Here is a 72,089-nt window from a genome sequence, read left to right on the forward strand (position 1 = left end):
GTGTCATCCATCTGATTTGAAGAGAGGAGGTCACACTGGGGGTTTGAAAATAATTACTGCAGTGAGGATAGGAATGCCTTCTTATAGCAGTACCATCAACATCACAATTGAGTTGTACCAGTGTTTTAAACCAGTCTAGTAAGTTAAACTTTGTTTATAGTAAAATGCAGCAACGTGTGTATCTGACATATTTGGGTAAGGTACCAGTTCATTCAAGTGTATATAAATGAAGAATATATTTGGAAAAAAATGAAGCCCTATCACTACCTGAATGAAGAGAACAGTGCAATGAAATCTAATGGAAGCTGTGAAGAGCTTATGCTTCTGTACTGTAAAAATTGTCTCAGGGAGGAACTAATTTGATCTCTTGTCTTACCTGTTTTAGGAGTTGGCAACTGCTGAGGCGTGGGTCTTAATGCAGAGTGGCAGTGAGTACAGACATTAGATTTGTTCCAAAACTATTATTTTTGAGCCTTCTTAACTCCCGTCATTGTTAGGAGGATGGAGTAATTCCCACACATATAGCTGTAAGATGTTGTGTGATACCATCAGAGGTTCAAGTTCTGGCAGAAGTTGTTCCCTCAAATGAGAGCATTTTACCTGATCAGGAAGATTTTCAACTGCATTGCTCTCTAAGTGTGAAGATTTTGTAGTCCACTTTCAGGACTAAATGAACCTGGTGTGTATTAATGTTTGGCTGGTATTGCCCACTTGCAAAAGCCCTTTTAGTTAGAAGAGAATCTGCCCCTCTGTGAGCAGCGTATTTCTCACAAAGTCTATGTGAGTGGGAATGTAAGTGAAGGCCCTATATGTAATTCCATTTGAGAATACTGTTGTGGTGGTTTTTTTTCCTAACAGTACAGTACAAGAAGTAAAATTAGGGACGCTTTAAAAGGGTTTGGCATTTTCCAGCTTGTTGGTTTTGCCTGTATCTTAGGCTGAAACAACCAAACATTGCCTGGGGTTTTAAATACTTTGAGTTGTGTGTCTCCCTCTAAAAAGAACCAGAAATAACAAAATTGCGTGTATAGCAATTTCTGAGATGTATTGCAACAAAATAACATCAGGGAGTGCTAGAACAACGGCAAGGGGTGTGTCAAGAAAATAGCGATTTTGCCCCCCTTTTCAGTCAGAGAGGAAGGTTATACATCTGTACTTGCATGTGTTTAATTTTAGTGTTGCAAGATTATGCCACACTGCAAGATATGTAATTTATACAGATTTTTTTTTTTCGGGGCAAATGAAAGATTGCCAATTAGTGTAAAATGTTCATGTGAATGTACATGCAATGACATAAGTAGATTCTCCCTTGTATCCTACTCCTACAGAGCCACACTCTGACTTAAAGTCAGACTTAAGGGTAACTTCTTAAGGTAGAAGCTGTCTGTATTTTTGCTTTTGTACTAAACATGGTCAGGTGATTCAAATTTAAAAAAAAAAAATTTCTTGCTGACTACCTTTTTTTAACCCTTTTGCTGTATCATTGAAATGAGAAGTGTCTGGAGCTCAGCAAGGATGGTATTTATTCTTGAGAGGACGGGAAAAGGTTAAAAGTAGAAACAGCTGATGAGGCAGGATGGCTCAGTAGAGAAAGCAGGAGGAAGAGAAATATGAACATCTGTTAAAGCTATACCAGTGACTGTTTTGGCTCAGTTCAGCTTGCAGTTCCTTTTGAATTCCTTCTTCAGTGGATGCCACTGCTGTTAGTGACAAACACGATATAAACCTTTGGAGTATCATTCATTTGTGTAACAGACAATGTAATAAAAAGGAAAAGCAGGCAGTTCCTTTTTTTTTTTCTTTCTTTCTTAAGCTATCCCAGTCTTCAGTACAAAATACACTAAAAATAAAAATGAGATTTTGAAGATCTGATTTGCTATTGCAATTCCCCATTCTCTTCCCACTGACATTCTCTTTTACTGGGAAAATACTCAAGCCAGAGGACTGCTAGTAGTTGTACAGCTTCATTCAATACCTATTGTGTAAATCATGGTCTTGCTGGTTTTTGTTCAGATACCCACTGTCACAGAGTGAGAGTCAGGATTCTGTCTAAGCTTCACCATCTTTTCCCTGAAGCGAACATTAAATACACTCAAATTAATCTCGGTCCAGTATAGTTGTCCTCTATTCCCCACAGAATTCTGAAAGATGTTTAACAGCAGAACAACTTGGGAAGTCTTATTTAAAGAAACCTAAGAAAGGATCTCTTTTATTATTAATTTCTTGTGCATCTAATACCTCCCAGCTCTGAGAGGAACAACTCTGAGAGTTATATTTGTTTTGCATCTCATCAGAACAGATGACTAATAAAAGCAGCCTGACTTTCTGAGCAGTACTGGCTTGCTATCTCAATCAATGGACTATGATGGTGTCCATTCTTAAGAAAGTTTTTAATTTTCCTGCAAAAGCTCTTATCCAGACTAACTGGAATAAATGTTGAGTGAACGAATTCATGTAACGATGCAAGAAATGCTTTTCTGAAGTCCAAATAGGCATCTGAATGACCTTTATCATCCTACATTTTGTAGTTGGGTCCAAAAGTAGTGATCTTTAGAAAACAGATCATTTTTATTGATATATCTAAGTTTTTTGCAGTTGGCAACTTTGAGAAAGGAGTGGAAAGTATGGAGTGAATAATACACTTAATGTTTTATCTCCTGGGAAGAATTAATAATTTAGTACTGGATACTGGAATAGCTGGTAGGGAATGCCTACAAAACTGCTAGGTATGAAAAGATTTGGACCATTAAAGGAAGTGAGCTAAAGGGTGACTTTCGATATTTTGAAACAGAAACAATCACTGACCATGATTCAAAGCAGATAAATTATGCCTTCATTTATATGATACTGTATCTTTTATATAAATAAAAATAAGCAAGGCTAAGTGAGGGTGGTATTGGAGAAGGCATTTGAATTTGCAGCATTTGTTTTAGCAAATGTTTTTTGGAACTATTATAGAAAAAATATTTTGAACTCTAGTATACATATATAGAAAAACATACACTAAACTGCGGTTGCTTTATTCTGCTTGATTCATCTGTGCTTGTCCTGTGCACATCATTTGTGGTTTTTAACCTTGTACAGATATGCTTCGGCATACTTTGTAGAGAGAAGATTACTCAATTACTTTACAACCAAGTAGTTAATTCCAATTTCCTTAAACCACAAAACACTTGCCTTTTGTTTTTATTTCCCCTTCCTAGGCAAACAGACACAACTATAAATGAATGAAACTTGTGATAGGTTTGAATTAATCTCCCTTGCCCTCAATTAACACGAAGAATTGATATCATAGTGCCTTTTTGCTAATTTAGATATCTCCATTTGTATTTGGTTTTCAGTCAGTCTTTAGTCACTACACATAGGTATTTACATTTTTCTTTACCTAACAGATAGTGATTTTTACAATTATCTGTTCACTGCAGTTCTCATCACATGTGGATTTTGCAGAGAAGTATTAGCTCAAACTGAGAATATATTTCATGTATGCTCATTGGTCTTCCTGTTAATGTTTTAAGAGCCTTCAGAACAGCATACTTGAATTTCAGTGTCTCGCTGAATTACCTGTGCAATTTCCAGCAATCATTGTCAGACGACTGTGTGCCAGTGGTAAAAATAGAGGGAAGATTACTGATATAGTTTTAGTCCAGGTTAGACAGAACAGTAACTGATTTTACAACACATTTATTGTATTTGCATCAAGCTGTACAGTAAACAGCAGTGATCTCATAGTTTGTAGTCAGTATATATTACAAAACACTGTCTGTTGTATTATAGTTGTGTTGAGGACCCAGTCTCAGTGAATTAATCTGTACAAGGGAACTAAATTCACTCTGTGGTCCCCTATATTTTGGCTGATAATAGCTTCATTAATGCTTGTACAGTGAGATACTTAGATTTTGAAAGGCAGTTTAGTTGTAATAACTTAATCTAAATGTGGAGAGGCATTTGCTACCGTGCAAGCAGAAGAGAAGCTCTGACCTCAGTTCCAGGCTCAGCTTTGTGGTCTTCTCAGCAAACTTCAGGAGACAGTGAAATATTGCATGAGAAATCTCTTACACATTTCCCTTCATTTTGAGGAATTCATTTTCACAGCAGGGTTATGCTTAATAGGTGGTCTGGGTGCTTAATAAATAATTTTGTATACTGTGTGTTTTAGGTGCATTTTACACTTCAAGTATAGTCTACACTGTAAGATGATTATAGCTAGTTTGGGTAGTTCTGTTTTCTTCAAAGTACAGATACAGTAACTAGTTTCCAGCTCACAATTCTTGCATTGCCATTGTCATCCTTGCAGAGTTGTAGCTTCAAGATAAAGTGGCTACTTGCTAGATCAGTTCTTCCAGAAATGGCAAAATCAAGTCAGCTGGTATGAAGAGAGTGGGAAATTATTGTGTGGGTCTTTGTGAAAGTCTGAGTTCACTTCAGAGTAAACTGAACTGGAGTTTGCCTAAAGGCAGAGATGTCAAGAGTCAACTCTTATCTCAGGTCTAATTGCTACATATCTGTGTTAGAGTTGATGCCAACTACCTGACTGAGTCAGACCCCCTGGAGAACTGGGATGAGTGGAGGCGATGGAGGCAGCAGCGCAGGGAAAACCCTCCTGCTGGAATTCACCGCTGCTGAATTGAGTGCGTTTTCTTCACATCATATTGTACCTCTCCATGTATATCACATGGCATCAGTATGTGTTAATAAAAATTGAGAGGATCTCTGTTGGTTTGTTTTAATTCAGAAAGAAAATATGAAGTCTTTTATCACTTTTAGCTTTCATGAATTACTGAATTTCATCCTACTTTTTTTCCATTGCAGTTTGAATTCTTTCAGCTATCACATAAAATTCATGGCACCAGACATAAAAATGACAAAAAACTGGACGACATTTTTGCTGTTCTTCATATCAGTTACTGTGGTGAGTCTTACAGGTTTTTTTTTGTAATCACTTCCAGTTTTAACAAGTGTGTACAGAATACCATGGAAATTATTAATATGGAAATGCACAAACAACTAATTTTCTGTTCAAATGTAGTTTCTGCACAGCAGGATATTTATCTACCTTCTGTTCTCCTTTTAATTCCTGTGGTAAAGGAACAAAAATAGTATTTACCTCTGTTGAACCCAGCATATCCTTTGCTAGCAGAGAACTTTATGGTAGCAGTTGACAAGTGACATATAAGCAGTACTGTGCAGACCCCGGGAGGAGGGGAGGAGGCATCTAGCTCAGATTCAGAGGACATCCTTGTGACTTTTGTATGATACAGAATTTCAGTCTGCAGCTTGGTTTTTCTGTGAAGTTTACTAGCTTCCCATAAAATATTTGACTTGTTTTAAAAATGCACTTAAAAGGTTCAGGTTTTGATCAAGATCCACTTTCTTAAGTTTGTGATTTTTTGTTGTGTTTTTTTTTGTTGTTGTTTGGTTTGGTTTGGTTTGGTTTGTTTGTTGGTTTTTTGTTTGTTTGGGGTTTTTTTGTTTGTTTTTTGTTGTTTTTTTGTGTTTTTCTGTGTGTTTGGTTTGTTTGGGGTTTATTTATGTATGTATTTATTTATTTTTAATAACTGGAAAAGTAGATGTTATATCTTCTCTTTTATATTCTGGGGGTTGACCTTATAGTTCACAAGACTACAAAGAAACCAAATAGCTCTAAACAAGCCAAAAACTTCAATATATGCAGTGTATGGAAAGTCTCTTTTCATAAAGGATCATTTTGGGCCCAATTGAAATGTCTTTTGCACTAATGTAACTTCAGTATGTTTTAACAGATTTTGCAAAAGCTGTTTATATGCTTCTGACTGTCTCAGTGCTTTCTGTATATTTTTCCATTTTTATTTACAAATCTTGCAGATTTTTATTCCCGCATGCTCATTCAAGATACATTTGTCAAGATTCGAGAGTAAGAAGAATTGCTAAATTAACCAGAAAAACATACACTTTGTCAGTAATAAGATTTGAAGGTCATTTTCCTTCAGTAAAATAACATTTAAAAATAATATTTACAAAGATTGAGGGTTAAGAATTTTATATTGGAGTTTGTACATGGCTTGCTACAAAAAGTCTTTTTCCTCTTAGTTTTATGCTGCTGCTATACCATCCGAAGGGCATCAGAACATGACGGAGGACTTCACTCAACTGAGTGTTACACGGAATAAAATTATGACAGCACAGTATGAATGCTACCAGAAAATTATGCAAGATCCTATTCATAAGAAAGAAGGTAAAGCTTATTTTCTTATAAGATTTTACAAAGGTCAATAGATCTAATTATAGTAATTCAGGATCCTTTAGTTATATTAATTTCTTGTCTTGGTAGCAATTATTTTTTCAGGCTGTAACTGAATTTTTTTTGAAATATCACCTCAGGATACATGAAGATAAAATAATATATTACCTGCCGATAGCATGACTTCTTATATAACACAAAGCTTTTATGTCTGCTGATTGAATGATTAATCTTACCACTTTCATTTCACACTCTCATAGTATCTCTGTCTCTCTGGTCACATTTGCCTTTAGAAATTGAAAGTGTCTTGATACGCACAATTTGCCCACTCTGAGGATTGTCTTAATGTCATTAATACCTTTGCTGGTAACTTATTTGGAGCTAACCTCAGTAACTTTAGCTGTTGCTGTATTTACTGTTTCTGGCTTTATAACTTCTGGAAACATTGAATGGCTTTTGAGGCAAGAAGAGATAATCGCATTCTTTTACAATGAGGTTTTTTTCTCTTCTGAAATGATTCTTTGGAGGAACTGAATGTGTGGAGGTCAGAAATGGATACAGGTATGATAGGGTAAGCTTTTGTCCAGCTTCAGAAGGATCTGGACAAATTGGAAAATCTTCAGATGAGAAGGAATTACATGAAAAATACAGCCTTTGAGATGGAGAGGGTGCATTATTAAGGCTTAAAAAAGAAAACTGAAGGAAGATACTAAAAACATCTTCAAATTTGTAGAGAGGGTCAGTCATTCTGCATTGTCATTTGGGAAAGGATTTATTTATAAAACCCTAGCTCATTGTCAAAGGAGGTTTACTTTAGATGTTAGAATTTGTGTGAGTGAGATGAGGCTTTGAAACAGGCTCTTGAGGGGACACTGTGGATTCCCTGTCCCTGGAGCACGTTGAGAAGTGTCTGTTCACGATGACCGCTGCAGGCTCAGCTCTGCCTGAGGCTGCCTCCCAGCCAGGCTCTCTGATGGGATACCACTGTGTTTGCAATGAGCTAGTAAACACGTGTAAGCTTGGCATACATCCAAAATGTAAATAAATTCAGTAAAATGGTCTTTGCAAGCTTAAGGCTCTTCATTAATGTGAGTTATCTGGTCTGAATTGATTTAGTTTGTTTTGCCTACTGTGCTCTAGATCTGAGGTTTGTAAATTGTAGATGTAGACCATGTCAGGATGAACAATTATGGATTTTAAAATGTGTTCAAAGACATGTACATATAAGGAACTATTTCTATTAAGCGGAGTTTTAATTAGCTATTGCTAAATCTTACGTTTCTATTTCCTCTTTTCTCCTTGCTGTGAGAAACTTACTTATGCAGTCTTACATCTTACTTTTGATTGAATGTTGTGAAGGAAAGGTTGTTATTTTATTATCACGTGTCTACTTGTTTGCAGGTCCTTACTGTAACAGGACATGGGATGGCTGGTTGTGCTGGAGTGACGTTGCTGCTGGCACTGTGTCAGTACAGCGTTGTCCTGACTACTTTCAGGATTTCAACCCATCAGGTAAGTGTGTATGGGCTTCTGCATCAACATATTTCTTAATAAAATGAGGTTTGGGGTGCTTGGTGCCTCCTGTTTTTCCCACTCAAGCCCTTAATGCTCCAGAATTTCAGTAACTCCAAACGCGTTACTTGCATTTTCCCTTTATCAGAGAGAAAACTGACAAGTTAATTATTTTAGTTTCTGAAATACGTCCTTGAGGGATTCTGTATGTTAGGAAATAGAAATTGAAGTCAGATCATAGTTTTTCCCTCTTAGAGATGAGCTTTTTTCTCTGACAGACAAGCAGAAATATGACTTATTCAATTTAGCATTTGAAGTCAACAAGAGTTTCTCCTGCAAGTGAATCTGTTTCTGTAGGCTAAATTTTGCATCTGTGAGCATGTGGAAGATGTCATAGACTTCCACTCTTGTCTCTTTCCGCTGCGTTTAGCATTTCCCAGGGTCCTTTCATGCCTCTTTCTATTTGATGATAGAAATCTTCCACTTTGGTTCTTGAGCAGTTTCTTTATTGACATTTTCCTGACTGTCCAGCCCTAATTTATAGTGGTAGGATGTCAAACTTCAGTTGAGATCTTGGATGTTAAACAAGCCATTTGAATATTCTTGTCAGTTCATCTGGTAGTTCTCTAAAAGTTGGTTTGATATATTTTGATACTTACTGGATTGGAGGAGGGAAATCTATTTGTTTTCTTGAGAAAAACATACCATCACATGCCATTGCCAAGCAAAAGCAATGGCCTCTAGTTTCTCAGAATTCATAGTAACAAGCAATGTCTCTCTAGTCCTATTAATAAAGTTGTCATTTGTTTGCCATTCTTCCATAAATACTAGGCATCAGGAAGTAGAATTTCGGTGCTGACTGTTGTGTTTTTCTTTTGGTTTTCTTTTTTGTTTTTCTTTCCATTTGCTTTGACTGACTGTAGAAAAAGTTACGAAGATCTGTGATCCAAGTGGGAATTGGTTTAAACACCCAGAAAGCAACAGGACGTGGACCAACTATACCCAGTGTAATATCTATACGCGTGAAAAAGTGAAGGTAGGAAAAAAATGAATTCACTTCACTTGTGTTAAGAAACTGATTAGAAAAATTTCACAAGTTTCCAAACTAGAATGGCAGAGTTGATGCAACATCAGAATCCAAAAAGAAGAAAGCATGTTGAATAAAAAAGATGAATCTTGCAAAAGAGTCTCAAAAAATCCCAACCCATCTGCTTTGTCTTCTACAGTTGATTTCAAATATTTTTGTTTACGGGTATTTTAAATGTGTAGGTACTAGTACTTGTCTAGATCATCCACAGTCATCTACTGGTAAGTAAAGGATATGCTTTATAAGAGCAGACCTTGACATTTTGCTCTGGAATTCTGAAGTAGGGTCCAAGCACTGCAGAACTGCAGGAGGTTTGCACATTTCTGGAAGATGTGCTGAGTCCCTGTGTTGATCCAATTAACTCACAGTGATAGAGGTTGTCAGCAGGTGCACAACCCAAGTTTTACTCAGGGTTAATACATCTTCAAGGCAGCTTTTAAGTAGAGTTTGGATGTTTGGTTGGTTTTCACCCAGTGTGAAAAGCAGAGCTAATCTTTTGTACAAAAGCTCAGACAAGCTGTTGTTGAGTGGATTCACCACAGGATCTTTGGAGGTCAAAGGGAAGTAAATGATTAGAAGTGGTAGATAGGGTTTGTTTCCCCTTGTGATCCTTTTCCTGTTAATATCTTCTGTCCTGGCTCCCAACTGCCATTTTTTGAGTGTCTGAGATATTAAGCTGTTCACACAAATGGAAAATCTATTTTTTGTGTTTTAAGTGAAATTCCTCAAGCATCCAAAATTATCTCAGGCCAGGCAGCAAAATGCTTTGTGAGAGTTGTTTTCTATACACCAAGGATAGACTCTATGCACATACACCTATGTGGGTATATGTAAAGATGGTATTTTTTTATATTTCAGTTTATCTTGGAGATGCCCATCCACTGACAGATTTAGGAGAAACAAAACAACAACAACAGAACACACCACCAAACAAAGCTCCAAATGCCCTGTTTCTGAGATAGTCTGTGAAATGTGAGGATATAATGGAAAAAATGGCATATTTTGGCCCCTTCCCCCAACTGTATATTCATTAGTATTCATCATGAAACATTCAGCCATGGGAAGAAGCAGTAAATAAATTGAAATTGTAAATGCCCAAGAGCTAAGAATATAAAATGCAGATCAGGATAGACTGTAAATTAATTTGGACCTCATGGAAAAGAGCTCAATAATAGAACATTGTGTCAAGAACACTGACATCTCATAGAGATCCTAACTGCCTGCATCATTGCTGTGAGTGCTTTAGGGGATATTCTTAGAAAACCATGTTGAGAAAAAGTGGTAAGAGATGCTAATCAGGCATTTTTCTGAAATCACAGGACATTGAATATATTAAGAGAGGTTTAATTCTACTAGCAGAGATGCTATAATTCATTGTTTCTTGCTAATATTTGTCTGCAAACAGAGAGAATATTCTTCAGACAGGAACAGATCTGATCAGGTCCTTCATGAATAAGGAGCTAGCTTCCCTCAGGCTGTTTTGCCAGCATATTTTAAGGCTGTCACGCATCAAAAGCTATTCTTTAAATGGAATAACAGCTCCGCGTAAAGCCTTACTGCTTGCTACAGTTCTGTGTATCATTATGTTGAACAATATTATCTTTTCACTGTGCTTGCAAGGCGGGTTAGATAATGCACATTAAATGTGACTGTTGTCCATTGTTCAATTCTTATTGTTACTGCCCTCATTAGCAGTCCCTGCTGCACCAGCGGTTTGTGCCAGTTCTAAATTCTGTAGAAATCTTTTAAATCCTTAACATGCTCCTTTGCCAAAATCAGTCACCGAAGGAGGCAGTGATATGGACCTGTCATAGAAAGGCTGTCATTATGTATACATAACCAAGTTCCAGTGTTTCAGGGGCAACCCTTGTTTTTTCTCACTTCCAAATTTTTTTGAAAGTAGCCTTTTTTTTTTTTTTTAATGGCTCATTTTAAAAATTAACAATAATTTGCAGAAGAGGTACCCTTGTCTCATAACCTTCTTAAAGCTTTGCCTGGAATCTTTTATATTCTTTCAAAAGTCAAAGTATGTAGCAGGCTGCAGTTACTCTATCTTAAACTGGAATAATAAGTTCAGAGAATGCACACAGTTTGGAGTATATGAGCGCTTGTACGTATGCTCTAATTCTTCCTATAGAATCCAGATAGTTATGCTTTATTATGATAGTATAATATAAGATTCAACCTGAAAATCTTCATTTCCTTATGTGCACAATTATAATCTTACATTTAATGCAACAAGAGAAATTTTGTGAGACACGTTCCGTGATTGAAAGCAGGGCATTGTTACTAGTGGAATTTAATATGTTTATTAACTCAAAGAATTAACCATAACATGTTGTATGTATTCCAAATATTAATTTACTATTTCCACATTTTTAACTTTGGTATCTACCCAGCTTTTCATAATTTTCTAATTTGACTGTAGGTGTATTTAACGAGACTGTTTAGTCTTAACGATTTTTGAGTAATTGTTAATTTTTTGTCACACTCTTCCTTAAATGCTGAATTTAAAAAAAAAAAATCCAGTATCATAATCACAGCTTGTTTTGAAGGAAGCATCTTCAAATTGTAAGTAAAAACCTATGAGGAAAAACGACATCACATTCTTCTAGGAAGCACGTGTTTTACTTAAGAGTTGTGTTAGTAGATGGATCAAGCCTCAGACAGGAATACACCCAGTGCAGTAGCGTAAATAGCTAAATTTATGTAAATACTCAGAACAAAACATACCAGTATATATTAGGAACCTAGTGATGATGTCAACAAATCTGTTGTCTGTCCTACAGAAAGATATTTTAGTAATACATTGATTTGCAGGATTCTGGACTTGACTCATCGTTATCTGTAATGTTTTAATTTTTTTAATCCTGTTGTAGTCATTTTATATGCAGAAGAGATGTATGTGTTTTATCAACAACAGTTCTGTATACATCACAGGTGCTTGGTTTTGTTCTTGTATTGCAGACTGCTCTGAATTTGTATTACTTGGCCATCATCGGACATGGTCTTTCAATTGCATCACTTCTGATTTCTCTTGGCATATTCTTTTATTTTAAGTAAGTATAGTTAAAATCCTTTACCAAATATCAGTGATTGCAACAATTCTAGTTTCAATACTGTGAAATGCTACCCATTCCAATGAAATTTGATGGAGCAAGAAGGAGAAGAAAGTCAGAATATTGTTTTGGCATTGAACCTTATATTGTAATAAAATATTAGGTTTCTTTTCTCAGAAAAAGCTGTAGAATATATTGAAAATAAGAAATGGGAAATTTTGTTTGTTTGTTGTGGGTTTTTGTGGGTTTTTGATAATAAGTTATAGTGTGGATATTCCAAGCATTGACCAAACTGAAGAGCAAATAAAACCAAAATGCTGATGACGTGATAGCTGCAGTAACATCCCAACGTAGGTAGCCACAAAATACGATAAACTATAGAGGAAATAAGGCTAAGAGCTAAGAGGAATAATAAAAATAATCCTTTTTTTTTTATTCACCGTATTATGTCTGGGACAGTTATGTCACATTCACTAACAGTTATTGTGTTACCTTCTTGAAAGAGAGTTTGAGCAGTGTATCTCCAGTGTCACAATGACTTCTAATACAACGTGCACATCTTTTAAAATCAGTCTAATTTTTACTTCACGTTTAGTGAACTTAGTTTCTTTTCTTTCCTATGAAAGACTTTTTTTTTAAGTTGCTGAGGCTTTAGTAGAGAGATGTTACTTTAGTAGAGAGAGATGTTACCTCTGCCAAACCCTGCACTGCACAGTGTGGGCTTTCCTTGGTAACTGGCACTAGTTTAGTCATTTCTGCATCATTTTTCAATGAATAATATAGATCTGCTCTACTATCTGCTCTACTATCTTGTCTGTTTCTTACCACCATACCCTACTGTCTCACTCCATCTTTTTTTTCTTTTCCTAGCACTTATATATGAATGTTGCATACATCAGCAACCATAGGGCTAGCTCAGATGTTTTTGTCATGCTCTAGACTTGATTATGTAGGAGTAGCCAATATCTGACACAAAATTATCCTTTTTAGTCACTTCTGGCTGAATATGGTGTTTCCAAGTTAGATATACTTTATCTTCCACAAACCCCCAACAAAGCAGAGTGTTTTAATTTTGTGGCCTGTCTTTATGAAATTCAGTATTCAAGATGACTTTTCAGCTTTTTCTGACTTCTTTTCATGAGGACAAACTAAAATATTTGTAGTTTTTAAATCCATTTATTTGCATATCACCCGTAAAAACAATGTTTACCGTTTCCAAATTTACTTTCACTTCACAAAATTAATCTGTGAAATGGCTCTGAGTCCTTAAAAGAAGCTTGATTTTGCATAAAAAGCGCTATACTGTTGCTATAACTGTCACAAAAAATTGTCACAACTGACTAAATACCTGATGTGACAGGGAAAATGCTTTAACAGAGATTTTTCTGGAGAAAACAAAATGATTTGGAATACTATATGATTTTAAAAGTTCAAAGATGGTAAAGCATGATTTTTCTGTATTATGATGGGAAAACCAAGCCAATGTCACGTTGGTTTGTGTCACTTACTGCCAAAACAGGTGATCTGCTTTGTTACCATTATAACTATGCCATGTTTGTCTAACCTCCTGGGAAGTTTTTCTCCCGCTGGCAGAAGGATCATCTCTCCTTAGAGAACCACAGGGAATTAATCCAGACCCACAAACTGCAATTTCTAGACTGTGGTTATGCTGGGATATAAAAGGAAATTACAAAATTTAAAGGAAGCTAAAGAAAGTCCTCTACAAGCTGTTCTCTTGGGATGTACAGTTCCTCTAAAGTATTTTTAGTACCAGAAGGATATTTAAGGATCTAGATTAATACCAGGATGTATTATATATCGACTGATACATAAAACTTGTATAATTATTCATAGCTTTAACAGGTGAATCTTTTTTTTGTGAACCATTTTTTTGTATGCCTTTGAATTTGTCATGTTTCCAAAGAATTTATTCTGTTAGTCAGTTGATAGTTTGCAGATGACATTTGCTGGATTGACCATTAGAATAGCTTTAGCTTTGACAGGAAAGGTGGTACTTTTCTCCATAGGAAAAATGACAGGTTTTTCAACTTTTCAATGTTTTTGCGCATGTATTTTTTCATTTGAAATTCTGGTTTTTCTTCAGAAAATTGTCTTATTGGACATACTTGTCCAGTCTGTGACGTGTGTTCCCCAAGTGGATTTGAGTTCTTGGTTTAATAGCATAAAATGGGCTATAAACTTGGAACTCCGATCTTCCTCTCTGAAAATTCATCTATGACGCACAGAAGTAACTTCTTGCAGTGGCTCTGCTTTCTCTTGTTCTGTTGCATAGCGTAAATCATGCGTGTTTATAATAAATCTGTTAAAACAGCTGTATGGTTTTCTTAAAGAGAAACAAATCAAGAGAAAATTTAAGAGTAAGTTCAGAGAAAAGGGAGCTATCATTGGAAAGATGCCCCCTACCTCCAAACAAAAATAAACCAAACAAAACCAGCCCCCACCTTAACTAAAGAAGTTATTGATCAAGCATTGTGTCAGATCCCATGACAGCACTCACAGAGAACAACACTGCGCTTACAGAGTGGGCAAACAGCTGGGGAATGGAGTGAGACAGTGACGGGAGGTTCTTAAGTCACTATCACTTGATTCCAGCTGGAGAGATAATTCCCCTTAGGTGCACAGGCAGCTCTCACTGGTTGAATTTTGCAATATTTGAATACCTTAAAAATTAGAGCCCAAACGCATCTGCGGGGTTTTGAAAATGCTGTCTTTTTTTCTTTTGGAGAAATATTGGAGAAATGTTGTGTTGTGGTTTGTTTGGTTTTTTTTTTTTCCTAATGCCCAAGACATACAGGAGTCAAAATAGGAAGAGAAATAGGTAATTTAACAGGAGGTCTGTTTTTCTTTTACTGCACATGGTTTAATCCAGGGGTAGGTCATTCAGATGTTCTTAGATCATAATTATGAGAATTAAGTGATTAAAGGATATTATGTCATTAAGAAAAACATTCAGAAAAAGGAATATAGGAAGGGTAACAGAGGCGGGAGGGTGGGGAGGCTTAGGAAAAAATCCTTTTATTACCAAAGGCAGTCTTCATTTCTAAATGTCATCAGTCTTGCTTTCTTGTTGCTTGTCCGGTGATCCTTTCAATCTTTTTATGCCTGGGTGGAGGTGGGTGTGAATGGGTGTGTTTGAATATGCAACAGGAACAGCTGCTGGATGACCCTGAGAGATGGCCCCGTTAGCTGTACGTGCTTTTCCTTGCCTGTGCATTGACTCTTAACAATAAGCACACAGAATTCCAGAGTTCTTCAGGACTTGTTTATGTAAGGCCCTTGGCTGGAATCTAGTGTTGTCTTCCTTTTAATATATAAGCCATATAGGAAAAAAAAACCATATTCAAAGAACATAAACCCCAGCATATTATAATAATCAAAGCTTTATATGTTTCAGGTATTAAAACCAAAGACAAAATAAAATTTTAAAAGCCTAACAGAAAATACTTTATCATTTAATTTGCATCCAAAGCTGTGTTCTGTCTTTTGGACACCTTTTCTGTTTTCTTCAGGCAAATAACACTTGGCAAGCAGAGGTTCATGTAGGGTAGTTCCTTGTGCTGCATGGCAGCCCTGGTTTCTAGAGCGGTTTCCTTCCTCCACATTTCATGACATGAGGCTGAGAATGTCTCAAGGCTCCAAGGTTTGAACTGCAGAAATTCTGCCTGATTCATGGTATTGCACTGTGCATATCTGAACCTGTTAACGTATTCCACGTGTCTGTGGGGTGCTTCATACACACTTCTTGTGATGGTTGCAGAAAATGCAACCACAAAGTGCAATCTCCTCTATAGCCAGTCTTTTTTTACTGTCTCTCTTGTTCAGTGGAGTCATTTTGTTTCTTGTTACATCTGTCCCATTCTCAACAGATTTCAGTATACTCTTCCAGCTTTGACTATTTAATATCTTCATTTCTCTGTTAAAATATAAAGAAGTTCTCCCTTCTGCCCTCCCAAATTAAAAATGAATCACCAATATCCATACTTTATTTTTCATACCAGGCATGCTATTTGAAAAGGCTAGAAAATTTCATTCTTTTTCCCTGCGTGACAATTTAGACTTGAGCTCTGCTGACCTTGTCAATGTACTTCTGATTTCTCTAACGGTGAAAAGCACTTCTACGTCTAAGAGAATTTTCCTCCTCCAATAGTAATTTAATTTTGTCAATCAGCTAACTGCACTAACTGTTACTTGCTTTTTGAGCATTAAGCCTTAATATCCCAATTATCTGAAAATACATCCGTATAGGCTTTCTGTCTTGTTTTCTGTTTGTTTGTGAAGCTGAGTTTCTTAGGAAAAACGAATGAGAAGCATGCCTGCCTCTTGGAACGATACCGAGTTCGCCCTGCTTTCTCTAGAATGGCAGATAAATGGGAGTTTGCTGTGACTAAGTTCAACTTTGAATATTATTTAATATTATTGAACCCCTGTTTAAAAACAAGAAAACCCTTCAAAAGCTATTTTTCTCTCTATTTTTATTGCCAGATTAAAAGCAAGCCTTGAAAATTAACGAAATTAAATGCAGTTATGTATTGCATTTAATGTTATAATTGTATTCAATATACTTAATTATATACAAAAGTCGATGTAAGATTTGCGTTATTTTACTTATTTAGTTATTTCTCTAGCTAGAGGATTAAGGAAGAAAAATGACAAGATTGCAAGCGAATTATCCTCAGATCTTAACAGGTTTGAGCAAATGAAAGTGCAGGGTAAGACAGCTTCTTCAAGCTCAGGAATGATAGTTACTCAGGAAATTCTGCAGGTAATAACAGGAAAAAAAGGAATACAGAATCTGAAGCATGTTCTATTATTTCTTGTTAAATAGCCAATACAAAGCAGGCCCTTGATTGTAAACACATTGGAACTGAATGTACTTGCTTTGCCTCTTGTTGTCCAAAAAATGGAGATTAAGGGAAGGTGTTACCTTTCACATCGTTCTATTAAATTTGGACTGGAGCTGAAGAAAGTGTTGATGTCAGGATTCTTAATAAAATAAAGAACTCTAGTATTTCAAAATTTCAGAGTTGTCCCCAAGTACACATAGTTGTCCCCTCGTGTATTCATTTGTTCTTGTTTCTCTTTTCTAGGAGCTTGAGTTGCCAAAGGATTACCCTGCATAAAAATCTATTTTTCTCTTTTGTTTGCAACTCTGTTGTAACAATAATTTCACTGACTGCTGTTGCCAACAATCAGGAGTTAGTTGCAACTAATCCAGTAAGTAAAAGTGTATTTGGCAGCCTTGTTGATTTGTATGTGAAAAACTTCAGTAACGCAGAAGAGATAAATGAGACACGAACACTTGATGAAATGTTGTGTACAGCGAGGTTAAAATGTTCAGTAATGATGTATCCATATTACGTAGTACAACAGATGTCTAACAGTGATTTGGGCATTTCACATTTGAGGTTTCAAAATAGTAGAAACAGTTCAGGAGACAGAGCATATTGAACTGCTCTTCTGAATTTGCGCAGATCACTTCTGTACTGAAACAACTGCAAGAAAGTAGCCTGTTCTACATGATGTCAGTGAGGTCATGACAGATGAATTCACCCAAGGGCAGTAAAAAAAGCTTTGCAGTGTATTTTGTATGTCAGCAACTTTCCAATGGCTTTAATTTTGCTATCTTCAGTTGAAATTAGAAGAGTTTTTTGGTTGGTTGGTTTGTTTGGTTGGTTTTTTGAGGGGCAATAAAGCTGACCCTCATATTCTAAAAGTAAAAAGCAAAATTAAAAAGTTGCCCATTCAGGTCTGATTTTTCTCTCTCTCATTTCCTGGTAATACTGGGCTAAGTGTGAATCAGTAGCCTCTCCCAAAAGGCTAGGAGTTATAGCAACAGAAGAGCCTGAAAATGAAATATATAAACAAATGCCTAACTCTGCCTTTATTTTTATTCAGACCTGGAAGATAAATCTAAATTCTGTGAAAGTTAGGGCAAAACTCCAGAAGCTGAATCAAGTAAAAAGATTCATTCTCCTTCTCCTGTAAAAGCTCATATAAGTGCTGGAAAATAGACTTGAGATAGCTGCTAATAATCATCATTAAGTGAGTTAGGCAGCAGAACATGGTAAACCAATATTAATTTTTGATTTAACTTAAGTGCCAGAAACAGATCAATCAAACACACAGCAACTTCAGAAGAAAAAAAAAGGATCTAGTGTGTCCAAATCGGCAAGTTGCCTATTGCTCATTTTTCGCAATTTCACATTTTAATCTGTACAATAAGTTATAATATTTTGACTGAAGAATATCATTTGAATGGAGACAAATACAAATACATGCCAACAAGAGAGCTTCCTTCCAGAACCCCTATGCAAGTTCTCAACTGGCCTTAAGTGCAGTTACAACTAGGTTAAAATGGGAAGTATTGTAAGCATTTAAAAAACATAAACTGTTCTCTGGAGTAGTTATATGTTGTGACTGGTAAAACTGAGAGAGGATTACCCTCATCAAAGGATGTTTTCCGGTGGGTTACTATCAGATAATATAGAGATTCCCTGTTGATTGGAATGGCCAAATGTGGCAACGTTTGCTATATGGGAAAAATATCATTACAGCTTTCTGGCATCATGCTTAAGGATCTTGAGGTCCTCATGTTTGAATAATGAAAATACAAACTCAGTTACCAACTTTTTTGTCACCATAAAGTATGGAATTGTAATTCCATGAAAATTCTATTAAAAAGATATGTAAGTGTAGTGAAAAACAGAATAAACATTAATGTTTGATTCCAGCAGTATTTTTTTCCATTTTGCAAATAAAACTCTGAGATTTTTGCACCTTAAAAATCAATATTGTGTTCTGGTTTTTTTCTACAGGTTAGCTGCAAAGTGTCACAGTTCATCTACCTGTACCTAATGGGGTGCAACTACTTTTGGATGCTGTGTGAAGGCATTTACCTGCATACTCTCATTGTGGTGGCTGTTTTTGCTGAGAAACAACACCTGATGTGGTATTACCTTCTTGGCTGGGGTATGCAATTTCACGTTCTGTATTGTCAGGCCAGTGCAATCTCTCACTCATTCTCCTGAGAATTTGAACATCTGTCCCTTTGCTTCTCTGAGCTGGTGACTTTGAACTATGATGACACACCCCTCTTCTTTGTCTGTAGTGTTTTAACAGCCTTAGAAATGTTAATGTAGGAAATTGTATGCATCTCTATCTTTGCTGAAAGAGAGATTATCCATTGCAGGAAGGGACTCCTCCTTTGTATAGAGAAAATAGTCTCCTATTATAAAAAAGACATTAAGAAGTAATTATTCATTGTTCCTCATCTCAAGGATGTTTATTCAGGAATGAATGTTTGTTTTTGGAGAAGTCTCGCCATGTCTGGGGTGGAGGGTCAGAACTGAGTTAGAGATGGCCAAGGGTTTATTTTTCTAGCAGTTCCATTTGACCTGTATTGTTCACTAAGCAAATACAGAATAGCTGTAGCTGAAGATCTCAAGTAATATCAGTATCAAAACTAAAAAGCCAAACCTGGTCATTTCAGATAATGCACAACAGCATTTACACTACGTGCAAGTGTGGACTTTCTCCTCAGCTTCAGTTTATTGGCACATTCAGATGCGTGACTTGGCACCTGAGTCGCTGGCTGTCCCACTGCAGACACAGCTGAGATGTGGTTAAAAGATCATGGGTGCTCAGCAGTTTCTGAAAATTGGGTACCACAGGGGTGTCAAAGATCCCAGATAACCAGTTTGTTCTTTTTTAAATTCTTAATTTGGCCAAATTTCCAGAGTCTGTTTTCCAATTTCTTTCGCAGGTGACCCTGTTTTCTGAATAGTCAGCAAGTGTCAGTGAGGACATAACTGGCATTGTAAATAGTACTGTAAAAGCTATGGTCATATATACAATTACCTTTTTAATATTACTTACCTACTTAGCGTTATTGAAGATTGTACTCTGATAAACATCTGTGTTAATGAAGATTGATTGCTGCATTCTAAAAAGTTGTATTTTGGTTTGTCTTGTCTTCTTGCATGTCAGAATGAATTTCCTGGCAAGACAGAGGGAATAAGATTTAATGCACTGCTCAGAAACAAATCTGAGAAAACAGAAACAGAATAGGTCCCTATTACTTTATTTCCTCTACAGGCATATAGTTTGGATGAGGTGAAAATAGAGAGAATTCCTGCAAGAGATGCAAGTTTACTTCATTATTCTCCAGGCTTATATATTAGGAAAACAATTTTTTTCTTTTTCTTCACAGGTTTTCCACTGATCCCTGCCTGCATACATGCTGTTGCTAGAAGTTTATATTATAATGACAAGTAAGTAGCATATCCACTTGTTTTGCAAAACTGTTACATTTTCTTTAAGAGAAAAAAAAAAGGAATACAACAGATAATAAGGTGCCAAATGTTATTTTCTTTTCCTGTTTGTTTTCTCCAGTTGCTGGATCAGCTCTGATACTCATCTCCTGTACATCATCCACGGCCCTATCTGTGCTGCGCTGTTGGTAGGCATTTTTCAGATAACTTGTTTTTCTTCTTTGTTTTCTGGCTATTCTTCATGGGCTTATAAAGTTGGTAAGATCCTAAAGCTAACATTTAGAGGTCACTGTAATTCGCAGGACTCTCACTTAACCCAGTAGGTGCCTTAGACACACAAGATACAGGAGGTTTGGCTTTGTTAAGTAGTTGTACCCCTGGCCCTTTGAGAAACTCAGGTTTTGCAATGTTGATTATCATCCCACTGAAGCGCTAATGACAGGGAAGGACTGGAGTTCGCTGGGGTTCAGAGACAGGGCTCTTGGATGTCAGGACTGACTGTGGGTGGGAACATGGGATGGAGAGACACTAGAGCAGGCCCTTGGGCAAGGAGCAGTGTAAACAGTTCTGCAGGTAGCAGAGACTAACACAGCGATGTGGCTTTGCACAGAAGGTTAAATCCTATTTTCCCAGAAAGGGATGGCATTTTTTTGCTTACTTCAGTGGTGCTGTATTTCACCCAGAAACTGTACATTATTCTACACTGCCTTGTGAGTTGTTACTTGCTTTGTCCTGGTGTCTCTTCACAGATATATCACTTAGGTAAAGCTCTCTAAAGCCAAGATATAATTTTTATTTACTTGAACTTGCTTAAATAATAGAAAAATTTGTGTAAAAATGATGAGACTATACTTTCTTATGTGAAGTGACCTCATTTTAGGATGTGAGACCATTTTTTCTTTCCCAGCAGCAGCTTCCACAGTCCCCCACTGAAAACAGTGGCAAGACTCCTACTGATTTCAAATGTGCTGGGTCAGTCCCAAACTGTAAAGTCGTCTTTCCACTCCAGGCAACACTAAGAATGTCCTTTGATTTTACTGGAGGTGTAATGACCATGTGTGTGCTTGGTTTGGACAGAATCTGGGTCCATTCTCTTTGCCATTTACAAATATGTGTAGCTTTGATCTTCCTATATTTGTCATGAACTGACTGGAGGTGTTTCTCTTGCATTTTTCTTGCCCCAGTACAATCACTAAATGTATTTGAAAACCTTGTGGGAATAACAAAGATTAAACACAACTACACATCTTGCCTGTGATGTGAAAATACCTTAAAGGAATTGCTTTCCTTTCTGGTAACAAAAAAAATGTAATGTGTCAGTTCAGAAGAGACAAGCCAGGGATGAAGACAGAAGATGAAATGCATGTGTTTAGGCTTTGGGAACAGAACCCTCATTTGCTTAAGCAGCTTGCTTGCCAGATACACTTTTCACACTTTACTAAACATGACCTGCTTTAGCAGACGTTTAAGCAACAATATTAAACTGCAAATCAGATAATGAGGGAGAAGACACTGCTTCTACTTGCAGGGGCAAGATCTCAAAGATCATTGGAGAGGACTGTCAAGTGGGTGCCAGGGAGAATTGGCAGAAGCCACTGGGAATTTAACGCTTGTCCATCACTGAAAATCTTACAATTACATAAAGTTAACAATAACGCTGCTTTTATGGTCCCTGTTGTTATATAACTGTGGTCAGATTCCTGCCAAGGAAACTGGAAGTGGGAGCAGACACAGGTTGCATTTTGATTGGGATTGCATTCAGTTCATGCTTTGATTGCAAATTTTGCCTCAACAACCACAGTTAAAGAAATAGTGTTGGAATTAAACAGCAGAGGGTGATGTTTTTATACTGAACAAATATTGATCAAAATTGAGTGGAGACAGTAAAAAAAGCAGTGGGTTTGAACTTCAATGAAAGCAGCAGTGATTCTGGTGGAGATTTCTGATGTATCAGTGCACAAGTGATTTAGTTTGCATTGGTGCCACCGAAAGGTAGATTTTAATTTAGTTTTGCCGTTATTTGTATAGAAAATATTACAGGAGTGTTTCTTTTGCCATTAAATAATGTTATGTATTGGTGTCTCAGATTGACAGCCTTTTATATAGATGCAAACCTTTTAGTAAGAGAATTAAACATACTCAGTGAACGTGTACTAGAAGGAAGTTCAAGTGCTCCTACTTTTGTCACTGACCTATTTAATGACTTTCAGCTGGGCTCCGTACAAGATTTAGGAGTTTAGAAGTTGATAGCATTTATGTGCCCAGCCTTTGGAATGTCCAAAGGCCAGCTATAAAACATATCTTCCTGAGCACATACAGGTGTTCCACCCAAGTAAACCAGGCTCAAGCAGGCTAAGATCCGAAGCTGCCTAACTATTAAAAGCCATGCAGTGGTTTCCAGCAAGTATCTAAGAATATCTGAGTTTCTTGGGCTGAGAATGGTCTGTTTATGCCACGGAGGAATTTAAACAGAATTCAAACCTACATGCAAATGAGGATTACCATACTGCTTAGCACAAACTTGGCATGGAAAGAAGTAGAAATATGAGGGACCTGATGAGATTTTGATTAAAGAACCGCAGCACCTATTGACTTATAAGCTCGTCTAAGTTCACAGGCACTCTTAAGGCAGAACCAGTATAGGCACTGTTTATTAGGATTGCCTTCTCTGCCTTTGTTTCCAGTTTTGTTCATTTGCCTGGTTCAGGTCGCTGTGGAGCTGCCGGTATTTTACAACGCATTCGTACTGCAGCTAGCACAACAGAACTCCTTTGGGGCTCTACAAACCAGCACCATCCATTTGATGATAATATATATGCAAGCAGTTCCACTGGCCTACTTTTGTTTTAAAGTCAAGACCTGTTTTCATCAATTTGATTAGAATTCAGTTCATCCTGATCTCTGTGTATTTGTGGCAAAAAAGATACTCATCAAACATTGGTGCTCCATACTTTTAACTGACATTCAGACTGCTTTTCTCAGCTCTGTCCTCTGCTTTGCCTTGTTCATCTTCTCTGTTTGCCCTGGTTCCTATTTGCGAACTCTTTGTGTGCTTGTTTTTGTGCGTTTTGGTTTTGGTAGGTAAGAGGCACAACCATGAAAATTCTGTGCATTTCAGCATGTTGTAAAGGAAATGGGTGGTATTTTACTCCTGGCTGATGCAACTTTCATCTCCAGTTAATACTGAAGACAGTAATACAGGAATTGACCATGCTACCAAAAACGAGAGGGCTGAAAACTCCATGTTGGAGAGATTTTGCTGTTGAACTAATAGATTTAAAGTGAGCAGGATTAAATTTAGAAATGGAGGAAGGACTTATTGTCTATGTGTACTATAGGCAGTTGGATGAGGATCGTGGGCTGCATAAAATATAAATAAATCCCTTGAGAAAGAATCAGGAGACCTTGGTTGCTTAAACAAAGCTTAAAGGTAGCTGGAGATTTCCAAGAGAAACTCACGCAGCAGTTTCCTATGTAAAACAATTTCCTGTTGAAATGATTTAAATAGCACGTTAGTAGAATATAAATAACATCACATATCTGTCAAGGGCCATGTTGCTATAACAATACACAACTGTTTATCATTAAAACCTTAACTGACATGAAATAATGCTGCTAGGCTTGGGGAGGACATTGTGACACACATGATCTGAAATGGCTTGCCTGTTTACACCTGTCCTACAGCAAGACAGAGGCCTCCCCCTAGACCTGAGGGGGAGTTGTCTGTCTGTCTGTGGGCTTCTCCTCGCCCCCCACCCCCTTTATCTCTAGATAGTTATTGACAAGGACAGACAGTTACCTGGGAGCAGAGGTAAGAGGGGCAGACTCTGGGTCTCTCCCTTCCATAGCGGTCCCTGAAGCAGCAGCATCTTGCCTCTGTGCCCTCGGGCACGGTGATGGACTGAATGAGCACCAGAGATGACAATATGGGTAACTGCCCCCCACATCCTTAGGCTGGAGGGGGGGTGGGTTAGGGGATGCATATATACACACCTGTGTGTGTATTAGTTTTGTGATTGCTTACAATGAGTGCTCACATGTTGAAGATACAGTCTGCATAGTTGTGATTTCAGCTTGAGATTTCATTTCTGTGAAACTGAAGGAACAGATATACACCGTTAACCAGAAAAGCCTGAATAGCTATGGAACTAATAAAGTTCATAGCTGATGAGAATGATGTACAGAGTCATCTCAGCATTGCCCCATTTGCAGTTCTGCTGAATTATTCAAAAATCAGCCATTGGCCACTGGAGCATGTTAAAGCTGCTCTCTGTCTACAGGAGCACACAGCCTGTTAGCAGCATCTTGCCTGCATTTTTTTTAAATCTGCTTTTTTCTCCTTCTCTACACATTTGTAAAACTTATATTTGAAAAATGAAAAAGTAGCTTTTTGAACCATATCTAAATACAATGAGGGAAGAGTGTCATCCTTTTTCTTGACTAACCTAAAGAGGCATCATCATTTTTTAAAAACTCCTCATTCCCCTGTGCACTGTCATTGTGACAGCAGAGAGAAAGGTGTGAGGGTTGTTAAGCCTGGAAGACCAACAGCTGCCTGGATGGACACTTGCTTAACACATCAGAGGAACGGATGTGGGTAATGGATGTTAGAGCCCACTTTCAGTTACTTAAAGGTGTTTTCAAAGAGTTTAACTCACGATTTTTATACAATTACAACACTATCCATGTAGACTGAGTTTTCTTGAGTTTCTGGGTTTTAGTATCACAAAACAGCACGTGGGATTATTTTTCAGACTATCTTCAGAGTCCTTTTCGTTTCCGACAGGTGAATCTTTTCTTCCTGCTGAATATCGTTCGTGTTCTCATAACCAAGCTGAAAGACACCCACAAGGCAGAATCCAACCTGTACATGAAAGCAGTGAGAGCCACCCTGATTCTGGTTCCGCTGCTTGGCATCGAGTTTGTGCTGTTCCCATGGCGACCAGAAGGCCAGATCGCTGAGGAGGTGTATGACTATGTGATGCACATCCTGATGCACTACCAGGTAGGAACCGTTAACTGGTTTTTGCTCACTTGAGCTAGATGGCAGTTGGCATGTGAAGCAAATGAAGGAGGAATTGTGGTGTTATTTAAATTTTTAAAGACCTTCATGCAATATTCTTAGAAAATACTTGAACTTTCTCCTTATGCTGAATTCATTTCTTAAAGGAAAGAAACATCATGGTTAGAAAGGTGGCCCAATACTTTTTTGTAATGCATTTTTGGAAGTAATTCACCCAATTTAGATTTGTACTACATATTCTTATTCTTATCAGGAACTTCTAGTTATCTCAAACCTGGAAAAATTTCTATGCACGTGAAATAAAACAGAATGTTTTTATTTTACAGGGTCTACTGGTGGCTACAATTTTCTGCTTCTTCAATGGAGAGGTAGAGTAACTGGTTTTTATTGTATTTACTTTACTTTTCCTGTTTTATATGTTTTTTATTTGTTTCAGCAATTCAAGAGGTAATAGTTTTTAAATAATTTAAAAAAACACCCAGAAGGTCTGTTTGTCTGTGTTAGAAGCTGAGTAGCATCTGTGGTCCTGGAGAGTCCCTGTAGCTGGTCTTTCTGCAGCGGGAACAAAGTGTGTTGTACACATGTTGTCTGCTGGGACATTGGTTTATGTCAGCTCTTTGGGAAAAAATTAGGCTGAAGTTTAGACAATTATTTTTTAATGCAAAGCTGAAAAATATCAGTCTAAAAATCAGAACTTAATAGCTTATTGTACTTGGGTCAGAAATTTGTGTTGAATAAGAAGTGCAGTTTTAAGAAACCATCATTGGTCAATTCCAAGAACAAACTTCTTAAAGTAGAAGATTCCAGTGTTTCAGTGACATATTGTACACTGACATGGCCATACAGTATCAGAGATCAAAGGGGCGAAAGGCTACAAAATCACTAATATTGCTCTTACTTGCAAACACACGCACCCTCCCAAAAAAAACCAGACCCAAATGAACAAAAACACCCCACCAAAACACTAACTGGTACTTTTCCAACACTTTTGGCAGAGGAACAATAACAATTCTACGCTTATTCCTACACATCTGTTTGTTCCTTTGTTCTGCGTTTAGTGCAGTTGCAGCATATGGCTGTAAGCAGATGTGTGGGAGTAACCAGATGTTTTTATGTGCCTGAACCATTACTTTCTTTTATCAGATGTTACAAAATTGTATCAGAGCAATTATATAATGTTATTGGGCAGTAATATTTACTTACAGGTAATTGTTTGGCTAATACTAGAATTGATTCATGCAGATCATGCTTCCTCCTCTTCCTCAGTCCAAAGCAGACTGAATTGCAATGAAACTTCTATGAGTTTTTGAGGTTTATTTCCCCCCTCAAGAAATGTGAAAGTCTCAATTATTTTTTTGCCAAGGAGGCAGAAAAGATGAAGAGAGATTTTCTCACAGTTTAGTGTGCATAGAACAGTGGTTTTGGTCTGGTTTTAACATAACATAGATCCGGGTTCAAGTCTCTGCTTATATATTTGATTCAAAGCAGAACACATCATTAAACATTCTGGATCTGATTTGATTACTTGCCCATGTTCAGCTTTCACATTTCACACACACTTTCCTTCTAAATGTTATAGTTCAGAATGCCTTCTAAAAACTGATATTTGGAAAAAATCAAGCAGACAATTAGTTCTGCTCCAGTGCAAAATGGTGGAGAAACCCCTTGAAATCTCTGCAGTTTCTGTGAAACAACATTGTCCACTGCTCAGTTCTGCCTTTTAATCCCTGTGCATCTTCTGAGGCTGCTTGATTGCTAAAGTCAGAACCATAATTTTAAAATATTATGTAATCAGTAAGAGCAGTTTCTGTTAGTGCTCCATTGCTACAAACTCAGACTTTTTACATGCTTTCTTCTGCTCCGTACGAGAAGCAAACCTGAGACATCCCATTAACTCAGTATCCCTAGATTTAGCATGGATTGATCAGTGCTAAAAGATGAGCATTTCCACAACAGATGAATTACTACTTGAACATCTGCCAGCAGGATGTTAGAAGGGAGATTTAGCCATTTTGAGGTTAATTTAGGCAGTTAATTTTTAGACCCTACGCCTTGACTTTGCCAGCTAAATTTACAAGTCTGTAGTTGCTCTTTATAGAGTGGAAATTTATGCTTTTTAAACCAGTTTGGGCTTCAGTACTTCAATGACCACTATTCACTTTTTTTTTAATTACACCTTGTTCTAGAAGGGATTTATTGCTTTATAAAAAACTGTATCGGTAAGGGAATCTATGGGGAGAATGACAGAGTAGTTAGGAAAAAATATCTGCACAGAAAAAAAAGTGTTTCCTTGGTCTACTAAAAGATGCTGCTTCTGGCATGCGAGCCTGCAGGCAGCCGTGTGTTCTGCTGCCGCTACATCTGTTGCTGTCATACCAGCGCCTGAACAAAGCTACTTGTGTACAAGATGCTGCTTTACCATTGCCTGTCATAGCAACACTTCGTTAGGGACTGTGCAGAACGAGAGGCATGAGAGAGCGGGTGAGCACTTCTGTGGTTTAGGGGTGAATGCTGATGTTGGAATTGACGCTGTGACAGTGGAGCAAAGATTTTCTAGTGGGGTATTAGCAATGAAAAGTGCTCCAGACTTCTTGAGCAGCACAACCCAGGATGCTCTGTAGAATCCAATTCTAACGTGCACTGCAGCAGTTTGTCACAAACCTCCTACAGACAAGGGCATACGTGCAAATCCTTCCTCTTCATCTGCTGCGGCAGCACTTCCCTAAGGACACTTGCCCTCTGCTGATGGCCCAGCAGCCACAGAGCAAGATGCTTCTGCACTGTCTCAGCATGTTTTCCAGCGGGATTTGGCCCAGAGCAGCCTTTGGGGTGACACAGGCTGCAGTCAGAGGGGAAGCTTCTCCCAGCTCTGTGATAGATTAGTAGAAAGATTCTGATTGAGCTGTTAATAACAGGTGATAATAATGATCAGTATTATCCATGTAAGGTTTGTGGGGTTTAGGTTTTTTTTCTTTTCTTCTGCTGGTCTATAGAAATGTAGCAGTAAAGATTATAATCTCAGGCCTGTGGGATTATAGAATTATGCAATCCCTTTATTAGTAGGTGGGGTCGTGTTGTCTGGTTGGTTGGGTTTTTGTTTTATTTTGTGGGGTTTTTTGGGTCTGTGGGTTTGTTTTGTTTTGTTGGTTGGTTGTTTGGTTAGGTTTTTTTGTTTGGTTGGTTGGTTTGTTTTGTTTGGTTGGTTTTTTTTCTCCTTGTTGGCTACTGTGCTTTTTAATTTGTGCTATATTGAACATAAAGCTACTCGTGTGTTAAAGAGCTGATTGGAGGAAGCCCTTTATGAAGACTCATCAAAAATAGCCATACTTCTTCTTCCCTTACCTTTTACATTTTCTCTGTAAGGACTTTAAAAAATATTAAATTTTCTTTTAAAGAGAGGATTCTGAGACCAGACTGCAGGAAGTCTAAAAATTACATCCCTTTTCTTCTATTTGTTTTTATTTTTCACAATCCAAACCAGAGTAAAAGTAGACAAAATAAGCCATTGTGTTAGGAAATGTAAAGCAAACACAATAGAAACCCTGAAGACATATGGAAAATCCTAAAATTATTTATCCACAATCTCAACATTTAACTGGGGGAATCACTGTTCTCTGTTTAGTTCTTTTGTATGTAACAAAGTGAAATGAAGGTCATGCTGGTGAATGAGACCTATGATTAGGGGTGCACTGCTCGATAAATGTGAGTATCACTGTCTCCCCAAAAGAACACTTTGTGTACACAGTTTGGCTGAAGAAGAAATTAAATGTGGGCAGGTTTTTTAAAATGAAAAAAAAATCTCTTTGAAAAAGCAACAATAGCTATTACCATTCTTAGCATTCCTCACTTGGCATCTTCACTGAAAAACTAATTCCATGTGAATTTCATGAATGTGAGACTTCATCAGTCCAGCATGCACAGGTGTTTAACCATATTGAGAAGAGGAAGGCTCCCATAAACATCACATCCTTTCAAACGGAGACATGTAAACAAGCTGGGGCCTTCAGCTATTTTATCAGCTTTATTTTTAACCCCGGTAGAAATATGGAGTTCGGGAAATTGTCCTATTAATTTGATTAAGATATGGTCAGAAATTAAGAAAGGCTTTCTTGTGCCAGAACCATATCAAATGTCAGTTATGGTTTGAGAGAGTAGGAATTTACAGCTGCTGAGGATGTGGCCTTTTGAATGTAAGGGTGAACAGGAGTGACCTTTTGTTCAGCTGCAAATCTTATCTGTCCATACTGCACTTCAGTCCACAGGGGAGAAAGCAGAAAATAGTGTTGCTGCTGCTCCTCCTGTAAGCCGTGCTTTTCCTGAGCAACTCCTACACTGCCGTTGTACAATGTAACAGCTCACACCTAGGTACCCCACTTTCCAGGGTTATTCAGCCTTACTACCTAATTTGCTCAGCCACATTTATTACCGCGCTCATTCATCAGAGACTGAAGGCCGGTGATATCTTTCCAAGTGTTTTACATGCGTTTCTTTTTATTTTCTGGCACAGGTCCAGGCTGTTTTGAGAAGACACTGGAACCAGTACAAGATCCAGTTTGAGCACAGCTTCAGCCACTCGGATGCCATGCGCACTGCTTCCTACACTGTCTCTTCCATCAGCGATGTGCAAGGCTACAGCTACAACCATGACTGCACCAGTGAACATTTGAATGGGAAGGGCTACCATGACATGGAGAGCGTTGTTTTAAAGACGGAAAAGCTGTACGGGTGACTGCCCAGGCTCGGCACATGCCGGCGGCTTTACCCTCATAGCTCATGGACTCCACATTAGATTTTGTGACTTCATGGCCAGAAGATGTTACTGAACGGGTTGTTTTTCTCCCGAGTGATGCAACCTAAACCAAGACGTTTTTCATATGTATGTATATATATGCATATATACATATGTTGGTGTTTCTGTGTATCTATATAGTATGAACAGCTGTACATATATATCTATATATGTATGTGCATTTATATACAGATACAAACTTTGCCTCTTCAGTTTCTACTGTGTAGACAAAGTTGGCAACTTTTGTACAAAGGGAATCAATGAAGGATTTCTTATTTTCTTGGAAGTTTGTATAAGACTGTGTTGTGTTGAAGCCATTTCCCTATAGAATCTTTGAGTGTAAATACCATACTGTATTGTCTTAATTCAACTAAAACACAACACAGGAAAATGTTTAAAGTAGGTGCAATAATAACAATAGGTTGTCTAGGGTAATTTTGTGTCCAGCATTTGACTGTCAAAAAGCCCAACAAGAAGTCTGAGGGAACAGACTCAAAGATATCAATGGTTTAATTTGGTTTGTTTTGGCCAGTTTGTTTTATTTCCACTATTTAAAAATCAAGCATAGAGACAGCAGTGCAAGTCTGAGACTTTACTTCTGCACTGCAATATATTAGTTTACAGCAAGCTCTGAGCGATTTTATTTAAAATATTTTTGCATATGCAGGAGTGTCGCCTTCTCCTCAAGTTTATGGAAGTTTCTTACTGTCTTTAACACAGGCCAGACGGATGAGGCCTTACTGCCAGACAAAAAAGTGAGACCTTGAATAACTATAAATCCTTCCAGACACACATAATTGAAGCTGATGGAACTTCACTGTGTGCTTAAGGAATTTACTCAACTGCAAAAATATCATGTGCAGAATTTGTTGTAGTCATGTTGTTTTGTTTTATTTTTAAGTATTTCCCTTGCTATGTTAATGATAATTTATTCCTTCATCTTTGAGGCAAAGTTTTGATTAACTTTGTGGCGCTTTTTTTTTTGTCTGAGTAAACCACACAAGGCATGGCAGTACAAATAACATGTACTACCTTTAAAGCTAGTGTATGATATTCAGACTAATCAAGCAAACTGATCACAGAATCATAGAATAGGTTAGGTTGGAAGGGACCTCCAAAGGTCATCTAGTCCATCCAGCATAAAGTTTGTCTTACAAAGATTCAAAAATGTATGGATTGAGAATTTTATTATTAATTTGGAGTGCTTGATTCTGAATCTCTTATCTTAGTTACTTAACTTAGAACAGTGTAAGTTGTTTCTTTGGTTCTACTGGTGAATAATGGTCTCACTGAAAATGAGGAGCTTGTAAGGAAGGCCTTGAGAAAATGTGTCTTTATAGCAATCAGTGGTTTTGGAAACCTTTTGCTTTTAAAGAAAGAGTAGGTATTTTCAGTGAAATGACAAAAATCCTCAAGAATGAAGGCATAATATGAGGTGACTTTAGAAAAGTCTTACTAAAAATCACAAAAGTAGAAAAAGGTTTTATAAGTTTATTTTGCAGACAAGTCTACTTCAAGTGGGGAAAAACAGATTAAAGCAGAAGAAAAGCAAGTGCTGGAGATTATTATTATGATGATTACTATTACACTAATTAATATATATCTGGTGCATGTCAGTCAGTCAAAAAAAGGAAAGTTCTTTCTGAAACCACTTCAGTTTTAAATATTTAATTTTGTGTATGAAGACCTTGATTTTAACATGTATACATTTTTGTCAGTAGCCTTTCTGTAAGCTTCACTAGCATCTAGTTAATTTGCTGTCACAGTGTTTATTGGTTTGTGACTTTATAAGGCTTTAAATGCTTCGTATTTAGAAGGAAAACATTAGGAGGATGCACTAAGTTCATGCCACTTGCACCTTTCCGTATTTTACAGTTCTTAGGTCTGGAGTTAGAATTTAGAGTGATTTATTAATGATTTAGTTTCATAATGTAGAATCTCAGCTAGGATGCACAAATCAAGATTTCTGTTCTGCAGGGCTGTCTGGTTGATTGATGGGAATGATTTGAAAATCGGGTGGATTCTGAACTTTTAGACTAGTGTGAAATCTGGCAATCAGATGTTGTAATCTCTTAAACTGTAAGAACAGAGTAACATCATCTGCTACAGCATGACTAGAGGTTACTTGCTACTCTGCTTGCTGATCTGTGTAGTGTTACTTAAAATCTGTGGAATGTTCTGAAAATACAAGTGGTGCAGAAAATCCCCACTCTGGTATAGCAGCTTTACACTTGGGGGACCAGATCACCAACTCGTATGTATCTGTCTTGAGTTCAGTTTTCAGAATTGCTGGATACCAGCTGAGAATCAGTCTGTCCATTTAGAAGTCTTTTGAAGTCCTTTACTGCATATTATCGGACAATTATCTCAATGGTACCAGGTGGGTTGTTATAATTAAAAGTGATGGCCTAGAGTGGGATACAATGTTAGATTTTGAATTAAGCTTCCTTCTCAGCTAAGCAGTTGAAGTTTAATAGCCTATAACTTTTTATCATTTACTGCAAAGTGCTAGTCGCTAATCGCTCCTAATCTGTTAGAGAAACTTGTAATGGTAATTTAGGAGGGAAAATTGTTTTTCCACAGAAGTCATCCTGCTTCTAGGTAGACAATCACAACATGCTGCTAGCCCTACATCTGTCTTTCACTTTTGAAAAGAAACACATGTCCAACTGGATGTGCAAGAAAACGTGTGTGGCTGTGGAGGGTTACTTGGCATAAGAGACCTGTATTTCCCTCTCCTCAGGAGGTTAACTAGCCTATTTGCTATTTGGCATTGGAAAGCATAAATTCCCTATTTTTCTCTTCCTACCTCACCTTCTGCACTACTACACAACCAAGAGAAGCGTCAGCTTCTTAAAATGTTTTCTTTCTGTCACAGTAAATTAAAATGAAATCCTAATACTGAATCCTCATGGCTTATTTTCTGCTTTACAGAATGTTGTCCTTACCTGTATCCTCTGGGATGGAAAGAAACTCCCATTTGGTGGGGCTGTGAGATTCTTTTGAACATACAAAGAGTTATCTGTTATTATTTGCTCTTTTTTTTTTTTAATTATTTAGTGAGGATTTATATTATTAATCTACAGGGGCTATTTGTCTTTATTTGGTATCTGTAATACCAGCATGTTAGTATTCTATGAGAGGGAATAACTCTTTTTAATGCTACTGTCTTCAATTAATGAAATGCTCCACTGCAGGGTCCTCTCAGTTGTTTTTTTGCCTGTTTGTTTTGATGTTAGCATTTATGCTACATATTTTTTCATTGCGATGATCTACTAGAGTATTTGGCTGTAGAAATGCTGCAACATGCACTCCTTTTCATTTCATGAAGCATTTGGGCTGGAAACCAGGCAATATTTGGGTATTGTACTATGTAAATAAGATTAATAGAAGCTATAGCATTGTATTTATTGCTTACGCTAAGAATGAAATGAAAAAATGTGAAGTTATTTTTCAGTTGTGTTATATTTTCATTTTGTTCATATGAATCATCATGCATTTCAGTTCCTGAAAGAAGTATTATGTTTGTGATTAATAAAATATTACATTTATTCAGATCTCTTGTGCTTTAATATAGAAATAACTAAGCTGATCTAAACTAGGCTTTCGCAGATATCTTAACTGTGTGTTAATTAAATATTAAGCCAGGGAGAAAGTAATTACATAGTTACTAAGAATTACTCATTTTTAAGTGTTTATTTAATGGTAATGTATTTGCTATTGCTATTTGCTGGCCCTACACCCTTGACTTATTGCCAAGTGGAAAGTGATATAACCCAGACCAGACAGAAATAGGGCTAGAAATCTTACCTTAAATGATAATTAAATTTCAGTTCTGTTGAGCTGTGATACAATAATTACAACTGGAATAAACTAGAACTGACTAGTTCAGTTATTTTTTTGTATACTTCTAAGCTGCATAAATCACTTTAGTGTATATTGTATAACAAAACAGCAAATAAGTGCTGGTAAGTTCACTGCACAGTAGTTTAATCTAAAGCATTGCAAATTCTTTATACATAGCAGTAAGAATTCATACCTGTGTCCATGTGAAAAAGCTGAAAGTGGCTTACTGAAGTGGTTTAACCAGGGATAATGTTGGAACACAGCCTTTTTCCACTTGCTGGATTACGGTTTTGCTTAGAACAGAGAATGCTGGAGGACCTCAGCTATTTGGCAGCTCTAAGAAAAAAAAAAAAAGAAAAAGCAGCTAGTTTTTTTTTTCCTATATTTACCTTTTGGGAAAAAAATGGAAGTAGGAGAATGAATAAGTACTCAAACAGAAGAATAAATAATTATAAGCATTTTCTCTGCCCATTTTTCTAGCTTGGTCTAATTGAGAAAATATTCTCAGAGGATGCATGATTTGTAGTCATCAGTGAGAACCTTTGAGAGTCCGATTTTTCTGATGTTGTTGTAGAGCAGGGTTGTCCAACTCATTTTCACCAGGGGCCACATCAGCCTCACAGTTGCCTTCAAAGGGCTGAATGTAATTTTAAGATTGTATAAATGTAGGAGTGGAAAAAGAAAGAAAATGTCATAGTATGATACCATAAATTGCAACCCTTGGGATTAACAAGTTTTCCTTCAAACAAATTAACTGATTTTTTTTTCTACGATAAAGTGGTCCCAGAATTGAGTCTTGCCTTACTAAGTTGTTTGAAGAAAGAGATACAAATAGTAAATTTTTTTTAAATGAGTTTTATGATACTGTGCAACAAGTAATAATTACTGAGCATTTCTTGTCTTTTCTCCTCCCTCCTTTCCTTCACCCTTTTGCTTCTCAGGGCAAAAGTTCACAAACATGGGACTGTCCCATCTGTTTGCAAGATGACTGTTCCCACTTAGGCTCTCAGCAACTTCAGTTTACAAATATTTGGCTGCAGAAAGAGATGATGTGCTTTTTATTGTTAGGGTTTCTTTTCAGCCAGAACCAACTCTCACATAAAACTGTTATTAACTAACTCCACCTTAATAGTGATAATCAGTGCTTAAATAAGTAGAAGATTTTTTTTTTTTAGTATGACTATTTCTTTGTGTTCTGTAATATTCAAAACTCCATAAAGGATCAGGCCAGATCTGGACAGACACTGCCTTTATGCTGGAGAGTTTACAGTTTGAGCAGAAAACAAACAAGCAAACCAACAAAAAAAACCAAAAGCAACCAACACCACACCACAAAACCCCAAAAAGAAAAAAAAGAACAAACCCAAACCAAATAAATCAAGAAAATCAGAAAATTCTAGCCATTAATAAGGTAACTCATTTTTGTTACTCTAGTCAAGTTACTAGTAATTAGTTGATAAAAATATTTATAAACACCAGGATATGAATCACATCAAAAATAGCTTTTTTGGTATCCGATGTCACTGCAAAAAGAGGTTGCTTTGAAATGTTCAGAAAAGTGTCTTTAAAAGCTTTGGCTCAAATTTACTGATCAGCTGATCTCACCAACTGACATGTTGTGAAAGGTCAGAGTTTGTGCCTTTACGTCAACCCTGTTATATTTGCATGTTGATTCCAAAGGATTTCATTCTAAATACATGTAGTGCTCAATATGTCCTAAGAGATCCAAAAAAAGCATGGAATATTTCTGTCAAAGAATGAAAAAGAACTGTACAAATCATTCTGTGCATCAGTTTCAGAACTGTGTCCCTTCTTGTCACCTTATTATGGATACAACTACTGAATATTCACAGGCTCTTAGTGACTTCATGGGAAACCCACCAACTTATCCACTGTAAAAACAGAGCTTTACGTGCCATATAAATCTCTCAGCCCACCCTTTGACAAAAGGCAGTAAAATTTGTAAAATGGACTTTTTAGCAACTGAATCCCAGATTTTTAAAGGTCAAGTACCTCAGGTGAATTTTCCCAAGACATACATCTAATTGAACAAAAGTCAAAGTGAATTTTCACTTCCTATCGTACTTAAACAGGACAATGTCATTTTATGTGGTAACGTTTATGTCTTTGAAAATTTAACCTGGAACATTTTGATGTGGTAATGTAATTCTGCTTTACCATACCTGTATTTCAGAAAGCTCCAAACCCACACTTCTTTTCCATTTCTTCAGGGCATCTGAGAGTGATCTTCCATCATCTGACAGTTCCCAACGCATTCTTCAGAATTCAAACAGAAATAGATGTCCAATACTAAACCCCCTGGGAGGCAGCTGTAGCGAAAAACAGAAGCCAGGAAGGTGCTGAAAAAAACACGATTTCTAAACTATCATTTGACTATTTGCTTTAAATGCAGAATTGTTATGTCATTAACACGTACTCATCGAACTTTGCAATTTAACTTTGGGACTCATTTCCCTTTGTCAAAAGCATTTTTATTTTTGTTTAAACTTTGCCTGTTTGTTGAAGAGGAAATTTGTAATGACTCAAGATTTTTTTTTCCAGGAACCAGATGATAGTTATGTTTTTGGAAATTCAAAATTGTCCAACATATAATTCTCAGGAAAACAAGATTCTTTTCACTCATTCTCCAGAGTATTCTGCTTTTTTTAAGCAACAAATTCCCTAGATCAAATATATTTTTTTTACTGATATCAATGAAAGAAGAATTAGTAATCTTAGATGAAAAGTGATCCAGAGAATAAAAAAGTACAAGAAGAAGAACAGAGTTACGAAAAAAAAATTACAGGACCTCATGCACTGTTAGCAAGGCATGTAGTATATTAATATATGTATTAATTTACTGATTACTTAGTTACCATAGATTACCAAAGGGAGTTACCTTAGTTACCAAAGGGAGAACAGGACTCAGATGACTAATCTGACTGTCAGGGTATCTGAAGAAAATGCCTTTGAACGCTGGAAAGAAGAAGAGATAGGGTGTGTTTAGAACAGACTGCTGGATGGTGACCAGATCGCAGTTAGAGCCTCTCTCATGCTTTGAGAGTGGAGACAGGAATACAATGGGTTACTTCTTTTATTGCTCTGCTTATGTTACCGATTGTCAGAGATATTGATACACCAGAATGAAAAAACTGCTAAAAACATTACATTACTTGCAAAAATCTGAGAATAAATATTTGATTATGGTTTTACATGATAGGCACAACATTTTCCTTTGAATCATTCATCAAAAGGATTTGGAATTCTATCAGGAAGAAAAATCATACCACTTCAACTTTGGTAATTTTTCACTTTTTACTAAATTAGTAATTTACGTTCCTTTTTATTTTTCCATATTATGAGATCATTCCCAAAGCTTAAAATAACTTGGCAGTTCCACAAACATTTTTCTGTTTTCTTAACATTTCCTTGTTTACTTATGACATGCATTAGGTTGTTGAGCAGTGGTTTCCTGGCAAATAGTAAAAGCTTGCGATGCTCTTTAAAGGGAAGATAAGAGAGCTCTCTAGTCAGACACAGTGCAAGCTGAAGGGCTCAATTTTGGAACTCTTTAATGAGCACATCTTTAAAATGATTAATTCTGTTGACTCCAGCAACAAAATTATTTGCTAAAGTGATTGTTCACTAGTGTGGAAAAGATTATAAAACTGGGTCCAAAATGCTGAAGGTCAAAAAATGTGAACTACTAGGATAACAGTAAAAGATGAAATTCAGTCAAGTTAAGGCTCATCCATACAATTATTTATATAGTTATTGAACATGCATACTTATTAAATACTGCCAATACACACATTTAAAAGTTCCATTGCTTTTAAAAATAGCAATGTACTCAGTTACTTCAGTTATTCATTCTTTCTTACTCTTTAATGTACAGTTCATTTAGGTTTTTAAACCTTTTTCTGCAAGCCTGATATTTATAGCAACTGTTGCAGCATGTTAATGATAGAACTTTGGTAAAGCAACTCAAATACATAAATACTTCTCTCTAATGAAATCTCTGACCACCTCTGATCAGATGACCCAATTTCTTTATAGCAGAAAGAAGCAGAGGTTTTGTTGTTAATCTATAAAAACCTTGATTACATCTCAAAGTATTTTCCACTTGTAAGAAATGTACAGAGCCCTCAGAATATTATCCCTTGATTGGGTGAAAATTTTGCCTGTTGAAACTGTTCCACTTTGCAAAAGTTATGAAAAGAGTTTCCATAAATGTATGAATAATTCTATTTCATAATGGAAGAGAGAGCAGATCCTAGATCTCCAATAAATGTGTCATAAGCTGCTCTATATACTGCAGTTGATACTCTTCACCTCTCTGCTCCGTGCAAGACATTTTGGGTGTGAAAAGAGTTTATGGCACCATTTCTCAGAACAGCTAGAACTCACTGATCAGGACTGTGTGGAAACCGGGGCATAATTTATGGAAATCACCAAAAGCTTTGGTTGAGTTCACTGTAGCTCCAGTAATAAAATTTGTGGATAAAAACACCAACATATTGCAATTCAGGCTTTGTCAATACAAGATACCATTTACCTGGCTGGTTTGGTTTCTTCAGCTCTTTGACTTTTACAGCAGCAGCTCAATATCCCATCGCATGAGTTGTGTATATCCCAGGAGGCTTCTTTACATACTCTTTGAGGAAAGTTAAAATTTAAAAATTACTGCAAAACTCACAGGAATTCAGATGCTGCTGCTAAAAACAAACAATTGTTTAAAAAAAGAAGATAATTTTAAAAAGTTAGGTAGTAATACATACTTCAGAGGTGAATATAACTTGGAAAAACAGATAAGAACCCTGAAGTTTTGTTCATCACTGCTGTAAATACAGTACTTAAAGAAATGAGTACAGAATCTATGAGGTCTCTTATTACCACTCCAGAAACTTGAAAGAATAATACGAATAGTTCAACTACTCTTTTTTTTTTAATGGCATTACAAGTAATTTTAATTATCATAATTTAGAGGATCCCTCTGTGAGGTGATGTGAAAAGGCCTGGTTTCTTAAGGGGGCTTAGGACTTCCAGAATTTCATTACTCTTTCTGGCAGACACTGACTGTTGGTGCTTGTGCTATACTGAGCACAGCACACTCACAAATCAGCTGAGGACTGTGTGTGCAACCATAATGGAAATGTAAAATAATAATAGGTTTCAGGTTGGACATAACACACAAAAAAAATGCACACAGGGTAATGAGTCAACTGTTAAACTATCAACTTTAGTAAAAAAATGGCTTTGGCATCTATTGGAATGGACTATGGTTAAAACCCCGCTCAATTTTGGAAAGGAGGGGAAAAAAACCAAAAACCCAAACAAACCCCAAACACAATACCTACTGTTTCATCAACATTTGTGATCATCTCTGGAGAGATTTCAAACTTAGTGGACACCTTTGAAATTCTTCCGGAATTCAGCACATTTTCCAGCTCCTCAGAAATGCCTAAAACACGTTGGATGCATTTTTCATGAAATCTCAAACCGAGACAGGTATCTATAAAAGAAAATAAATTTTTAAAAGCGTTTTTGTAAAGTTATAAGCATCAGAAATTTCAATCATATAAGAAGAGTTATCAGAAAACTTTAATATGATGAGTAGCTTTATCTACCCTTGCTATACTGCAAATTTATCTATGTTTCTATCTTGCAATGAAATCGTGTAGGTACTATTTCTAACAATTCAATTTTTATGAGACTTCACTAGAACCAAAACAAGCTATAGTAGAAAGTCTGTTTTTACTAAAAAAAACAAAGAAAGCAGCTAGACTGGAACCACTGGTTGACTGAAATGAAATAAAAGCGAAGGAGATATAAAAATTTGCAAATACTTTTGTCTACTCAAAAGATTAATATTCAAGATGTAACTGGATCAAACTCCAGTAAGGAAGCAGACAGGTTATGTGGTTTTATACTGAAGGCTGAGAACTTCTCAACATCTAAAAGATTTTTGCATGGCAATGGTGAAAAAAATCTATTACTGCGCAGGTTGCTTTGCAATCCTGGGTTGCTCACACACAACCCTTAAAATAGGAATTAGAGACAATTGAAAGCAAATTCAGGAATGAACCCAGGAAAACTATATAAATTAATGAGAAGAGGGGTAACCTTTTGCACAAAGTTCATTTTTGGATGGCAGGTGTCCTGAAGACAAACGTGAAAAATCTCTGAACTCCGCAGTAGCAGAAAGAAGGATTTTTCTCTCTTGGTATGCCGTCCGTGAAAGGATAAATTAGCTTCATACATCTTATTGTCTCATTGCCCTGAGAAAATAAATGGGTAAATCCTTCAAAAGCAGGGTCCTTTTCCTCCTTTAGACAACAGCGAGGCTCCTCCCTCCCACCCCAATGGCCCTCTCTGATTGAAAGCGATGGCTCACCACTGGAGAAGAGCAATTATTGCTGTTAAATGTCCTGATTTTAACAATTTATAGCCTTGCCACTTCATGTGGAATAACCAGATAAACTGCTTCTAAATTAAGAACTTCTTCAATTATCTTACTGTTATCTGCACGTAAGTTGCATATAAATTAATGAGAATGACATTCATTAAAGACAGCTTAAGGACATGTCTGGGAACACGTAATGTGCAAACTCCAACTTTTATCATACTTATTGTACTAAGTAAAGGAGGTTACACTTAACCCCCCATCTCTACATATTGTACAGCCCTCCTTTCTATATACTTTCTGTGGAATTAGGTAACAAGTTTATTCTCCTTCTGGAGTTGCAGTGTGTTCTAAACACTGTTTAGTTCAATTTTTCATTTTAGGTACTTTTTTTGTTCCTGCCTTGAACATACCTTTCTTAAAGCCAATTGAAAGAGACAGCATGCCAGGCAGGTTTTTCCAAGTTTTCTATCTCTCAGGCTAAAATCTACCCAATTCAGCCTCCAGCAAGGCTCAAATTCTAATCTGTTATTGGAGAATTTATTATATAGAGGTAAGTTCTAAGAGCATTTCCTTAGGACATATATTATCATATCACCATGGCTGGTTTTAAAGGGTGGCTTCTCTGCAGTACACACTAGACAATACTAACAAAAAAAAAAAAAAAGGACTTTTACATCTGTATTCAAAATGTATTAGAGGTGACAAATGTATTTTCACTCCTTCATACCCAGACCATGTGTTTCGGGGGTAAATGTTAACAAGGGATGCATAGGAAAGAACATTTTGTACAGCATTTTCTGGTAATTATTTCCTGAAAAATAAACACCAGCGTCTTCTGACATGATATAGCCACTTTCATTAGGAAGAAGTATCATTTTGGCAGTGACACATCAAGTCCATAAAAAATTTACCATTAACGAGTTACAACATTTGTTCTTTAAAAAAGACCCTTATTATGGTAAAACACAATTAAGCAAAACACAGTGTAGACTTCATCAAATCCAGACTGTTCAGCAGGCAGCTCACACATATTGCTCACAGAGGACGGAAGGGCAGCCTGTTTTAATGCCCTGCCTGGGGAGTCGGGCAGGCTGGATTCTGTTCCTAGCTCAGACCTAAACCATTAGGCAAGGCACTTCATTGCTCTGTTCTTCATCCCACATTCTTAAATGTAGTAACAACAATTCGCTTATTATTCAGTCCCTTCTAAATACAAATATTTCACGGCAGAAGCACTTTGTTACTATATATGTCTACCTCCTCTGTGGCTTGGACTTTCTAAGTGATTGCTTATTTTCCTAATAACAATGGAAATAATCATCACAGTATCCATTTTTTAAGGCTAAACCCTACAATATATAAAGTTTCTAAATTCTTATTGAACCACCTAAGTAAGGAAGTAGAGACCCATGTAAGAGTTAAGCAAAGAAAAAGACAGCAATTCAAAATTAGAAGAAAATTACCATCTCATCATCAAAATTAATCACTACCAGTCGCAAATTGGCAGTTTGAAGCATAAAACAACAGGGGAGGAAATCGGTGTAAATTATATTCTGGCTACACAGAACAAAAAGGAAATAGAGATTTACTTTTAAATGTCTGTTTTTAAATTTTAAAAAGTTTAAATAAACTTCAACGTTTTTCTTTTTCCAAATTCTGCACCTGCTTACCCTTTGTTTCTTAGTTTGTTTTAGTTCTTTACTTGCTTTTTCCTATTCTGCAGTGAGTTTTGCTTTCCCTAACAATAGTTCTCATTCAGACACTCCCTTTTATCCCTTCATGTTTACAACATATTACAAACAAACAGTCACATTCACTCAAGAACACATTCTCAGAATTGTCCTCATTATTTGGTTTTCTTCAGAGCATGTCTACTTTAGCTTCATTGGAACCCTAGAGAAGGCCTTCCTGCCTATACCGAGAACCTGTAAAGGATTTATGAACTCCTCAGACTTACTATGGCTACGTGGAATCCTGCTTGCTGTTGACGTATTTCTATTACAGATCCTGTTAGTAGCTTTAAGAAACATTAGAATGAGCACATTAAAAATATTAGTGTTTTCTGGGGGTAACACTCCCAGTGGGAAATCAGATTAAAACTGATGTTCCAGTTAACATCTTTCACTGAGTCCTTGCTCAGGTGATTACTAGAGGTGTAAACAACAGCTTTTCTTAAAATGTGTAAGGATTTGTAATTATAGCTTACTATAGAGCTGACTCTTCCCATTGTGAAAACTCAATGACAATGGAAAAAATTACAGAAGCTGAAGACAGACACATCAAAACTAAACAGGATTGTCGCATGAAGACTCTTGCAGTTGGTCTTCTGTAGCAATAACATCATTAGTTCCTCTTCTAAAACTTAGAAAATAAATATACAAACAGAAAAATATAAAGAGAGTAAAATAAACACTGCAGAAGAATGATGTATTACTGGCAAAAAAGTATTAATTCTACCTAAACCAACAAAGAATTTGAAACTTGCACATTTTTTAATGTTCATACCCATCATAGGAAAGTGCAGCTTCTTTTTTTTGGCAATATTATTTGAATTAAAACTTACATTATAAATCCTAATGTTTTTCTCAGCCTTCCTAATGAAGGGAAAGGTGTTAATTTTCAATATATATGATGTTTTAATGGAAAATTATAGTATCTTAATATGAAATATGTTATGTTATTTTTAAGGCTGTAGGACATTTAGCATATTTAATTCACTGACAGTAAGACACCATAATACAAAGTTCTGAATGAAACCGATTTCCCTTTGTTTTAGGCCCAAGTCAGCTTAACCTGCTGCCTCTGAAAGGTGTGTTTATTTTGAGTAAGTTCATTAATGTCAGGAAATTTTGCTAAAATAGTAGTATTGACACAATAGAAAAAAAAAAAGTCAAATATTGCTCTATTTTCACATACTTTCCTGGCATAAGTATGCTTGGTTAGCCATGTGTTTCCATAATCTTCAATATCACCAATGCCTTTAACATTGAAATAATAAAAAGACTCAATAAATCTAAGAAAAATTTACATTGCTAACATGTAACTTATAACAAGGGGAAAAAGAGATTTTCCGAAACAGGAGTTCAAAGCAATTCTCTACAGGTCAACAGAGTTTCAAGGGGTAAATATTTCTTCCCTTGTTTTTAGCACAAGCTCTATACCTACTTTGAACAATGTCAAAAATCATTATTTGACAATAATTTATGCTAAAAGTACTAGCAGTATGGAAAATTTTTTTCTTTTTATGTATGAATTAAAGAAATTATAAAAAGCAGTATAAGAAGGGGCAAGTCATGTACGGTGAGGTGGAGAAAGAGCAGGAGCAGCATGCAGAACTGGAGAAACTACTTGAAAAATAAGTTCAGATTAGATGAACACAGTATATTTAAAATTTGTGCATGTCCTGGATCAAATGCAGTTGTGTTTAACAAGAATTGAAGTCCAGATGTAATAACAAATGCTAGAAATAGGAATACAAAATCCCAGAAAGTGACTGTGAAAAATCTTAATGGTTTGTATTCCAGTAAACATGGGGAATTGTTAATACCATTGAAAAAGCACTGTACAGCTGAAATTGCAGGAAAGGAACTGGTACAAAAGGAAAATAAATCAAAAGCTAAACAAAACCTTTACATAAAAGAAAAAAAGAAATGAATCTAGAAGCTGTCAAGGAACTTGGAGGGTGTAATGTACTGAATGAGGCAATGCTACAAGGAAACAAATGTGGAAAGAGATAAGAAAAGTGATGAGTATGCAATAGGAAAAGCGTCAAAGAATGACATAACCGATGAAGTAAAGCAAGAAAACAGGACAAGACCTAAGTCACTTGTGAGATCATCAGTGAATGCTACAGATCCTTTATGTATCAATGAGGAACCTGTCAAAACAAAAGCCCAAAACATTCTAATCAAAAGCAAAGAACATTTCCATTGCTTTGCAACTGAGCGTTAGATAGTCATATACATTTTATCTATTTGACAAATTACCTGAAAAGTGGTGTTTCTCAATTACATCACAATTGCAACATCTTAATGTAAGTTGCCAAATTCTGAATAAACTAGTAAGTTAATTAGAAAAAGAAATAACGAGGAGGGAAATTCTACAATCTGATTTGGGATGAAGAGGTGATGTTAATGTATTATAAAGCTGGGAACAAACCAAATAATTATCAGTAAAGTTATAGTTACTTTGCCATTTTAAAAAAATCATATTTATAAGCATATGAAAGAATTGTGGTGGGAAGAAATAGACAAAGCAGGGGAATCTGTTCAAGGCATTATTTGTATCTATCCCTGGAATAAAATACCCATCCTATGACATCTTTGCCTTTTTAGGAGTGTATGGCTACTTGGCAGGAAAGCTAAACTTAATAACTAACTACAGTTTTCTAGCATCAGACAAAGGATTAGGACTAAGCTCACAAAGGCCTAAGGAACCCCATGGAAGAACTGCATGAAACCAAGTCATTCAAATTTCAAACTGACATACCAAACACTTGTGATGCTGAAACTAGAGCGGTATGTGCACTGACAGAAGTGACAGATTTCTGTATCTGTCCACCTCCAGAACATCCCCAGTTCAGAGCAGCTTCCTGCTCACTTCCAATGCACTGCTCACCTAAACTCAATTAGGAATCAGAAATTAAATGTTTGTTCTCTACCTTTTGACATTTGATTTGGTCATTGGATTCAGAACATTGTCTAATATCCACTAATAAGATCTGAGTCCTGCAAAATATGATTATTATAACTTCTGGTTTCAATGAAGGAAACATGGGGGTGATCAAATACAGAATGTGTGTAACAATCAACCCTCTCCTCCAACCACGGTGGTCCCAATATGCATCTCTTCCTTATAGTTTTTGCAGCAGTCAGCATGTCTCTCCCTCTCTGAGTAAAAATACAATGTTTCACATGGTGTAATAACATGATAACCAATTCATTTCTACAGCCCACTTCTATAAACCTTTCATTCTGACCTTTCTTCAAGATGTGTGTATTTTATGGTAAATTATCGTAATGTCTAGAGTCTACTTTGAGGACTTAACTTTAAGGCAAAACTACCACTTACTTAGTCTAGCCCTTACACATGAAGCTAACATTAAAAGGGAAAAAAATCTAAATACTTTATACCTTCTCAAAAATATCAACATAAATTTTTGCTTTGAGCTGTACAGACTTATGTAGAGACGTGAAGACTTCCCTTTTTTTTTTTTTTTTAATTATTTTTATTTTTTGTTATTATTTCCAGAAGGATTAACTTCAGTGTGCATATGCATACCGGTAATCCTGCAGAATACAGCTTCAGATTAAGCCTGAAACTTTCCTATTGCATACAATAAATATAGTAGGCTGAACTGAATTCAGTAAAGTATTTTACTATTTCTTTTGTTAGTACATGGAACTACCTTCAAATTGTCTTGACAACGTATGCAAATGATACATATATTAAAGTTCTCTGTTTTACTGGTGAAAACCAGATAACTTTTATCCCATGACTGTCAACCCTGCAAACACCACAACATCTGAAATTTGAGCTGCCTGCAGTCTTACATGTTTTCGCAGTAGTTAAGATGCTGAAGGTAGAAGTCTTTCTCCTATAATTACACCCATATATTTCCACGTGTTCTGATTATCCCGTGAATTGCAAACACTGTAGATTTCAATAAAAAACGTAAAAATACAAAAAACAACTAAAATTAAAAACTAAAAAAAACAGCTAAAATTTGGCACTAGAGTGATATACACTGGCTCAAATATCACATTTGCTCCACCTTACATTACTCTGGATATACATGACATACACTGGTCATCTGTGGATGAAACCAGGGAAAAGTCATGACACGGACAAAGGTTTAATTTCTCACGTCTGTGTAATGCCATTATTTTGGACAGGTCTACACCGGAGAAGGATAATGGGTAAATTTGAAGGACTAAGATGTCTAGTTAAATAAGTCTTTTAAAAGTATAATTACTCTTATTCTCTGATTTTTCAAGAGATGTGGTAGGAGGTCCTACTGTTAGATCACTAGAAGATGTCATCTTATACAGTTCCACTACTTTACACCAGCACAGGATCTATCACAGGGACATTAAAGGACTGGTCTAACGTATCGTAAAAATGTCTTTATTCAAAAGACTTACTCTAATTATGTGTCCTCTGAATAGAGTATGTCTTTACCAATGATTAAAAGAAAAAAAACACACAAGTATTTTACTATATTTATCATCATTTATGCTCCAGTATAACTACTTTGCAGCATCTAAGGGAACATGATACTAGTGAAGCGATCAACAAAATTAAAACTGAAAAATCTTAGTAAAGATTTTTAGTAAAGTTAAAAAACAAAAAAAATGGGGCTTGAAAGCTTCACATTCGCAGGCTCATTTAAATGCCAGGGTAATTTGCTCCAAGTTGAATTTACAGTTTATTGTACAAAATCCATATGATGGGAAACTTAATAGATAACAGGACATATATAAATTAAAGTAATAGTGTCATATTCACTACCATACACCTTTCTGAATGGAAATAACATGTAAAACATTTTATATTTGCAAACTGAATCAGATGCAGACTTAGTTGTATTACAATGGGTATAACAATAAATATAATATAATAATAAATAATCGAATTTCCTAGTAAGCTTCAGTATGCAATAATGAATAAAATGCGAAGACAACCAAAGAAATCTGTAAGAAATCCAATTACAAGATTCCCATTAGCAATTTTAGACCCTTTCCTGTTCCTTGTCTCAGCAAGAATAATTATTCCTATAACAGGAGCTCTGATTGTTGTACTGAGTAAGTTACAAAGCATATATTGCTATATGCTATTCCTATCTTCAGAGTCTCACAGGGTTCAAAATGGGCTTTATTAAGACATAATCAAGCGCATTATTTGCAAACTTGCCAGTACTTCATTTTTTGCTGTGTCAAACAATAGTTCAGCAGAACAGCTTGTGTCAGAGGCTTGTAAAACATACACTTATCAAGAGGCTATACAACTATTTTTTGCTAAAAAAAGAAAAAAAAAGAAAAAAAAAAAGAAAAAGTAGTACATCTTACTGCCTGAATAGATTTAGTCTTCCTTATTTCGTTTCAATTTGTAAGAAAATTTATTTCCTTATAATCTGCACAAAGCCAATGGAATTTTCTTTAAGGCCACTGGCAGGGTATCTAACCATTATAGATTAAGGACAGTATTCTTTTTTTACACTTCACAGATACAATGAAACAAAATGAAATCACAAATAATCAGGGGATAACATATTATTCAGACTAGATCCAAAGCAACTTTGAATAGGACTAAAAAAAAGAAGTACCATCCACAAGAAACTTGAAGCACATATTTTTCTGTAACGCATATGATAATCATGCCAATCATTTGCCTTTAGTTCATCTAAAAATTACTTATTTTTGACCTCCAATGGTAATCAAATGAACTCTTCCTGGAATTTCTAGGAAAGATAACTTTTTTGGTAAAGAGAAACCCAATTTCAAATTTTTGGTCAGTTTTCCTTCATTAAGAATGTATTGCAACTAGTATCAGACCATGTAAAGATTCTTTTTTGTCTATGTATCTGAACTTCTAAATGTGGCTGCCATAAATTAATGGGTTATCTAAGTAACAGTATTCTATTAATCACTTTGGTGATACTAAGATTTAGGACAGTAGCTTTAAGTTTTAGGCCATATAATATTAGCTTTTTCAACAGAAATGAAATGTAGACATCTAGTTAAAAACAAATATGGCTGAAGCTCGTGAAAGATCTGGTTGCAAACAAAACCTGCAATTTCACCTTCATTAAAAATATAAGTATGTTACAATATTTACTAGGTGTGTCCCACAGGGAAAACAGAACAATCCAATATATTCCTTTCTTATCCTTAAGTTTACATTTGAAATAATAAATATGTTCTTGTGTCCATTGTCTCATTGTATATCCACTAGATCAGATAAAGTGGGTGTATTCTTGCTCTCTTTGAAGCTGCATCATCCACTTCAGTGATAGTGGGATTTGAGCTGCATATTTAAACAGCATCTAAACAAAAAGCTTGAAAGGCATTGTAAGTAGTTTATACAATAATATCCACCCTTCATTTCTAAGTCCAAGATATCTTGTTCTGTTATGAAAGTACGTGAATTATTAGAACGATCACTGAAAAGCTCACAATCATAAGATCTTTACCATTAGACTACATTGTTTCTTATCAGTATTTTTCTTCCTGTCCCATGGAAGCGCTATTTAAATTTAAACAACTAGCCATTGAATGAATAACAACAGTATGCTTTAGTTTTGTAAGATATAGTAGAATTCCTTTTCTTCCTAAACATGGTAAAATTTTTCTGACACAGAGCACCCTGGAAAAATAAATCTAAACCATTTTATTACGGAAAAGGCGAGGTTCCAGTAGCTCAATGAGGTATCTGTCCCTGGTATCAACTGATTCTCAAGGGTTCTTCAGAAAATATAACACAATTCTGGTCAAAAATAACGTGTGGGAACTCACTCCTTTCATAAATATAAGGAAATGAACTATTTTGCTGTACACTTCCTACAGTCCCCCCTTTCTCCATCACATTTGCGTCTCCGCCTCCTGCACCACCACCTAAAATAACTTTCCTATCTCTGCACATGCATTCTCTTTAAAGCCCAATGATGGAAAAAAATGGTTGCACTCAAGCACAAGGTGCTGATGCCGCTGGGATGTGAAAAAAAAATCACTGCACATCCAGGTGAAGAATGGCAGAGGAATTGTTCCTTGATTAATGCAAATTTGGATGTTCTGTCCAATCTACATTTGAACAGTATGAAGAGTCTTGGTGTACATGATCTTCCAAAATCTTCACCAAATTCTGATTTTACTTAATAAAATTTTAAGTTAATGTCCCCAGTATTTAGAATGTCTTTGTTGTCTAAACCACATTCCTGGATTTCTTGTATTTAAGAAGAGTTCATACTTATTACGGGGAAGTTTCCAAAGTGGAAAGGATAAAATGATCAGTATAACTGCACATACACTCTCTCCTGTTACAAAATGTGTCAGGGATAATTATGTTTCTTCCCTTCAATAATCTGTATGATCCTAGCTTGTAATAGGTTTGGGCTCCCAAAGCATTTGAAATGCTGAACTTGGACTGCGTGCATGTAAGTACATTCCCAAACTAACTCTATATTGCTCTTGAAGGAGGGAGGAGGGGAGAGGAAAGCTCTTGGGAAAGTTACAACATAAACCAAGAAAAATAATATTAAAAGCCCAGTAAATTTTAGCCTATTTTGAAAAGCTAAGCTAGCCAACAAATCCATCCACATAACAGAAGGCAAATCTTTATGCAGTCTGAGATAATAAGAAATGCACTTGTATCCATTTTTATTTACCTGTGTTTCTTGTCACAAGAAGAATGGTGATGTTTGTTATAAGGGAACTAAATCTAGCTCTCTGGGTTTGGTCCTCATCTCACTTGGACTTGTATAAGCAGAAACAACTCTAATACATCTCTCTCATCTTAGGATTGTGAAGTTTCTAAATAGCATCTTCCTCACACCTTAGACTCGGATTCTAATTTAATTTAAAAAAGATTTCTTTTGATTAATGATTACATTGAGTTTTTGGGAGAGGGAGTATTGGGGAAAAAAAACCTTTTTTCCTTCCCTTTTCCTTTGAAATATTAGAATATAATGCTATCATTTCAGTAGAATAGACATGATTTGCTATGAAGGACAATCTATACTTTCATCTTTATTAGTAAAACAATTTACTGTAATAAATGAGCAACTGTAGACTATGACCTAAAATAACAGAAGAAAACCTGGAGACATGCTTTAGCAATCCTGATATCTTAATAGTCTTTGTAACCTAATTTTATCCTGTGTGAATAAGTACCCTTGCTTTGAAGTCTTAGGAAGCAAAGCCATTCTCAAATATTAATATAAAATGGGTAGAAGGCAGTCAGTCTTAATGAGACATTGTCATTGTTCACTTGTGCATTTTAGAAAATGCTACCCCATTGTAAACATATGTCCTGGCTACACCCATTGCAGTTCCAAACCTAAAGGCGCCTTGAAGTTCTGTTTTTATGCCCCTGAGCTGTGCACTGTGTAAATACAGTGAATATACAGACTTTGGTCTCTGTACAAGCTTTGTACATTATTTTGATTTCTTTTCACCCTTCACAGTTTTACATGAAATAGAAGCATAATGATCCACTCCACCCAAGCTGGTTATTTCCTGGTAATTAATTAATGGCAGTTGATGGATTTTAGATTTGCTGTTGGCACTCAATTCAATGATTTGTCAACTGTCAGGAAATACCCTCCCTGATTGTCTAATCTGCCAAATTACTAATTAAGCATCTAATTCTGCAAAACAAATAACATTTTTACACTGTTATTAGTTTCATCCATTTCAATGAAATTGATCAATCTTGTACTGCCTAAAATCTGAACAATGAACAATTTGCATTGTATAGCAGTCACCGTTTTTATTGGTGGAAATAGGCTATAAAATAATAAAACAAAATAAAGCCAAAATACAAGTGAAGTAATAGGAGACAGGCAACTCTGCCTACAAACTCTGCCCTTGTTAAATCAATATAACTGTTGGGTATGGCGATATAGAATATACTATAAATGCTGCTATATTCAGCCTCTCACGACAATTTTATAACTGAGTACAAATGCTGGAAAGCCAAAAATGTACCTGAAACATTAAGTTATTTGATCTGAGTTGCTAAATGGGAAGAAAGATGTAAAAGAAAGAGGAGAGGAGGAAGAAAGGGAGGAGGACTAGACAGAAAGAGTGGGGGGAAAAGTGTTGAAACGAGTCTCATTTTGAGGAACTAAATTCAAAAAAACAGTTAAAATAAATAAAAGCAAAGTATTGGCATTCACCTTCCACCTTACAATCCAGAGCTCAAATGGCACAGCCAGGATATCTGGGAATTAGGATCAACACCTCGCTTGTGCATGAGACAGAGCAACTATTTCAATCTGATGGTCCTCTTGATTCTCTGGTCTGCTATAGGAGGTTCATATACTCTACGCTACCCATAAAAAAGCACTGCCTCCTGCAGAAATTATTCCATTCTAGATAAAACACTAAAGCATTAATTACACCAGAATGAAAGCATGAGTTCTAATGCAGACACTGAATCTCAGGTGCCCCAATCCTCACATCAACCACTTATTTACAACATTTCAGACAGAAGGAAATGCTCCTGCCTGGTTGGTTTTGAATAGCCTCGTTGTTTTCATTAGAGCTGGCTGAAAATGGCATTTAAAAAGTTATAAAAGTTGAAGAAAACATTAAGATTTGACCACAATCAAATTCACCTCTTCTGTCGCATATTAAAATAAATTGTTTTCATATTGACTGTTAAGAAGTCAGTCTGTGTATGAGCTGGATAAATAAATCATATTCATACAGCCCACTCACTGAAAGGAAATTACTCTCAGGTCCTGCTGTTGTCAGTGTCCAGCCCACTGTTCTTAGGCTGTATATTTATGTCTACTCCAGAGATCAAACATAGTTTTAATTTTTAAAAGGGGCTACACAGGAGATGTGCTCAGCCATGCTCAGGGATTGGGTAAGAAAACACCCTAAACTTCTTTGGACTTTCTTATTACCTTTCAGTATGTTTCACAACTGTGGGACTTATTGGAAACATTTATCATGAAAACTGTTGCTGCCCATTATTACCTTACAGCGTCAGATGCAGCCAGAACAAGAACAATGGGGCTCTTTCCAGGAATCACGAGGAAGGCTTTGTTTGGATTATCCCTTGGTACACCGATTACCATTGCGCAGCATCATAAGCGGTAGGTAATTACTCATTTTTTAGCCTCTTCCACAATGTCATTACAAGGACCGCAGCTTTCATCTCCTCAAAACAGATCCTGTCTCTTGCTTTGTCATAAACTTGACTCACACCAAATTATACATTTTAAGAGAAATTAAAGAGGTACATTTTTTTCACATTGTTGCTGCAAAAATGAAAAATAATAAGATTTATCAAAAATAACTTACATCCCCTTAGCTACCTTGTACTTCGAAAAGGTCTCCTGCTAGAAAAATTACATGTTTTTATTAGATTGATGTAATTAGTTATTAAAAAATACTTTCTAAGCACAAATTGTGTTCTTTACATGGTTAATTAGTAGGAGCCTGCATCGGTGCCTAAGGGAGTCAGTGGAAAACCTTCAACTGACGGCAGATAATGAACCAAATTTGTTGTTATTAGTAAGGCTTCACAGGCTTTTCAAGTTGCAAGAGAAGCCATGAAGGGTTAACAGAACATACGATTCCATTTCTTTTAAATAATTTTCTTTTCAACTTTTCAGAGAGAATTTCAGAAGATATTGACAAGCGACTTGCTATGTTTCAGCAGAAATAGAATACAAACTTCCCCTAACTTCAGTAGTAGTAGTATATTTCTATTAACCCTAAGTTATCTTCAAAATTCTTTCTGTAATTTTATATTTGTGCTTTAGCTATAAAACAAAACATTGGTTTGCCACTGCCATAACAAAACCTCTGAGTCAGTGGAATTGAATTTTTTGGGGCCAACAGGTACTTAACACACAGACTGTAATAAGAGCCAATATTATTTTAAGAAACAAAGTTGATATGTATGACATACTAATATTTAACAATTTGGCAGTGCAAAGGCTGATGAGTATAAATGTTAGGTCTGACTGCAGTTGTTTATCCTGTTAAATGAAACCTCTGAGAAACTGAAAAGCCATGTTTCATTCCAAAGCAATTGACCCCAGAAAAGTGCTTCTCTCAGCACTAGTTATTAGTGTCAAAGCCTGCAGTCATCTATTTTTTTAAGAAAAAGAATAAACTTGTCCTTCTAGAAAAGTGTTACCTTTGCAACCACCACATGAAAGTAAAGCTAGAATTAACAGAAGCGATATTTTTAATTCTGCTGGAGCTCTACATGTTTCTAAATGAAAGTTCTGACTTTGAAATATACTTGAATTCATTTCAGAGGGAAAAAAAACAAAACAAAACAACAACCTTGTTTTAGGAACACTGAGTGACAAGGTTTTCTTCAAGGGAATTTTACTATTAGGTACTCTACTATTCAGGTTATTATGATTCAAAGTACTGTTGCCATCAGAAAGTGAAGCCACACAAGAAAACAAACGTTTCCATTCCTGTTATCTTGTGACCACTGTCCTTCTGCTTCAATCCTAAGACCGTTCTGACTTACCGCAGCAGTCAATGGCTCTGAAGAACTGAAACTGCAGAAAGGGGTGCTGAAAGATCCCAGGCACTTTCCTTCTGCAGCTGAGCTAGCCAAGCAGGAGGAGATATGGAAAGGAAAGGCAACTGGTGTAGCACAAAGAAGTCTGATTTGCTTCTGAGGCATGGATACCAAATAAAGAGGACATTTAGCTCCAAGAATCCTTCCATTCATATCAGGGTTATATCTGCCTATGCATCTAGTACGAGATTTTATAATAAAATATATCAACATCAGAACTGACATATCTAAATATCTATGGCAAGGTAACTGATATCCAAATGTAGACATCTGGATAAATTCAGATTTTCCATTTTCTAATTTTCTTATGTCTCTTCCACCTTCATGGAGAGCTGTAAGAACCCAATGCATTCAAGCACCAGACCCCTAAAGGTTACATCTCATAATTGAAAATTGTAACCTAAAACCAAGGCTCTCATAAGGCTTGTATGGTCTACACACAGAAAGCTCATCCCTCAGCTCTCAGTCCCCTTCAAGGAGCACTAAGCGCACGTCGACAAGAGTGCACACAGACAATCCCGTATCCGCCCCACCCAGTTTCCCAGCGCGGAGAAAGCCCCGATGTGGCAGGCACGTGGCAGCCCTGCCTGGCTGCTGAGAGCAAGGTGCGGTAACTCAGGCTCCGTGCCACACACATTAGGTTACACAACTCCTGGCCAGAAGTGCCTCACATCCGGCCACCGCAGAACCCAGGGAGAACAGATCTATAACAATATGTTCTTGTACTCTTACACAGGTAGCCATACTTAGTATTTTCTCAAAACATAGCGTACAACTCCCACATCTTCCTTTTTTGGCTCTGGACTTGAGAGGAAGATGATTTTAGATGGGAAGGAAGTAGTTTTAATGAGTAATAATCCATTTCCTCATCAATAAAGAATCACAAGACTTTTAAAACTACTTGAATATCAACTAAAGGTTTGCATAGAGAACTTGTGAACCACCATTAAACAAATCCAACTATCAAAATAAAAACCTATTCAAGGGTATCTAAATGTGGTAAAGCCCATCAAAATGTCTATAGGTATATTTTAGTTCCATTTATTGCCTATAGCATAAGTTCAACACATGATCTAATTTGTGGCTGCAATAGACAGATGTGAGCTCAAAATCACTACAGCTGCATGATTTTTAGAGAAGCAAAAACCACAAAAAGTCAGTAGAGAAAAAAGCAGCAAAGCAGTGGGACTGAAAACTTGTGGCTGTTTCATAAAAAACTGGATAATCAACTAATATTATGTAAACATCTGTTTCACAAGTATATCGAATATAAATAATTTGTAAATAAGAATCCTTCAATGCCAGAATTCACAAAGTTGCTAGCAGGCTACAAAAACAGTCTACAGCACTGAGCCAAATATTATATGATAAAAAAGTAAAAGCAACACATACACACAAACTACTTTGCTGAAAAATATCCTCATGTTTCCATCCTTTTCAGAAGGTAACTTAAAAACACAGTGCCTGATCTTTTGGATTGGCCTGTAGAACTCCAAGGTCACAGAAACAAGCTGCAATTAAAAAGGGTGTAATGAGGAAAGGTCATGAAAAATGAATAGGAACATGACCCAGCACTACACTGCAGTGAGGTACAAAAACAAGCGAGATGGGAAGGCGCCAGCCAGCGCACTTTCCTATCTAATCAGCTGTGTCTCCGATAAAGGAGGAAGTAAGTTAAGTGAGGGAGTCTTCAGTACTTAAAACAATCCCCAAGACTCCATTTCTGCACTAGTAATGTAGTGACTTCTAGGATTCAGGCCAAGAGAATAACTAAAGGAAGCTTAGCAGTCACTAATTGTCAGCTTCATATTTGTTCATGGATAATAACAACCTGTTTGGATTAGGACAGCAGATACTGATTTTCACAAGTAACTTAGCACTGTCAACACAATGGTACATATTTTGGCATCTGAAGCCTCGCAAAACACCCCTCGATACACATCTCTACCATGGGAAGGCTGTGAGAGTACATTGCAAACACCCAGTCCTGCACTTTCACACTTCATTTCTCCTTAAACATGTCAATGACATTTCAAGCACACGGCTCTGATTTCTCACTTTTTGTAACAATAACATGATCGTTGCAGATGCTCTCTGGGAGAAATGTGACTGAATCTGAGTTCTGAAGAAGTAACGTTTCTTCAGAATTCTAAGATGCAACACAATGTGAAGAGATTTCAGATTTAAGTACCTTACGAGTTCTGACTGATGAACATAGGTCACAGTAGCTAAGAGGTTTATAACCAAGACCTGCTGTCCACCCCTATGAGGGTGTATGGGCAGCAGAGGTCTATGAGAAACAGCTCTTTATTTGCTGTAGTTTATGGATTAGTACTTAGGACAAAGTGATCAGTAACATTTTTGCAGGATTGACTACCATGTAGTTTTACTTTTCTAATTCGAAAAAAATGAACTCTGACAGGAAAAAAAGCAAAACAAACAAAAAAACCACAAGAGCAGCAGGTCTTGAAGAGACTAAGCAATGGGGAAATAATTTCTTACATCATAAGCTATTTCATCACCCTTCACTGTTCATAATTTGCATTTAATTTCTCTTTTAATTTTTCCTTTGTCAGGTACCAGATGTTGGGTTTTGCTACACTTTTCTCCATTATTTTAGAGAGTTTTTACCGTCCCGTTCTCCAGACACTGCATGAAGTTACTTGCATACTGTAACCCAGGATATCTACATTTGCCTTCACTGGGCTTTCAATAGTAGGCATAAATGATGTGCAAAGGACAGCAAAAGTCTTCATTCCTATTTATCTTGATCATTTCTTATTCCAATTATAATGTAAACAGCACAATCCAGATAAGCCTGCCTATGTGCAACTCAGAAGCAGTGCTTATAGAGCACTTTCATTTAAAAAGAGAGCACTGAATGACAGAACAACTTTGGGTATTTCAAGGACTGAATCCTCCTTGCTTGCTTTGTTTCATCCGTATAATTCCCATAGATTAAATCAGAGTTAAGTTCTGAATAGCAACAGGCAAATTCTGAGTACACTTGTTTAAAGAAAAATTTAAATACTCATCAAAAGCTTTTCTAAATACACACAGGTCCAAGCTTAAAGTTTCAGGCTGGATGAGCAAAACTTCTCTTTTCAAATATCCACAGTCTTACGCTATTGATCAAGATGGAAACAATCAATTATTCTATCGAGACCCTTCTTAGGGCATTACACAAGCAATTGCTGGGGGAAATCCCATGGGCAAGACTGCTTGAAGGAAAAGGGGCCCAAGATAGCTGGATTGCATTCAGAGATTGCTTCTTCCACGCTTAGGATCAGAGCATCCCCACACGTAGGAAGTCAAGGAAGGGAGCCAGGAGGCCTGCGTGGTTGAATAGGGATCTGTTGGGTATGCTCAAGCAGAAGAGGAGAGTTTGCAGGTCATGGAAGCAGGGGCTGGCCACTTGGGAAGAATATAAGGCTGCTGTTAGAGGATGTAGGAAGGCAGCTAGGATAGCCAAGGCCTCCTTAGAATTACAGCTGGCGAGAGGGGTCAAGGACAGCAAAAAGAATTTTTTCAAATACATAGCAGATAAAACTAATACCAGAGGCAATGTAGGCACACTGAGGAATGGGGTGAGTGCCCTGGTGTCAGAAGATACAGAGAAGGCAGAATTACTGAATGCCTTCTTTTTCTCTGTCTACTCTGCCGGAGGCTGTCCTGGGGAGCCCTGTACCCCTGAGACCCTGGATGAAGCCAGGTCAATGGAGGAGTTTGCTTTAATCAATGAGGACTGGGTTAGGGAGCAATTAAATAGTCTGGACACCCATAAATCCATGGGTCCAGATGGGATGCATCCGCGGGTGCTGAGGGAGCTGGCTGAAGTCATTGCTGGACCGCTCTCCATCATCTTTGCCAAGTCTTGGGAAACGGGAGAGGTGCCCGAGGATTGGAGGAAAGCAAATGTCACTCCAGTCTTCAAAAAGGGCAAGAAGGAGGACCCGGGTAATTATAGACCCATCAGCCTCACCTCTGTCCCTGGGAAAGTAATGGAACAGCTTATCCTTGGTGCTATCTCAAGGCATATCAAGGATAAGAGGGTTATTAGGGGCAGTCAGCATGGCTCTACCAAGGGTAAGTCATGCTTGACCAACCTCATAGCCTTTTATGAGAACGTAACAAGGTGGATGGATGATGGCAGAGCGGTGGATGTGGTCTACCTTGACTTCAGTAAAGCCTTTGACACAGTCTCCCACAGCATCCTAGTTGCTAAGTTAAGGAGGTGTGGTCTAGACAATAGAGTAGTGAGGTGGGTTACAAACTGGCTTAAGGAGAGAAGCCAGAGAGTGGTAGTCAATGGTGCGGAGTCTAGTTGGAGGCCAGTATCTAGTGGAGTGCCTCAGGGGTCAGTACTGGGGCCAGTATTATTCAATATATTCATTAACGATTTAGACGAGGGAATAGAGGGCACTATCAGCAAGTTCGCTGATGACACTAAGCTGGGAGGAGTGGCTGACACGCCAGAAGGCCGTGCTGCCATCCAGCGGGACCTGGACAGGCTGGAGAGTTGGGCGGGGAATAACCTAATGAAATTTAACAAGGGAAAGTGTAGAGTCCTGCATCTGGGCAGGAACAACCCCAGGTTCCAGTATAGGTTGGGAAATTACATATTAGAAAGCAGTGTAGGGGAAAGGGACCTGGGGGTCCTGGTGGACAACAGGATGACCATGAGCCGGCACTGTGCCCTTGTGGCCAGGGAGGCCAATGGCATCCTGGGGTGTATTAGAAGGGAGGTGGTTAGTAGGTCAAGAGAGGTTCTCCTTCCCCTCTACTCTGCCCTGGTTAGACCACATCTGGAATATTGTGTCCAGTTCTGGGCCCCTCAGTTCAAGGACAGGGAACTGCTGGAGAGGGTCCAGCATAAGACAACAAAGATGATTAAGGGAGTGGAGCACCTCCCTTACGAGGAAAGGCTGAGGGAGCTGGGTCTCTTTAGTTTGGAGAAGTGCCACGAGGATGGAGCCAGGCTCTTCTCGGTGGCAAACAATGATAGGACAAGGGGTAATGGGATCAAGCTGGAACACAAGAGGTTCCACTTAAATTTGAGAAAAAACTTCTTCTCAGTAAGGGTGACAGACACTGGAACAGGCTGCCCAGGGGGTTGTGGAGTCTCCTCTGGAGACATTCAAAACCCACCTGGACATGTTCCTGTGCGACCTCACCTAGGCATTCCTGCTCCAGCAGGGGGATTGGACTAGATGATCTTTTGAGGTCCCTTCCAATCCCTAACATACTGTGATACTGTGATCTGATTATAAAAATACAGTACTAAGGGGCAAATCCTGATACGATGTTCTTGAACCATCATAATGGAAAGTTCGTTCAGGCTTCTCAGTCCTGAGGGCCTGGACTGTCCCTTCTTCCTGCCCACTGGTCCTTTAAACACACTTTTTTATGTTTATCATCTACAGCTATGTATTATAGACTGGCATCATATACAACTGTGTAATGGGCCTTGTTGGCCATACAATTAAGCAATAGTAAGAAAAGTCCAGATTGCTTATATACCACACTTCTGTATTTTGCACTGTTAGGATGGCACAAACAACTGGAAAATCCTAGCTTGGCCTTGTACCTTTATCACCACAAAATGCAACACATATCAACAGATATTTTTCATTATATCATAACCCACAAAACCAGTAGTCCGTATGTCTCCGCAGGTAGGAGGCATTTGCGTTTTATCATCTCCCCTTTCGGTGTGACTGATTTATTTTACAGGTGCCTTTTTGCAATTTACTTACATTGAAATAAAACCCCACACAACAACAAACAAAAAACCAGAAACAATGAACAAACAAAAATCCTTCTCAGTTACTGGCTTGTGTATTTGCAAATGTGGGGCTTTGCAAACCTGATCTCATAGTGGCATAATTACTATAATATTGGTTACATGACTCATTTAGTGATCACACACTAACTGCTAACTGGCCACTCCTTGTCACTCACCATTTGCCAATACAGTGTTTATCTAAAGCAGAATGTACTGACCAAAAAGCACATGCTGTTAAAAATGCACTTCAATCAAATTACAAAGTTGCTTTTTAAAAATGTTTTAATGTCTCTGTGTAATTTTTGCATATGTAACACAAACACTGAAGTTGTGTATCCTTTAAACTGTAAAATCAAAACAGTATTTGGCTTACTTTAAATTCTTGCCATTTATATTTATCAGCCAGACTTTAGAGTAAACCATAAAAAAGACTTCTAGTGTCTTCGGATTTGCATTGACTTTAAGAGGAAGAATATGTTCCTAAGCCCACCCCTGCAGTTTGTTATCACAAAACTGACCACAAAGCGTGAGTTGCTCCCTAGAACTGACATAAAACTACAAACTTGCACTTGTACTACTGAAGGAGAAGGGAGCACCAAGAGGAGAAAGAGACAGAGATTGTCATGGCCTTTATCCAGCCTCACCACCCTTGCTGTGCCAGATGGCTGTCTACCACATGCCCAGTCCCCACAAGAAGGCGACACAGGTTTTCTTCACCGCTACCATTTTTTCCACAAGGTTGTACCAACAACAACTGTACGTTAGCAGTTCAGTACTCTGCCCAGTTGCTCCCTGCAACAACACTGAGATTGCTCAATCTTTTCTTGAATAACACGACACAAAGAAGTTCCAGGCCAAGTCCCTCCCTTGGGGCAACCGAGAACCCTCCTTCTGTGGAGGCCACACCAGCCACTCCACAGCATTCACACATCACCCAGATCCTGATGCTTTGCAAAAGAACTGATTCATGGAAGGAGCACAGAGCAGGCATTTCAGAGGCTTTCTAAAAATGATGATCATTAGTTATCTTCTTTTAAGGTATTAATAAATAGGTGATTCTTTCCCAGCTATAGAACACTGGCTTATCGAAAGCCTTTGGAACTTACCTTTATTTCTATTTCAGACCCTGAAAATTCAGCTAGTACATGCAATTTATAAAATTAATCAGTGCAATTTCAAATGAATAATCCAGTGCTCAAAATCCACGTGCTGCCATAAGATACTAAGAAAGCCAGCACAAGCCTATTCTCGTGATGTTTACAGTACATCTATGCAATCTCAAGTTACTTGGAAAGTTCAGATAAAGACAAAGTTCAAATAAACAGCACAGTTAGGTGCTTTTTGGAAATGAAATTCAACTTCCTTTAACTAATAAACCAAGGCCAAGTAGGAGAGAGAAGAAAAAATTTAAAATGCTAGAAACATTCTTCAAACAATACCTAAATACTGAACTTTTAATCATTTATGTAAATGGGGCAAATGGCTGCTTGTAAGACCATTAACTGCTAGCCACATACAGATGACATACACACAATTTGATCTGGACAATAGCATACAACTGCAAAACTAACATGACTTTGCTACAAATATTTGCTGACAGGTAAGGAATTTACATTTTTTGTCAAAAGACCAACTTCCAATCTTTTGTTTAGGTTTAGTTCCTCCTACTCAACCAATGTGAGGGTGGTCGAACACTGGAACAGGCTGCCCAGAGAGGCTGTGGGGTCTCTGTCCTTGGGCAGATGGCCTTGGACAACCTGCTCTACTTGCTGCTGCTTTGAGTAGGGGCATTTAACTAGACAATCTCTACAGGTCCACTGCAACCTCAAACACTCTGTAATTCTAAAATAAGAGCTCTTTGAAACCCAGCCTGGGGACAATGGAGACTTGTATGTTTTAATGAATTCTAAAGCTGATGTCAAAGAAATAACCTTTTTCTTTTTTCTTTTTTTTTTTTCCCCCCATTTCACTTTGGTTCTTCTAGAATTGGAACTTCTAGGGACAACTAAACCTACCCTTATGAGACCAACATTTATATCTGAGATGCATACTGTGATAATGTTTTAATATTCACTTATGACCTTAAAAAGAGCCTGAGTTATATTACAGTATGTTTGTAAATGAAAAAAAAAAAAAAAAGAAAAAGCTGGATGTTGCGGAAGTGCTTCCTCTTGCATTTCCATTTTTAGCACTAAGCTTGACATGACCTTGAATTTCCCATCATATAATCAGGCAAAAATATGCACATTTACTGATGAGATTTTACTGATTACTGGGGAGGAGTGATCCTGTACCTTTGTACTCTGGTTATACTCTTAAGGTTGTTGACATGCAGTTTTTTTAAATCCTCAAAACTGATACATTCCTCACTTAAAAATACTCCATACTTAACAATACTCTTTTTTATATATTCAATCTAGATTATACCGAGGATGTTAAGATTCATTTTTGTAAAAAATGCATTACAAAAGAAATATTAACCTACAGAAGACACTACATGACAGTGCAATAAATGGATAGAATGATTGCCCTTATGACAGAAATATTTCACTGCATGTGTAACCTCTGTTTTTTTTTTTCCTTTGATAGATGTCAAGCAGACAATGAAATCACCATTGTTCTCTATAGTGAGGTTCTCCCATGCTGAATGAGCAAACATACAATTACGAATTAAGATTATTATTAAACAAAGTAAGAACAAAAGAAACATTTCCACATGATATGGTATGTAGAGCAAAATGATTGCCTATACAGTTTTTACTGGCAAAATTCTGGGGCTGTTCAAAGAATATTTTTCATTTCACCACTTCAGCCTATAGCTGAACTTAAACCTTATTCTTTAGCCCACCTATAGGCATTTCCCAGCTTTTTATGTAAATAGCATATAGAAGGTAAGGACTTAAAGGTTCAAAAATGTAAACAAACTGCTGATTCTTCTCCATTGCAAAGTCATCCACACATGACTTCGCTTTAAGAGTCATTGACTTCTGATCCAATCCATAAAGATTTTTTAAAAGTTAAAGGAAAGTTCTATTGCCCAGCCCTGTTCACCACTAGGCAAAGGTCACTGTAGCAAAGAACTGCTAATCATCCAAAAGTCAAAAGCAATTCCAAGTACTTAGAGCAGCAAGAATCATTTAGGGATTCTCTCAAAATATTTTTAAACTCAAGTGTTTGGACCGCAAGCAGCTCATGCATCAGTGATTCAAAACTCGGTTTAGTAGCTGATAGTCTATTTCCTCAACGTGATGCTAACCTTATAACCTTACAGAAAACATCCTATGGCTTTCTCTCTCTGTTTTTGTGTGTTCAGCTTCAGGTATCTGTAGGGATTCAAATCTGTAATTGTTTAAGTTATTTAAAACACTTAAAATAGAAAACTAATACATAACACTAAGCACAAATTTTCACTACGAAGCACTTTTTGAAGTTACTTCTTCAGATATTCTTATTACTCAGTAAGCCATTTTGTCAAATAAGCACAACCTGAGGTACAGAACCTACTGGTCTTATGGTCTATTACAAAGGAAATGAGACAGGAAATAAAAATACTCCATTAATGGAGGCTGTCTGTCTGCAGGAAGCTTATTCATGTACATCAAGAACAAAACATTTCTGATTCTATCAAAAATAGGATGCTGGAAAAATACAATGTAATATTTTGGACATATCTCCAGAGACATTCACTTTCATTTGGACAACTTATATGAAAGTAGAAAGCCGAAGGGTTGAAATTATTTATAAAACTGCCTGATCCTGTTTCTGAGACAGAAGTTGTCACACAGGTTCGAAGAATCACACCACAACACCAAGAAATCACACATGCTTCACCTAACTAAGGCTGCTTAAAACTCACATGTGCTTCCTAACAGGCAATGGACTTGATAGAAAGTAATTCATCCTACTACAATGAATCACCATCATGAATTTTGACATCAATGTGAGAATCCAGCTCCGTGAGCCACATAAATGAATACCTTGACCACAGGAGCACCTGAATCTGAAGATTTTACTGCAGTAAAATCGGATCAGAAGTTATTCAAAGACCAGTTCTGGACGGAACAGTGTATGATTTAAGCACTAGCGTAAGTGACAATGACTTCACTTGCAACAACAACAACAAAATAATAAAACATTACCAACAAAGCATAGAGACATTAGATTATGCTAGGTCTGCATAATTAAAAGATGCAGAGAAATCTGGCCAAAAGAAATGTTCTCTCTCTCTGCTCTGCCCCATCTTGGTCCAACTGACCATTTTCAATTGATTGTTTCATTTTGAAATGTAGGTATTTCACATTCCTAGACTTCTATGTATTTCTACTTTGAGTTTCTTTTCTACAGGCATTTGATACATCGTACAATTCATTCCTTCACTGATTGACCATTCTCCCTAATATACTAGAAGAAAAAGGGAAAGAGATAGGACAAGTGCATTTGAAAACTGAATTATCGAGAAATCAGCAAAAAGTGTTTCTACTTCAAGCAACACAGAAGGGTAACAAAGTGAAAACTTAGGCTGCCAGGGCTCCATTTTCTTTGCAGTTAATGGATGAAAAAAACCAAACTCTCTGCTAATTTTTTTTTCACAATTCTTGTCAGGTTTCAACAATTGGTATCAAACACAGGAACACACCCCATCTGGTTATATATATCCCTATAATCCCTTCTCTCCAAGTATCCTGATTTGCCTCATTATCCTAATTTTGTATAAGGATAGCAAGAGGATGCACTCAGAGCTCTGGGCTTCACTGGGGAAGGCTGATCTGTAAAAAGATGTTATTGTTAGAGGCACTGCAGGAACGACTTGCCTTTTCCCCACTCTGCTGAACTTCTGAGCCTCTTACCACTTTCCTATTGCTGGCAATAGCTGACACTTCTCTGAGCGAAGCCTTGGGCACTCCCTGGCTGACCTTCTCGGGCAAAGGTCTGAGCTTAAACTGTTGTAACAGGCTCAAAATTCTGTAGTAACTTTATTTAAATATATCTCCAGGTTTCATAATTAATGAGTCATTCTTATAGAAATAAAACAGAAAATTCAGAAACCTTTGAAAGAGGGGAGAACAAAAAGGCACCTCTTCGTAGCCTCCATATTTCAACTCCCTAGACCTCATTCTAATTAGAACAGACACTTCTAATAATTTCAAATCCCACACTAGTTCTATACTACATCAGCTGGTCCATGATTGTGGCAACTTAAGCTTAGCCAAGAAGCACTGTCTAAGAATCGGTGCGAATCCTCACCCTTCAGTGGTGCAAACCTCTCATGCAAAGCCCAACTCAGAAACCCACGCAAGATCCAGAAGCAAGATGGTTACAATAAGCACCAATCCTGTAATGCCAGGCATCAAAAATAAATTCAAAACACATCTGAAAATTCTATTTTTCTTTGCTCATAAGGGCTGTTATAACCTCCCATTTTTCCCTCTCGTACTCACATTGAAGAACGGGGGACTTGTAACATCATGAAAAAAGGAAAAAAAATACAAACAAACAAACCACCATAAAATAACAAAAACCCCAAACAAACAAAACCCCTAAAACCCAAACAAACAAATACCATTAAATGCATATTTCTTATTTCAATGACAACTCCAGAAGCGGGATCAGGAACAGTAAGTAAAATTTGGCTGAAACTCAAGTCAGGCAAGTATTGTTCTAAAAAAAATCATAACTATTCCTATTTTTTTTAAATATAATGTGCTTTAAAATGGAATCATAGAATCATCGAGTCCAACCACAACATAACGTAACTCTAGCAATAAACTATGTCCCTAAGAACTGGAAATCAATATGAGAAATTGCCTAAGAAGGTAACTTTTTCAAATTATAAAATACTCTGAAACAACAACACGCTGTCAGAACCATTCTCCTTTTTTGCCTGGATTTACCTGACACAGTATAAGGCCTCTTTTTAATGCCCACTTAATTGACACACACTGTTAAAGTGAACATTACCTAAAGAGATCCTTTGAAATACCCCTGAGAAGCCTGAAGAAAGAAGAATTGCCCAAGAGTAAAAATTACACTGGTGGCCTGAAAGACTAATTTACACTGTGAAGGAATATTAAAACAATTGTGATTAGTGACTGGCCAGAGTCTCTCATTTCCACTGAGGCATTAATCCAACTCAAGGTCACAGTCAAATTTGCAGTTACAGAACTCCTCAAGAAAAAAAACTTAATGGACTAATATCAAGACCTCACAATAACACATTGTATTCAGACAATTTGAATGCTTGGGTTCTGTTTCAAAAATTACATGCATAGCTGCATTCCTCCTCTTTTTAGCATTAGCTACTGAACAAAATGACACCAGTTATGAAAATTAATAAATAACTCCCACTAATAGTATACTTTTGCTTTTCAAAATATTACTGAAAGACATATCTATTATTGCAGATTCCAAGTAATTTCTGCAGGCTCTCCTAGTAACTGTGCCTTTTATGTACAATGGTAACTCACTGATTATGCTGTAAGTTTAGGGCAGTATTTTAGATTCAAAGCTGAGTATGGTAAACTAGGCTGTAAGTCAAACAGATGTTGTGGGCTCTGGAGATTGGATAGTTTGATCCTCCTGTAAAAGAAGCATCAACTAGGGCAGGTTGTCCCAGGCCTTGTCCAGCAGTTGGGTTTTGACTGTCACCAAGGATGCATTCTCTACAGCATCAAGCTTTTACCTTACTCAGCTAAACTGACCTGCACTTGCCATAAATTGTTATTTAATCTTCTCTACAGTCAGCATTTTGCTCAGAGAAGTTTGAAGTTGTAACAGTGGCAGAGCTTCACAACCACAGTCTGAGGAGAAAGTACCGAACAGGAAAAGGAACTTTTTATGACTATGGCTACTCAATCCTTCAGTTAAAGCAGGTCCAGATTTCTTTGCCATGAGGACTCTATCTGAGACAAGACCATTTGCACAGCTTATCAAATAATATATTAACATCTTCAAGTTGCTTTGAGGTTATCAAGCAATCAAGTGCTCTGGACAAACTCAAATTATTTCAGAACAGTCATAAATAATTCTTTGTTATTTGGGTAGTGTGTGGGAAAGTTGTTAGGTTTTTTTGTTTTCTGCAAATGAAACATTACATATGGGATTGGGATCTGCTCATAGCAACAGCTCCCACAAATACAGAAAGCAGTTGTGTCATCCCAAGTCTTCTATCCCTACACATTGGGTGGAAAATTTGGAAAAGAAACCTCTTGAACCTGAATAATCAGTGCATTGGGTGGAGAACTCACTTTGCAGCACTGAACATTCACCTCTGGAACTCAGTTCAAACACAAGTCAACTGATGTAACAGAAAATTCTCTAAACAGAACATTAATAACAGAACTTCCAGTTAGAAATCAGCTTCAGAAAGAAAATGCCTAAGTCAATCTTTTTTAATTAGCTGTTGAATCCTATAGTCCGGGTATTCTAGGGGAAAGGCAAATCCTTAATACTTTGTTTTTCAAGATTGTAACTGCTAAATTAGACACTAAATTGGTTGAAAGTTTAGGTTGTCTGTTTGGATCTCTGAAGGATTTATCAACTGCAAGTTCAACTTTACAGAGAAAAGAACCAAGCCAAAAGGACTAAGAATAAATATTCAAGGCAAATTCCCATAAGACTAAGTTTTAGGGCACAGAAAATTACATCTGTATCTCATCCTTTTCTGCTCCTAATAATTTTCTCTATCTATAGAAATCAGCCCTGTCTGAGTGATACAGAGGACTTCACAGAAGTCAGAAAGGTGGGGAAGCGCCACTGAGCACTACTTTACTGTATTTTTTTCCACTTTCTCGATCCAAACAGTATCAGCACTGCAATGTATTGAGAAAGGTGTTCTTTGGTGTATGTTTGATTTGGCCAGAAAAAAGAAACTCTAGAAATCCTTCTTAATTCCCAATCAGACCTAGAGAACCACAGGTTCTCAATAGGTAGTTGTACTCTTGGATGTTAACCTGGGATTAAATATGACTTTGACATTCATTCAACAACTCCAGAGTCCACCCAAATGCAGACATTGTATTGTCAACAACGGTGCTACCACAGGCGACCCAGCTGCCTACCAAGGTATCTAAAAGCCTCATCACAATGGAACAGTTTCTATCCCTAGAGGAACATACATTAAGACAGATAACAGACAAACATGCAACATTTAGTCTCTTACTACAGCCTTGAACAAAGCTTTAAGTCAGAACATTGACAGCTATCAGACAACAAAAAAAATGAGCCAGTGACTTCAGTGTAACAGGTAAGACATGCATTTCCAAAACCACAGTCAGAATGGGTAGAAAACAAAATGTCTTAACCACAGTTCATGTAATACATCAGCTTCATCAAACCTGCCCTGTCCTCCCAGTGAAATTTGTTGTTCCTCTTCCCAAATTTAAAGCTAAAAACACTCTGCTAAAAAACAGTAGTACTACTGGACTCTTAGCATCATTGTTCATGTTCAGTCTACAGGATGGAGAAATGAAGTACTTCAGTATTAACAACTTGCACATATATAGGAGAACGCTCTAGGAAAAAGGCAGACAAAAGGATCCAGCTTCCCCCTACCGTCTATTGTGAAGGTTTCCATTAAAATAACTAATCAGAAGCAGTTTAAGAAACATTCCTCTTTTGTCTACCCCACAAAGACTTCTGTTTTCATTCGATGCAGCAAAGAAAGAGTGTAAGTGAATATTTCTTGACAGCGCTTTCTGATAAAATGAAGCGTAAGGGAAAGCGGTGCTGCAGGTCTGGCATGCAATGCACAAATGCGACTCAGCTGAGGTTACAGAAGCCAGCTTCCCCTTTGATTAATCTTAAGGCTGGCTGTAAGAAAAAAAATGCTTTCCCTACTGATGGATTTTTGTATTAGAGGAAACAATGCAAACTTGGGAAGAAAATGCTTCCAATTTCATAATAAATATTTCAGAAGTATTTTACAAATAAATGTATTATCTTAGGAACAGAAAGTTTCTGCCTTTTCTTATCCTGTAGTCAGCCTCATGGAGCCTGAATGAAAAGGCAGAGGTTTCATCAATAAGCCTCAGGCTTATTTTGCCAGTAAAGCTGTGCTTTGACTTAATAATATGGCATAGCACAACCTGATTATTTCAATTCAGTGGAGGTTTTGGATCAGATGTTTCTTCCTAGATGCACTATTTCATATTTCTATTACTGTGTGAGACCTTAGAGTTCACAGCAGCGACACGAAAATCATTTTAAGCCACCGATTTTTGAAGTAACATGAAGAAGTAGTAATTAAGAAAATAATGAATTTTAAGGTGATCTCAATTACCTCTCTTCTGGAAAAGTCGTCTGTATTCTTTCATTACACATTCCATTTCTGCCTAGGAGGACAATAAGGAATTGAAGGGAATTCCCAGAAGCTGCAGAAACAAGTAGAGTTTTAAAAGATGTTTTACTATCTACATTTCTTTTCCAAAGTTGTTGCTGACAAAATAAGTTACCTTGGCAGTGGAGTTATGCTATTAATGTCAAAGTTTTCATGCTCAGCAAAAGGGGGAAGAGAAGTAAATGTTTTCTTGTTATGTGCTTGTACGGTGTCTAACACAAAAGTGTTTGCGCCCATCGTAATAGACTTGTATCTCTTGTGTTCTGATTGTAACAATATTGTATGTATACCAAGATATCATACCCATGAAATGCTATTTTGGTTTCACGAGCAATCTTTGCAAAGTATTACACTCTCAGGTCCACTGGGTAGATTCACTCCACTGACTGTCATGTTTTTCTGCTACTCTCCCAATCACCTGCTATGAACTACCTCCAGAGAACGGTGCTGCATTAGAAAGACCCTTGGTCTCACAATTATAGCACTTCCTATTTTCATACTGAGAATATCCTACAATCTATAATAATTTGGAGTAAACGTTATCACATACAACATGTAAAACTTATACATAACATATTCAGGTTAAGGAGGTTCTATAGGTTACCATTTTATATTTCTTAGATTTATTTGAAAGATGCATTTTGAAAACAGTGCCAGTCAAAACACTGTAAGATTTACAGTGTTTTCAGAAAGTGTTATTTTGCCCTTTGAAGAGGGTCTTCTTGAGAAATGCTGTGTAATTATTTAAACTGCTTAGCACACATAACCACAGAGAACAGTCAGCTTGACAGCTTCTGAAATTATCATCAGGAACAGAGTTCAACTATTTGAAGCCTGTGAATTACATTCTCATGGCCTGAATCTATTTGCCTCTTTTGGGTCAATTCTCACTCTCAAAGAACCTACAAATCCATCACGAAAACACTTCAACTTGTGAAGTCACAGTTTCAACCACATTCCTCTCTATGGAAAACAATTTGCTTCATTATGCTACAATAATATCCTTGAATGTGCTGTGGAAACAGACTGGGAAAAGCTTGAGATCAATGGGAATTGCTGTTAATGAAAACAAGATAAAGCCCTAAGGAAAAGGGGTAATGGGTTCAAACTGGAACACAAGAGGTTCCACTTACATTTGAGAAGAAACTTCTCAGTGAGGGTGACAGACACTGGAACAGGCTGCCCAGGGGGGCTGTGGAGTCTCCTACTCTGGAGACATTCAAAACCCGACTGGACGCCTCCCTGCGTAACCTCATCTGGGTGTTCCTGCTCCGGCAGGGGGTTTGGACTAGATGATTTTTTGACGTCCCTTCCAATCCCTGACATTCTGTGATAATTTGCTTCTACTGATCAGTATAAATCCAAGGAGTAATTATGACTTTTTTTTTTTTTTAATGCCCATAAAACTTTCTTCTGAACCAAGCATCTTACAAGAACTTCTGTCTTACCGATTCAACCTTTCCAGATGCAACCACCTCCTCAACCACCTGCATTGATTCAATAGTTTATGCAGCTGCACTGTAAACTGAATAAGCAAATGGTCTGCTTTAAAAAACAAATAAATAAAAACCGCCAAAATACTTTTTTTTTTTTTTTAAAAAAAGATGTATTTTTAAGCTAGTTGGGGGCTTGCTTCACTGTTTGGCTTCAGAGCACTGTTTTACTAAACACTTGGTTGCAGAATGGAGAGGACAATGAATTCTGTCTCAGAATGGGGGAACAAAATGATCAGGAACAAGTGTTGAGGATAAGATTATCTTTTAAATGGAGTTTGTCTAAAAAAACCCTATAGCAGTGTGTACCATAGCTAGCTCTGTAACACCACATTTTTTGTATTTGTTAAATACGTGCTGGGAAATGCAAATATACAACTGAAAGCAGAATCAGTTACATTTAAAAATGTACCAGTAAAGATTTCCAATGTCAATCACTCTATTAATAATTTTCAAAAACCTTCCTTTAAAATAATAGTCTTACTTTCATTTAAATAATGTCAATAATATTGTTACTATTCATATTTCACTAAAGTAGCAATGAAGACTCCATTACATTTAAAGATTATTTCACAAGAAATACAGTGAGACAAATAGCTGGACTTAGAGGAACTTTTGTCCAGAAAATATGACCAACTGTAATCACATGTTTCTAGTGTATGCAATTTCTACAACCCCCATTCCAACAAAGCTAAATATAATATGAACAAATAACAAATTCATTTCTACAATGATAATATCTGCCAAAAACGCTTACTACCCAGGATTTAGACACAGTGGATGAATTTAAAAAAAAAAAAAAATCACAACAAAGAAATGGGAGATTTGAACTCAAAATACGATCTTTCTATGACTCTGTAATTAAGAGCTATTTCACAGCAGAACAGTCTGCATTTCAAAATAAACAGAAGCAGTGGCAAAAGTTTAAAAAAATCAATTAAGAATCTTTTATCACAAAATGAACACAACATTAAGTTGCTCCAAGCTCATTATTGAAACATCAATAATTATGCAGTTTAGAGCATCTTTGAAAATCAAATATCACATAAACTGGGTGGAGAGCAAGAAAAAACATATTGACTCCCAGCAAAACTAAAAACCTCAGAGCACAGCTCTCACCATACTTTCATAAACAACAGATTTTAGTGCAGCCATTCATCTACAGAAGAGTTTCCCAAGTAAGGCAAAACTAGCTAGTGATTTATGACAATGGTAGGAAGCGCATTCAGAGCTGGGGCCACTCCCAGAATTTTTGCAAACATAGCACAAGAAAGCCTCTTTGATACAATGCGCTCAATGGGTGAGCATTTGATAAACAGAGCACGTTCTGGCTCAGTGAAAACAGAACGAAGAGATGGTTTAATCAAACTTTTATACAGCTTCATTAAATACTTAAAATATGCAAAATTACAAGAGTAGCCAACATTTCTATTGGAAACTATATGATTCTTAAATGCCATCAGTTTCTATCAGGAATTAATCTCCTACATTAGAATTTTCTTTTTGTTTGTCATTTTCAGGCATTCCACCATGGTACACGTAATTAGTGCAGTTCGCCTATGACTAGAAACTCCACAGAGTCATACCCAGCTTCTCTCTTTATTTTTGCAAATCATGAAAGAAACCAATCCTACGGATAAAGTTGGAAGCTTTCAAATACAGTATCCAACTCATATGTGGATTTTGCTAATTGCTATTACTGTTGATCCTGAGATCACTACATCTAATATTTCTTAGGATCAGTGACTGAAACATATTTGTTATTATTAAAAACAAACATTCAAGTACAAAACAGAAATTTAATAGAGACGATAACCATTAATAACACCTGTTCAGTTTCCTGTACTAGAAGAGGGATAGTTTTGGCACATACTGCACATTCAGCAGGTCTAGAAAGAAATCTCTGGGGGCAGCAGCTGTCTTTATTATGTGATTGCGCCAACTATCAAAGTGAATATGCACTACACAT

The 72,089-nt window shown here is 36.9% G+C and overlaps 1 protein-coding gene across 1 annotated transcript; it reads left to right on the top strand.

The window, feature by feature from the left end:
- Positions 1-4,861: 4,861 nt before the first annotated feature.
- On the top strand, positions 4,862-29,921 carry CALCRL (calcitonin receptor like receptor; the record flags this gene model as incomplete). Its single annotated transcript, XM_080346917.1, has 12 exons — positions 4,862-4,912; positions 6,070-6,214; positions 7,622-7,732; positions 8,656-8,768; positions 11,787-11,878; positions 16,987-17,113; positions 18,715-18,868; positions 20,109-20,169; positions 20,291-20,357; positions 24,956-25,174; positions 25,519-25,560; positions 29,700-29,921. The coding sequence occupies 12 exons, from the start codon at positions 4,862-4,864 to the stop codon at positions 29,919-29,921; spliced, it is 1,404 nt and encodes a 467-aa protein (XP_080203043.1).
- Positions 29,922-72,089: the final 42,168 nt, after the last annotated feature.

The sequence above is a fragment of the Nesoenas mayeri genome, assembly GCF_963082525.1.
Source record: "Nesoenas mayeri genome assembly, chromosome: 6".
Lineage (NCBI taxonomy): Eukaryota > Metazoa > Chordata > Aves > Columbiformes > Columbidae > Nesoenas > Nesoenas mayeri.